At 52.7% G+C, this 60,162-nt stretch overlaps 2 protein-coding genes and 1 long non-coding RNA gene across 16 annotated transcripts; 1 reads left to right on the top strand and 2 right to left on the bottom strand.

Moving 5' to 3' along the window:
* Positions 1-1,353: 1,353 nt before the first annotated feature.
* On the top strand, positions 1,354-31,092 carry MPP2 (MAGUK p55 scaffold protein 2). 8 transcript variants are annotated; one of them, XM_058703303.1, is made up of 14 exons: positions 1,354-1,477; positions 2,980-3,043; positions 3,941-4,004; positions 9,004-9,122; positions 23,200-23,352; positions 23,484-23,633; positions 24,023-24,250; positions 24,958-25,089; positions 25,196-25,301; positions 25,401-25,469; positions 25,715-25,876; positions 26,543-26,745; positions 27,080-27,208; positions 28,469-31,092. In XM_058703303.1, the coding sequence occupies exons 3-14, from the start codon at positions 3,974-3,976 to the stop codon at positions 28,643-28,645; spliced, it is 1,659 nt and encodes a 552-aa protein (XP_058559286.1). In that variant the 5' UTR covers positions 1,354-1,477; positions 2,980-3,043; positions 3,941-3,973; the 3' UTR covers positions 28,646-31,092. The 8 variants fall into 8 exon arrangements, with proteins under 8 accessions (XP_058559286.1, XP_058559290.1, XP_058559291.1 ...); XM_058703304.1 differs by having other exon boundaries at positions 1,441-1,553; XM_058703306.1 differs by lacking the exon at positions 1,354-1,477 and adding an exon at positions 1,642-1,823.
* A 4,225-nt stretch (positions 31,093-35,317) lies between these two features.
* LOC131497213 (uncharacterized) lies at positions 35,318-37,460 on the bottom strand. The gene is made up of 2 exons (XR_009254812.1): positions 36,785-37,460; positions 35,318-36,557 (listed from the first exon to the last, which is right to left on the bottom strand). It is a non-coding gene; the product is annotated as an uncharacterized LOC131497213 (long non-coding RNA).
* A 590-nt stretch (positions 37,461-38,050) lies between these two features.
* On the bottom strand, positions 38,051-50,914 carry CD300LG (CD300 molecule like family member g). Of its 7 annotated transcripts, none has more exons than XM_058703286.1 (8): positions 50,768-50,913; positions 49,521-49,856; positions 46,718-46,819; positions 45,825-46,101; positions 45,019-45,131; positions 42,548-42,639; positions 39,740-39,841; positions 38,052-39,254 (listed from the first exon to the last, which is right to left on the bottom strand). In XM_058703286.1, the coding sequence occupies exons 1-8, from the start codon at positions 50,814-50,816 to the stop codon at positions 39,141-39,143; spliced, it is 1,185 nt and encodes a 394-aa protein (XP_058559269.1). In that variant the 5' UTR covers positions 50,817-50,913; the 3' UTR covers positions 38,052-39,140. The 7 variants fall into 7 exon arrangements, with proteins under 7 accessions (XP_058559271.1, XP_058559269.1, XP_058559270.1 ...); XM_058703287.1 differs by having other exon boundaries at positions 38,053-39,254; positions 42,587-42,639; positions 50,768-50,907; XM_058703289.1 differs by having other exon boundaries at positions 38,053-39,254; positions 45,825-45,906; positions 50,768-50,906.
* Between the last annotated feature and the right edge of the window lie 9,248 nt (positions 50,915-60,162).

Genomic DNA, 60,162 nt, shown 5'->3' on the forward strand with positions numbered 1-60,162 from the left:
ACCTATATAACCAAGAGCCCTCCAGAGCTCATCAGGGGTGAACTGAGTCTCTTGGGGCCCTGGGGCCAGTCTCCTGCTTCCTGGATGGAATCGCAAGTCAAGCCCATTTCTGAGATTTCCAGGCAAGATTCCAGGATGTAGTCCATTTCTCTCTCTCTCTCTCTCTCATTTAAAATGTTTATCTTGAGAGTGAGAGCGTGCACGCGCAAGTCAGGGACCAGCAGAGAGAGAGGGGGAGAGGGAAAAAAAAAAAAAAAAAAAGAATCCCAAGCTAGCTGTCAGCGCAGAGCTGACTTGGGGCTTGATCTCACATGAGATCATGACTTGAGCTGAAATCAAGAAGCAGAGACTTAACGGACTGAGCACCCAGGCGCCCCTTTCTTTCTTTCTTTCTTCTTTAAGATTTTTTAAAAAGTAATTTTGACACTCAAAGTGGGACTTAAACTTACAACTCAGAGATCAAGAGCCGCAAGCACCACCACTGAGACAGCCAGGAGCTTCGTTCCATTTCTGACATTAGGATCCCAGCTAGCAAGAAAGAGGGATAATCTCTGCATATTCCGGAAGGCAATTGGAGGGGGTGGGAGAACACTGAAGTCAGAAAGGTACCGTGGCTGGCCCCAAATGCTCAGCCCTTTGAACCAAGGATGGTCTCCAGGCTGAACTTCCAAGTATTCAAGGCCATACACTATCTTTTACAAGCAGGTCTGGGGTGGAGCCAGAGGCTGGGCTAAGGCAGGCAACTAACTGGGTTTAACACTTTATTTACTTCTTGAGATGGAACTCTGAAGACTGGATAGCAAGTTACTTCTTTCCCTATTCCGTAGGAAGGGTATGGACTAGCTCTCCGATCCAGACTTAAAATAAGATCTCAAACTACTCCTGGAAGGCATTTCCCCCATTTTTGCAAATTCTTCCAGAGAGGCTGGGATCCAGCTATCCACCATTCGAGTCCTTGGAAGCTGCCCCTGAGCCCGAGACCCTCTGGGGATGGGTCTCTTGCCCCTTGGGGAATCTCCCTAAAGGGAATTCCTGTTCCCTTTTCCGAAGCGGGGAGCAGGATAGCGGGGAGAGGCGAGGCCCGCCTGAAACTGGAACGCGGGTCTAAGCGGAGAGAAGGGAGCAATCTTTCACCATCGCCCTTTTAAGGGATCGCTGGGCGCCGAGGGACACGGGTGGGTACAGGTCCCAGCCTGTGCTTCCCCGAGTGGAAAGAGAGCAGGGGGTCTTGGGCTGCTTGGTGTCTCCCAAACCACCACCTCCCCGCCTACCCTCCAGCCGCTCGGGAAGGCTACTTTCTCCGGCCTTTCCCGCGACGTCCGTATCCCCCTCCCTTCCTCTCCCCTCTCCGTCTCCGCCCCCTCGCGCAGAGGAGGCCTCGCCGCTTTAAGAGCCAGGGTAACGATTGACAAGCAATAAACGCGGAGAGCCGGGTTGCGCTGGAGCCGCACCGAGCTACGGACTCCCCGGGGCGCAGGTAGGCGCCTCCCCACCCCCACCCCCCACCCCTGGGCCAGCGCTCACCCCAAGGTCCTTGCTTCCTCTTCGTGCAGGTACAGCACTTGGGGCCCTATTCTCTGGGTCCGGTTTTCCCCGGGTCCCTTCCCTCGGGTCCGTCCCCTCCCTCTCCACCTCCCTCCTCCCTTCCTCTCTCGGGGGCTCCTAGGGAGAAATCAAAGCCCGGTGTCCCGTGATGCTGCCCCCGCGGTTAGGGCTGTAAAGCGACATCGGGCTCAGAGCTGGTGAGCTGTGCGAGGCTCCGGTATCCGCGAGGCCTCTTCGGGGGCCGTGCGGATTCGGGGGACTTTGGAGCCGGGCATTACGTAAGAACCGCGCTGTTAGCGCTTCCGGGGGGTGGGGGCGCGAGACAGAGGTTGCGTGGGTCCCCGTGGCCCCTCAGACCCCCTTGGGAGGTCAACACTTCAACCTACCCTGGGAAGGGGTCCTGGGAAGGGGGGCGCGCTGCTTCTTTCGCCTCCCAGGCTGTAGCGGGGGCGGGTCGGGGTCGAAGGCCAGGGCTACGGCCTGGAGACCTGGGAGGGGATCGGTGCCAGGAGCGAGGAGCGGGGGTCAGAAAGTTAGGTCAACTAAGGGGCGGGGGGAGTGAGGCGGGGGGCATCCAGTCAGTGACCTCATCCCCTAGACTCCCGCGGGCGCGCTTGCAAAGAGCGTTCTTTGATGGCTCGCAACACGCCCCCCTTCCCCCAGGTCCTAGCGCCCAGCGGGTTAGGGCCGAGCCGGTGGGGCTAGGGCTCTCTGACTGTTGGTGCGTGCAGGTCCGCACGTCCCTAGACCCCCATCCTTTAGGCTGTCTACCCCTCCCCACGATCTATCGGTCTTCAAAGCTCCTTTGTCAGACCTTTCTCAACATCTCTTTGTATGTGTATTGATGGAGGGGTCCGCATCACCTACTGACCCTGGGTGGTGTGGATGGTCTGGAGGTAGGGGTGAAAGGACACCGAGGCGCAGGCTTTTGGAAGCCGAGGAGCGCGTTCCCAGAAGCCTGGGCCCCGGACCTTGGCCGAGAGCCAGCCTGGCTTGCCTGGCACTGCTGTTCTCATGTGGGCACAAGCCAGGCCCCTCCCTCTCAGAGGCCTGGGTGGGGGTGGGGAAGAGCTAGCCGATGCTGTGGGAACGGATTACCCAGAGAAAAACCCAGGCAGGCTGGGCAAGACTCCAGGGGACAGGATCCTCCCTGCCTCTTCTCACCTTCCGCTCTCTAAGGAAGGAAGATGTCTGGAGTCCCCTCTGCCAATAACTGTCGGGGAGAACGGCACCAGCCAGGAGAATGCCCCAGGTTCCAGGTGGTCAGGACTTTGGATGGGGGAGGAGGGAAGGAATCCGGACAGCAGGGGTTGGCGTGGGGGCACTGGCTGGCACAGTAGATGCTGGGCATTTCTCCCAGCCTGGGTGCTAACCTCACGGGGGGGGGGGGTTCCCTTCTTCTCCCCTAAAACTCCTTTCTTCCATGTCTTTAAGGGGCAGATCCAGGAGGAAGCGAAGTCTTCCCCCAGCCTTTGTAATTACTGCTACCTGAGTTCAGGTGACCAGCTCTGGCCTGGGGGTGGCAGGCATGGGACCAGGGAGGGTTGTATTAAAATCTGGTATTGGTCCCTCTAGGGAGAGTCCTTTTTTTAGGGGGAGGTGAAGGTGTGGCTCCCTACGCCCAGGGCCCAGCAGGCATTCAGTCCTAAAGTGGGCACTGCCAGCTGCTTCCCTCCTCTCCCCCACCCCTGCTGGGAGTCACTGCCTCTAGTTGTCACGGCAACTGGGAATTAGGGTTTTCACCACCAGCAAGTGCCCAGGAAGGCAAAGGGAGGAAAAGGTAGTGGGTGGCTCCCTTGCACACACCCCGCCCCCCACTGGAGACTGGGGAGCCCACTGCTCTCCTTGCCCCAGCTCTGGGCTAAAAAGAGGCAAAGGGAGAAAGAGGAAGTCAGAGAGGGCTTGGGAAGGTATGACTTCATTTCTGTCGGCCAGACAGACGAAAGGTTGTAAGAGCATCTCCACTGCCTACGTCTAGGTTCCAGAAGCAAAATAAAACAGGTGTAGTTCTTGACTTCACGCAGCTTACAGCCTGGGAATGCCCATCTTTCCTGCTTTTGCCTCAAATTCTGGACTCTTACCCTCCCCCCTCAAAAAAAATAAATGAATAAAGGACAGATGGCAGACAGAAACAGTTAAAATCCCGGGTTTTCATTGTAGCTCTCTATATTAGCTCTGTGACCTTAGGCAAAGCAATGAACCTCTCTGATCCTTCATTTCCTCCTCCTTGGAGGAATGGGCATGTAATATGTGCTCTTCCTGCCTTCCTGTGGGATCATATAGTCTCTGGGTAATGCCTTGATCCTGAGGGGAACCCCCCCACCACCACCGCCGCCATTCCTTCCCCATTGCTGTGCCATTGTTCCTTCTCATTCGTTTTCCTCCCCTCATCCAGGAGAGACACTGCAGAGCCCTTGCAGACCTCACCATGCCAGTTGCTGCCACCAACTCTGAGTCCGGTAAGAAGGGGCTGAGGAGGTCAGTTTGTATCAGTGGTTCAGAGAGTGCCAGGCAGGGGCTTGGGGTTGGAGAGCAGCAGTCGGGCACGTCCACGGCTACCTGGCTACCTCTAAGGATAAACTGGCCCCCACTGCTGCTCCATCCTGCCACTCAGCCTTTCCTTCCAGCTGCTTCTATGGCCCTGCTGCGTCTGCCCCAGGGTGGGGCTAGAGACGTGGCACAGCTCACCTCCGTGGAGGGCAGGGACTTGTGCGCTCCGGAGACGATCCACAGTATTGCTGGAGGGCAATGGCACGGGGCCAGGCTGGTTGGGGAGGTGGCCCTTAGGAGCTGGCCCTTGGAGGATGGCTTGGGAGTAGAGGGACTATAGCAGAATAGCCTGGGGCTGAGAAGTCCACAGTGCGGTGCCCACCAGACAGGTGGAGTAAACCAGCATGTGCCAGCAACATGTGCGTCTATGTGTGCTGGGACATAAGGACCTGTGTGTGGGGAGTGCCAGTTCAGGAAGCCTGGACCTGGTTCTGTAGGAGGTTTTAGGGCAAGGGAGTGAGCCGCCCAGATGAGCTCGGAAGCCTCAGGAGCAAATTACTTAACCTCTTGGGGCCTGCGTCTCCTCTTCCATCAAGAGGTTGATGTGAAATTCAAAGGCTGTGATGATATTTCCATCATAGGACTATTCACAGTTGTTATGCTGTGCTGCTGGGTTATTACCTCAATTAGCCTGTGACCTTGAGTCCTTTTTAGGACCTAGGTTTTCCTGTCTGTAACATGAAGCGATTGGATGAGAGAAGTGTTCTTAACTTTTCTTGGTCCTGAATCCCTTTGTGAGAATCTGATGACAGCTGTGGGCCCTCATCATAGACCAATGCTTCTATGTACAAAATCTGTATTCTGCCCCAGGGGTTCATGGACCCCCTTGTGCATTCAGGGGCCCACCAGGTGAAGTTCCCTATGCTCAAGGCTAGGGGCCCTCACACTGTAATCTGCTCTGTTTTGCTCTGATCTATCTGACCTCCTGTCCATGCAGCCCCTTCCCTTGCCTCTGCAAGACATTCCAGGCCTCCCAGTTTGGTTAGAATGACTCCCCTGTCCCTCTCCTCTGAGAAAGTGAGCCAGGAAAGTGAAGGATGCTGTGAGTAGGCCAGACCCTAAACTGTGACACCCTTGTCCCCACAAGAAAGGCCTTTTCTCCATGTAGTAGAGGCACTGTACTAACGTCCCCCAGCTTTGACAACCTTGGAGGGCTCAGTGTCCCTACCTCCTGTCCAGCCTGCTCCCACTCTGCTCCAGTCTGCCTGGGCCCCACTGTAAGCTGCTTGGGAGTTAATTAAGCCCATCCCTGAGCCCGTGATTAAAGGCCTCTCAATCTGGGGCTGCCCAGTAAACCCATTAATAGTGCCTGGAAGGGGTGTAGAGGGAGGGGAATTTGACTTCTTTGTTGCAGGCCAGTTGATAGAGGCATGGTGGGGGTGCAGTGGGGGGTCAGGCAGGGAGGGGAGTCTAGGATCGTGGGTACAGTCTGCTTCCTCTGAGGACTCCTGGGGACCCCGATCCCCTGGTGTTCTGCCATAGGCTATTTCTGCCTTCCCACATCCAAAGGAAGGAGGACAGGAGCAGGCTGCTTAACCTCTTGGAGCCTGAGTTTCCTTTTCTGTAAAGAGGTGATGTGAGACCCTGAGACCATGAGCCTCTCGGTCCTTCCTGCAGGCAGCCCTCTCTGCCTGCCCCAGGCTGGATTGGCCCCTGGCCTCAAAAATCTAATGATGGATCTGCCTCTTTTCATTTGTGGCCGTTACACTTTCTACAGGCCTGATAGACAGATAGCAGTGCCCCTGCCTCTGAGTTCAGGGTCACCCTCCCTCTCCTCACTCCCTTCCCCGAGAGATCCCAGCCTGGGGATCTGCACAGTGAAGCTAACAATGTCCTCCTACCCTTCCCCACGGGTCAACATGGCCATTGTCATTGTGGAGGGGAGATGCTGTGAGCATATTCTCGCAGAGAGACCCAACTCTACTTCTAGTAGAGTGGAGGGCCCCCTTGGGGATGGGTTGGGAGATATGTGGGTTATGGCATGGGCTGGGTATTTAGAGAACTTACCCCCTGGAGTCTCCAGACCTGCAGCCCTACCCTCTCTTCCCTCTTTACTTGACTCCCCCTTGTCTTTGAATCGAGGCTGGGATGTGGGCTGTTTTGAGGTGGAACTGTCTCTTTAAATCTCTCTTGCATCCCTGGGTTAATGTCCTGGTGTGTAATCCCTCCTGCTGCCATGGCAACCAGGGGTGCGTTAGGACCTGGTGCCACTCCTCAGGGAATGGCTGGCTGGCTGGCTGGCTGGTGGCAGCAGCAGTGTCTGGAGGTGGCCTCATAGGTACAGGGTATCAGAGGAATGGAGGCACCGGGCTGGGGTGACTGCCAAGTCCTTTGCTCCTGCCCACCTGTGTCCCTGCTGCGAGAATGCACCTTTACCTTTTCCCTTCCCAGATGCCTGACTTGCCCACCAGGCATCATCCCTAATCTAAGGGGAGAAGCTAATGTGTGATGGGGGAGGGGAGAGGCTGCGGCTGAGGTGTGGGGTCAGAAGGGCTTGAGGCACCCTCCCCTGCCCGCAGTAATAGTGCTCCCTTCCCCTCCTTTTCCTCCCTGTTCCCCCCCACACCTCTTCTGCGCCCCCCTCCACTCCCCCAAGGCTAGCAGGTAGGGGGAGGCATTTGGGGTTTGCGTTATCTGCCTCATGCCACTGCCACTGCCCCTGGCAGTGAGAGTGCCCCTGGACTGAAAGTCATTCTTGGGGGCTTCCTTTGATCCTGAGGGGTCATCGTAAAGGAAACATACGGTAGAGGTCTGAGGGCCAGAGGAGGAAGTGGCCTGGGTGTACTGGAGAAGAGACTTCCAGAAAAGGGGGGCGGGAACAAGCTGGGGCCAAATCCCCGCCCCGCCTTAGGTTTCCTGCAGCTGGACTGTGAGAGGAGGGGTCTCTGAGCACCGCCTCAGTTGTGAAGGGGCAGCAGGCTGAACCCCCTGCCCCACAAACCTCCTCTCTGCCGCCTCCTCCCCACCCCCGCTGGTGCGAACACGGGTGGGGGGGTGATCGAGCACCAGGAAGACCAGGACTCCCTTTCCCTCGGCCCCACTCGCACCCTATCACCGCCCCCTCCCCACCCGGCTGCTCCAGTCGGGCTTTGGCCAATCAGCAGGGCGGGCAGGGAGTCTGAGCCTAGCTATTGGCTGATCCTGCAGAGGGCGCTCCCCGAGTCCCGCCTCCTCCAGCGCAGCCCTCCTTGGGCAGGGAAGGCAGCGACGGCTGCGTGGAGGCTACTCCAGGAGCCCCGGAGCCGGGGGTGGGGGGTAGCCATGGCGGGCAGTCCGGGCAGCGGGGCCTCCTTGGAGGGTATATCCCTGGGCTCTTCTGAGGAAGCCGATCTCCAGAGGGAAGGTAGGGAAAGGCGGGGCGGGAGGCTGGGGGGAAAGCTGGACCCTTAATCTACTCTCCTCCCTAGGGGTTTGGGCATCTGGAGAGCGTGTCCTGGGAGCGGGCTCTCAGGAGCCTAAGGGTCTGGGGGCACAGCCTGCCAGGAGAGCTGGCCTGGACAGAGGGCATTAACTCCCCTGCCTCTGTCCTCCTCCAAGGCTGACAGGCTTGTGAGCCTGTACGTGAGGATGGCCGGGGAGGGTGGATCCCAGGATGCCCTCGCAGAGCGGGAAGAGTCCCTACCCTGGCTTCTTTCCGAGGCCACTAAAGGCCTTGCAGGTCTCTGATCAATGCCAAGCCCGGGCCTGAGTAGGAGGGGTCTAGAGGGCTGGCTTGGATGCTGTTTCTGGAGAAGTTGGGGGGGGGGGAGGGAAAGAGGGGGTCCTTGAGCCATGACTGCTTCTCCAGTTCAGAGCCCCCACCTCCTCGTCCCCATTCCTGCCTGGAGGAGGGGGCGCTGATAAGAGTGATGAGAGGAGGCAGGGACTGTATCCACCCCTCCTCCATAGCTTGAGTGCTGTTACGTAGATGCAGGCGTGGGTGGCTGGGTGGCAGAGTAATGATACCCCCTGCCCATCTCTGCCCCCAGCTGGGCACATTCTGCTTCTCCCATCCTCCCCCTAGAACCTGCCACAGCCAGGAGCTCCCACCTCTGTGGGTGCGTGAAGACAGCCCCTACCTCAGATCTCAGCAGCCACTGTGGTGGCCCAGTGTCAGGTGTTCTCACGTCCTTATTATGTCCCATGCCAGGCTGCGGGTTTGCTGATCCCTGGGCTGATTTGGTCTAACCTCTGCCCTTGGGTGCCCGTTTCCCCAGCTCCTGCCAATGTTCTGGGCCTCTCTGTGTTCTATGGCTTTGGCTCTCTGTGTTCTATGTTAACTTCTCAATGGTAATAGATCACTCTCTGCCAGAACTGAAGGGCCTGTAGACACAGTTGCACCCACCCGTTTTACAGGAGGGAAAGACCGAGGCCGGTGAGGGACCGTGACTTTTGAAAAATCACACTGAATTAGTGGTACTGTTTGTACTGGGTACTGTAGAGGCTCTGGCCGCCTGCATGGCTGCCTGCTTGACTGGGCCTGCACTCAGGGACACCCCCAAGTACTGTCTGTCTTATCCTTGAACCCTCTAGGTGCAGGTGGCTGAGTCCCGGGACCAGCCCATCCAGAGCTTGAGTGAGGAGTCTGTGATTCTCTGGTTTAGGACAGAACCTGGAACCTGACAACTGCTTCCGCTTCTCCCCCCACGCACCTCGAGTCCATTTTCTGCTTCCAGGAGCCCCCCACCTGCCCCGGCTGGCATTACCTAGGGCCTAGAGAACAGGCCAAGCAAACTGCCCCGTCCCCCCACCTCCCTTCCCCAGGCATTCAGGGGCCTGGAGTGTCGGTGCTGGGCATTGAGGGAATTGCTGCTGGAGAGGGGCTGTCTTCTGTGGCGCACAGGGCAGGAAGGTGGGATTGCTGTGGTGTGTTTTGGCCTCCTGTGCCCAGCTGGTACCTGTGTCTCACTGCCCGTCCCTTCTTCCCAGCCATGCAGCAAGTCCTGGACAACCTGGGATCCCTCCCCAATGCCACGGGGGCCGCGGAGCTGGACTTGATCTTCCTTCGAGGCATTATGGAAAGTCCCATAGTAAGATCCCTGGCCAAGGTACAGTGCTTCAGGGAGGTGGGCATAAGAGCACGGTGTCTGGGGAGGTTGTGGGGTGTTGGCCACAGGATGCCTGGGAATGGGGCATGTGGCACTTAGAAGACCCTGGGAGGGGCTCTGCATGATGATGGTGCCCAGGTGATGGATCTACATGACTGCAGGTGAGGGGGCTGTGTCGTGCCTGGCTGGTGAGAGCGTGGACAGGCCCATGTGGGCAGATGTGACCGCCAGCTTGTGGAGGGTGCGTCTGCCGAGGGGCGGGCACGTCTGTGCATTGGAATCTCCAGAGTTCATCCTGCCTGTCTCTCCCTGCCTTCGAGCATTTTGTGCAGGTGTCTTTTTTAAAGCCACCTGCCACACATCAGGTGGGGGAGAAACTCACTAAGAGAGAAAGTCATGAAACGAGTTGGTAATGGCCGTGATAGAGACAGATGCACTAGGTGTTTGGGGAATATAAGGACAGATGCCTAACCTGGCCCGATGTAGCCAGTGAAGGCTTCCTGGAAGAAGGGCCACTTGAGCTGAGTCTGGAAGAACAAAGAGGAGGGAGAGGGCATTTGGGGACAAGGGAAGAGCTTGAGCAGAAACAGAGTGAGAAAAAGCCAGAAGTATGCGGGGGACTGTGAGTGTCGGTGTGAGGCTTGAGCTTCGGGTGCAAGACAGAGAGTATAAGCTGCCGAGATGCTGACAGGTTGTGGCGGGCCCTGGGGGCTGTGCTGGGGACTTGGGCCTCGTCCTGTGATGTCCTGTGAGTGACATGGGGCCTTTTGTGGGTTTTAAGCAAGGGCGTGTTGATGGCACATGGTCATTTTAGGAGCATCCCTCTGGCAGCCATGTGGAGGATGGTTGGAGGGTCAAGGCTGGAGCTGGAAAGACCTGAGTTGGAGATGGCCGTGAACTAGACCTCTAGTAACAGGGCTTGAGGGAGGGAAAGAGGAAAGAATTATTGAGGAAATAAATTGACAGCATTTGGTGTTTGGGTGTGGAAGGTGAGGGGTGGAGGTTGCAAGGCACCCAGGATTCTGCATAGGGGAAGTAAGAGGCTGGTGGTGCCCTCAGCTGAGGTGCGGGGGGGTGGGGGGGGTAGAAGGGCGCCCCGTCTCCTGGGGAGGAGGCAGCGGAGTCGCAGAGAATCATGTGTGATTGCTCAGGGTTTTCAGAGAAGCGGGGGGCAGTGGTCTGCTGGAAATTAGGGATCCGGATGGAGCAGGGGGATTTGGAGATGAAGATTTGACTAATTGCTGAAGGGAGGGCAAGGGGTCCCCACTAAAGCCAGGGAGCAGGATTGACAGGGCCCCAGACTGCCCGTGGCAGATGCCGGACTTTCGAGGTGGGGGTGGGCTCAGTCCCGGGATGCCAGGAGGAAAGGGGGTGGCTTTGGTCTAGGTCTTGTGGGCTGTGGAGGCTGGGATGCAGGGGGGCAGTGTGAAGGGGACCAGTGAGAGGGAGGGACTCAGAGCATCACTTCTGGGGCCCAGACTGGGAGAGCGGGGAGGGAGGGAAAAGATGGCGGCCTGGGGGCTCTCTGAGGTCATAGAGTGTTTGGGGAGAGAGTGCATAACTGGAAGAGAAGGCAGAGATTAGAGAGAGGGAGGCGGGAGGTGAAAGATTTCCAAGGAGCACAGCTCTAGGGGGTAACACGACAATTTACGATGTGGCTGCAGTGGATGGGGAGGTCATTGATGTTAAAGAGGCTCAGAAAGGAAAGGTTTGTGTGGGGGTGGGGTGGGAATCTAGGGTACGACAAGGCATTGGGGTGGGAGAAGACTGAGGCAGGCCCAGGGTTTCAAGGAGTGGCGATGGAGTGACCAGGAGTGTGACAATGATGCTGTTGAGACAGCGGTAGAGGGCGGTACAGCCAGGTGGTGGCTTTTCCTCAGGGTAGGGATGGGGACTCTGGCAGAGGACAGCCGCGGCTGGCTCCAGCATGGGGTGTGGGAGGGACCAGGCCGCACTGGAGGGAGAGAGCTACTCAGGGGACACTGTGCCCCGGGGACAGAGCCTGGTCGTGTGGAACGTTCCGTATGAAGACCTGGGGAGGTTGCTAACCATGGAGGGGGCAAGGGCTGAAATGGTCAGTAGTGGGATGTTCTGGGGAGGAGAAAAGTGAGCAGACTGGGGGGAATTGGAGAAAAGGCCGATTGCTTTTCGTTCAATGGTCAAGGGCTGTATTCGTGTATTAAAAGTAAAAACAGGAAGGGGTTTCTGGGTGGCTCAGTCGGTGAAGCGTCCAACTCTTGATGTCGACTCAGGTCATGATCTCATGGTTCGGGAGATTGAGCCCCTTGTCCGGCTCCGTGATGACAGCGCAGAGCCTGCTTGGGATTCTCTCCGTCTCTCTCTGCCCTCCCCCCCCCCCCAATTAAATAAATAAACAAATAAATGAGTATTGAAAAAAATAAAAATAAAAACAAGGCAGCACGCATGTTTCCAACAAAGAGAATGTGAGGTCCCGGAGGGCAGGGGTGTCCTTCTGTTTGCATCCCCAGAGCCCAGAACAGCCCTTGGCATACAGTAGGTGGTCACTAAATATTTGCTGAATGAATGAATACAACGAGTGTAGGAGTTAAACCCAACAGCCTTGTAAGTACCTATCTTCAGGTCGTGAGTGCTGGCCCTGTTTTCTTTAGTGCTTGTTGTTTCTTTGCAAGAAATAGGAAGTATGTTGTCGTAGGGGCCCCTGGGTGGCTCAGTCGGTTAAGTGTCCGACTCTTGATCTCGGCTCAGGTCATGATCTCACAGCTCGTGAGTTCAAGCGCTGCCGTGTGGGCTCTGTGCAGACAGCTGAGAGCCTGGATCCTGCTTCAGATTCTGTGTCTCCCTCTCTGTTGTGTGGTATTCCAGTTTATGAGATAGAGCCTCGTGTATTTATTTATCGGTTCTACTGAGAAAAGGTGTGATGTTGTTGACTTTCTTCTACTAAGGACAGTGCTGCGGTGAGTGTCCTCACATTTAGCTGCTTCTGCACGTGTGTGAGTCTCTCTAGGGTGGACACTTGGCAGTGGCATTGCTGAATATGCACATTTTGACCCTCAACACCTGTAACCTGCCAAAGCCAATTTCAGAGTTGGATTTTTTAGACCGTTGTCCCCTCTGGGTCACGTTAGCTGTTGCTTCTACAGTGAGACAGCCAATGAAATAGAGAGCTTTTAGGATAGCAGAATCTCGGGGTTAGAAGGTCCCTCTGAAGCATGATGGCCCTTGCTAGCGTCCTTCTTCGGTGTCTTTGTCTGATCCACGAGACGGCCCTCCAGTGAGGGGATTGCTGGCTGTACGATTTCCCGTCACTCACCCAGTCAGCCATCACTGATAAAGCGAATATCTGTTGCGTGCTCACTGAGTGCCAGGCACAGGGCTAGGGCTATGGGAGTGAGCGGTCAGATAGTTTGTTCTCCGGATGGAGTCCAAGTCTGTCGCCCTGGGGTGTCACGGTACAGCCTACCTGAGAAGTTACCGACGAACCGTATTAGACTGGAAACATAAACTCCCTTCTCCAGACTTGTTCTTGGGGGATAAGCTGGTCAGAATTTCCTCCCAAGAGATTCCCAGGATGGTTCCAGATGCATAAAGCACAACAGAGAATAGGGTGGACCTTTCTTCAACTCTGAGACCCCCCAGTACGAGGCTGACAGGCCAAGAGGACCCTGTGACTTCTCTCCACTGAGCTGTGAGACAGACAAGAAGTGCATCTCCATAAAGGCCTGTCTGAGCTCAGTAAGAATCCTTCCCATCCCTGTACGTGTGACCCTTTGCAATGGAACTTTGTCACTTGTCTCACCGAGTGGCAGAGTTTCTCCATTCTTCAGTCTGGGCTTGACCCCATGACCTGCTTTGGACAACAGGACCTACTTCTTATTCCTTCTCACAATTTTAATGGCCTTGCATACAGAGATACATTTCCAACTTACCAGACAAAAGGGCTCGGATCAAAGATCCAGTCGTAAAAACTTGGTTCTCTTGGCAAAGTGGCCCATAAACAAGCTGGAACTTCCTGTAGTAGCTATTAAGCCCCGGCCCCTTCCCCTATGGGGTGGGACTTGCCTGTCCCAGACAGCCTGGGAGGGGCTGGGCTGAGTAGATCTAGGACGGAGGGGCGGGGCCTGAGGGGACAAACCCAGAGAGTAAAGGCTCTGGAGGGAAATCAAATCTGGCCGACAGATCATAAATCCAGGGGGTTGGCTGCAGACAACAGGTGGCAGCCTTAGCAGGCGGGTGACATAGGGGAGGGCCGACTTGGATCCCTCAGCAGGTGTTCCAACAACAGGCAAGTCGAAGGTGAGGAATCCAAGTCAGCTGACATTCAGAAATTCTGGCAAACAGTTACCAGTGGAGACATCTGCCAGCTGGGGGGCCTGTGATCTAATCCACATGAGATGAGGTAGACAGAACATGGGGTTTGGAGTCAGAAGAGTCCTTGGTTGGCTGTGTGATTTTAGTATGTCTGACAACCTCTCTGAGTGTTAGTTATTTCTTTGGAAAAGTGGGGATGATGATGTCTCTCTTTCAGAGTTGTAGTAGGGATGGGGAAAGTCAAGGATGTAGAAGTGCATTTCAAACCATAAAGAGGTGTTACAATGCAGTCTTGTCCATTGACTGGAGTTCACTGGGAGACTCCACTCCTGTAATAAGGCCGGGGTGAGAGAGTCCTAGAAGAATGAAGGAGTCGGGGTGGGGGCTGTCACTGAAATAGAGACTCTGACCAAGGGACATGACAAGTGGAAGCTACGGTGGTGGGGAGCTCAGTGTATCAGTCGGTTTCTGCTGTGTAACAAACCATCCCACAATTTAGTGGCTTTAAACAACCATGATTCATTTCTCATGATTTTTTGGATGGTTTGGGTGGTTTTTCTGGTCTGGGCTGCTCAGCAGGGTAGTCTAGGATGTTTTCGTTCACACATCTGGTGTCTCAGCTGAGAAGGCTGCAGTGTCTAGGATGGTCTAGATGTGGTTAGAGGGTCCCTCACCCTCTAGGAGAGAGCCCAGGTTTCTTCACATGGCGGTCTCAGCAGCAAGTGAAGACAAGCCTCGAAGCCTCTTTTTGCATCATATTTGCTAATGTCCCCCGACCAAAGCAAATCACATCATCAAATCACGATTGAAGAGGGGCGCCTGGGTGGCTCAGTCGGTTGAGCGGCCGACTTCGGCTCGGGTCACGATCTCACGGTCCGTGAGTTCGAGCCCCGCATCGGGCTCTGGGCTGATGGCTCAGAGCCTGGAGCCTGCTTCCGATTCTGTGTCTCCCTCTCTCTCTGCCCCTCCCCCGTTCATGCTCTGTCTCTCTCTGTCTCAAAAATAAATAAATGTTAAAAAAAAAAAAAAATCACGATTGAAGAGTGACTTTACCTTCTGGCACACCACCCTCTGGGACTTCTTTCAGTTTTTGAGCTATTTAATTATGAGCATAGGCGTCAAATGAGAATTCCCTGTCTTTTGCCACAGAGATGTCGGAGTATGAGGGCAGAGGGGGAAAAACTCACAGAGAAATGGCTGTGTGACGTTTCTGCTTTTGCAGTCTGCTTCCGGACCAGCAGCTGACAGATCAGGGTTCAAGTACCAGCTGCACCGTTAGCTAACTGTATACTTGGCCCAGGCTTCTGGTCTGTAATAAGCTTGAGCCCCTGCTGTGCCGAAGATGATTGTCAGAGCAGAATTCAACAAATGGTTACCACACAAACTCAAAACTTTCCTGGTAGTGGGGCCTAGTGCCTCTCAACTGCATGCATTCTCCAAACAGTTGCCCAGATGGTGGCACCACAGCCGTGGAGGAGCCCAGGAAACTGACTGGAGTCCCTGATGTACCCAGATGAGTTCTGGGCTCCGAAGGAATTCGTTTCACCCACTCAAGTCTCAGATAATGGCCTTGGGACTACTAATCTCACAGGGTCATTATGACATTTTTTTTTAAATTTTATTTATTTTTGAGAGAGAGAGAGAGAGAGACAGAGCATGAGTGGGCCAGGGGCAGAGAGAGAGAGGGAGACACAGAATCCGAAGCAGGCTCCAGGCTCCGAGCTGTCAGCACAGAGCCCTGACGCAGGGTTCGAACCCACGAACCGTGAGATCATGACCTGGGCCGAAGTCAGTCGCTTAACCAACTGAGCCACCCAGGTGCACCCATCTGGTATGACATTTAAATGAGATATTTTGTAAATGTGCTGCTTTACCATTGAACGTACGTATACCCCATGGCCCAGCAATTTTGTTTCTGGGAGAAACTCTTACATGTGCACCAGGAGATACAGACTGGAATGTTCATAGCAGTGCTGTTCACGATGCCCAAATCCTGAAATGACCCAGGTGCTTCCCAAAGAGGGGGCATGAATCAAATGTGGCATATTCACACAATGGAATATAGTATGGTTAAAATGAACAACTGTGATATGGGGGGGAGAAAAGAATGAATCATAGAAGAATAATGTTAAGTGAAAACTAATAAGTGAAACAAAGTAGAATGTTATCTCTTAATATGGAAAGTGAGAGTAAATTTTAGCAAGATAATAGTGGGTAAAAAAAATAGTAGGTAAAATAATTTTTCACTTAATAATGTTAAGTGAAAAGAATCAGGCCCCCAGGAATTATATATAGCATAATTCGCCCTTTTTTAAAAAAGGTAAGAATAGGGGCGCCTGGGTGGCGCAGTCGGTTAAGCGTCCGACTTCAGCCAGGTCACGATCTCGCGGTCCGTGAGTTCGAGCCCCGCGTCAGGCTCTGGGCCGATGGCTCGGAGCCTGGAGCCTGTTTCCGGTTCTGTGTCTCCCTCTCTCTCTGCCCCTCCCCCGTTCATGCTCTGTCTCTCTCTGTCCCAAAAATAAATAAAAAAAAAAAAAACGTTGAAAAAAAAAATTAAAAAAAAAGAAAATAAAAAAGGTAAGAATAATTAAAAATGATATTAATTCTAGAAATATGTATAATGCAGAGAGATAATGAAACCGTGAAATGGAAGCCGGGGCAGGATGATGACAGGGAATCAAGATGGCGGTTTCTGGGAGTGGATGGGTGGCTGGGCCATGTGGTTAGATGTAGGATATTGTCAAGATCCTCATTTATGGTTTGAATGGTGGGTTCTTGATCCTTGTTATATTACTATAAAAATGTCTAACTCAATGCTGACTAAACTGAAAGGGAGCCACGCACAAACCAAACCAATGACGAGAACATATCACAGAGCAAGGATAGGATGAATCCAATTCTGGGTTTTCAAAGTCCCGGAAAAGTGTGTTGTAAATTATGGTACCTGTTAGGTGTTCTCAGCGCTCGTCACTCGGCTGTTTAGATCACGCTGCTGTAGTGTTTCTTTTGTATTTGAATGGTTAAATGTGTAAAGTTTCCTCTGGGCCGTGAAGGTCCAGCTTGGAGAGATGTGCTTTTATATCAGTGGGTGAGATGCCCCGGGGCAGCCACAGGGGGACGAATAGACCAGCCTGCAGGGAGGTGTCATTACGGGAGGGATGGGAGGTAGGCAGCTTGGGAGGGGCCCTGGCTTCCGGCTCAGTTAGTGAGGGCTCCTGGGGAAATCTGTTCTCCCCTGCTAAGCCGAAGAGACAGACCGGCTAAAGTGGCCATTGTGAGATGGTTGCATGCGCCAGTGCCACTGCTCATTCTTGAAATACAGTTCCTGGGCCCTGGACTCCAGGCATTGTTCTAGTTGCTGGTAACAGGGCCCGGAAAGCTTGGCGTGCTATGCCGAGCTAAATGACAAGAGCACATACGTTTTGGTGGAACCTTCAGAGACATGCCTCAGTTAGCGCCTGGGGAACATCAAGGAACATCAAGGCATAACTTTTTTCTTTCTTTTCTTTTCTTTCTTTTTTTTTTTTTTTTAATTTTTTTTTTTTTCAACGTTTTTTATTTCTTTTTGGGACAGAGAGAGACAGAGCATGAACGGGGGAGGGGCAGAGAGAGAGAGGGAGACACAGAATCGGAAACAGGCTCCAGGCTCCGAGCCATCGGCCCAGAGCCCGACGCGGGGCTCGAACTCACGGACCGCGAGATCGTGACCTGGCTGAAGTCGGACGCTTAACCGACTGCGCCACCCAGGCGCCCCTTCTTTTCTTTTTTTTTTAATGTTTATTTATTTTTGGGGCGGGGGGAGGGAGACAGAATGCACAGAGAGGTAGGGAAGGCAGAGGGAGGGAGGGAGAGAATCCCAAGCAGCCTGCATGCTCAGTGAGGAGCCCCACGTGGGGGCTTGAACTCATGACCGTGAGATTATGACTTGAGGCTGAAATCCAGAGTCCATAGCTTAAACGACTAGGACACCTGGGTGCTCCAAGGCATAAGTGGTTTCTGAGTGCTACTCCTTTGCCCCTTCAATTGTCTGCTTCTCCCACGCAGGAACATTCTGCCCCACCAGGCTGTGGGTGTCTGTCTGAAATGCTTCTCACCTGCCAGAGGCTGGTTTAAGTGACTGTGGGGCTAACGTGCCCCTCCCCCCTGCCCCCGCGGATGCTGTTCCCCTGGCCTGTTTGGGGAAGAGAAGATAGAAAGAGCTAGCCTTTACTGAGCACCTACTGTGTGCCAGGCCCTGTGTGCATCTCCCCGAATCCTCAGGGTATCCCTATGAGGTGTTATTAGAATCTCTTCCCTTGGGCTTGAAAAACATGTCTCCTGAACCTGCATCATTCATTGCTGCACATTGACACGTAACAACCCATGAATAATCTTGCTTTATCCATACCTCCACCTACATCCCTCTCTCCTGAATTATTTTTTTTAACTTTTTTTTAATTTATTTTTGAGACAGAGAGAGACAGAGCATGAACGGGGGAGGGGCAGAGAGAGAGGGAGACACAGAATCGGAAGCAGGCTCCAGGCTCTGAGCCGTCAGCCCAGAGCCCGACGCGAGGCTCGAACTCACGGACCGCGAGATCGTGACCCGAGCTGAAGTCGGCCGCTTAACCGACTGAGCCACCCAGGCGCCCCTCTCCTGAATTATTTTGAAGCAAATCTCAGACATAATTTTATCTGTAGTTCAGCATATATAGCTAAAAGATAAAGATTCTTAAAAATATATTCACGGGGCGCCTGGGTGGCTTGGTCGGTTAAGCGTCCGACTTCGGCTTAGGTCACAATCTCGCGGTATGTGGGTTCGAGCCCCGCGTCGGGCTCTGTGCTGACAGCTCAGAGCCTGGAGCCTGTTTCAGATTCTGTGTCTCCCTCTCTCTGTGGCCCTCCCCCATTCATGCTCTGTCTCTCTCTGTCCCAAAAATAAATAAACGTTAAAAAAAATTAAAAAATAAAAATAAAAATAAAAAAAAGAAAACTACCTTCATATTTAAAAAAAATAAAAAAATAAAAATAAAAATATATTCACACTACCATTGTCACACATAGAAAATTAAACAAAAAATTTCCTATAGATTTTTAATAAATGGTATTGGGATACCTGGATTGTCCTTTGGAAAGATATCAAAGCAGATCCGTACTTACACCATACATCAGAATAAACTCAAAGTAGATCAGAGATGTAAATGTGAAAAATAAACCATACATATCCTAGATGAAAACATGGATCTGTGTGTTGGGAAAGCCCCCCTTTTAAACTATGCCTTAAAAATCAGATGCATGTATTAATAAACTTTGCATTGACAGAAAACCGTAAGCAGCATCAAAAGACAATGACAAACTGGGGGAAAATATTTGCAAGAGATAGCACAGATAAAGGGCTTATCTTTCCAACACAGAGCACATTTGAAAAATGGGACAAAGAAAAAAAACCAAGACCTGATAGAAAAATTGGCAGAAGACGTGAACAGGCAATTTGCAGAGAAAGATGAAGAGATGGCCTTTAAACATATGAGGAGATGCTCAGCTTCACTCCGGAAGCAAAATGCAAATCAAGACCCACTGAGAAATTGTTTCTCATCCACGTGATTGGCAGACACGCAAAGGTCTGATCACACGCTCCGGTGGCAAGGCTTCAGGGAAGTCTCTCATCCAAAGCTGGTGAGAGGACAAAGCGGCCCAAGCCCCATGGAGAGGGGGGTTGTCAATATCTAGCAAAACCACAGTGTATCTACTGCTTGATCCAGGAATTGACATGGAAGGCTTCTCTACAGATAGACGACAGCTATGCCAGGTTTTTCACTCTAGCTTTGTTTGCAATAGTAAGAGATTAGAAACAACCTAAATACCCCTGAGAATGGTTGAGTGAATTATGGTACTCCGGTCGCGCGGTGACTCAAACGCAGTAATTAAAAATATATATAATAATAATAAAGGAAGATCTCCACGTAGAAGCATAGAGTGATTTCCAGGGCATACTGTTAAGTAAAAAGCCAAACAGCAAACCAAGCCAATTAAAAAACAAACAAACAAACAAACAAACAAACAAAAAGGAAGCAAAGAGTGTGTGTATAGTGTTCTACGTTGTATGTAAAAAAGAAAGAGAAATATTTACTTACTGTTGTGAAAAGAAAGAAGGGGCTCGAACCTGTGAACCAGGAGATCATGACCTGAGCTGAAGTCGTACGCTTAACCAACTGAGCCACCAAGACGCCCCTAAAATCTATTTTTGAGAGAGAGAGAGTGCAAATAAGGGAGGGGCAGAGAGAGAGGAGGACAGAGGATCCAAAGCAGGTCCTGTGCTGAGAGCAGGGAGGCTGATGCAGGGCTCGAACTCATGAACCCTGACCATGACCTAAGCTGAAGTTGGACACTCAACCAACCGAGTCACCCAGGTGTCCCTAGGTTTACTTTTTATATAGATTTAAATTATCTTTTTGAGAGAGAGAGAGGGAGGGAGGGGCAGAGGGAGAGAGAAAGAAAGAGAGAGAGAGAGAGAGAGAGAGAGAGAATCCCGAGCAGGCTCCACACTCAGCATGGAGCCTGATGTGGGGTTCCATCCCAGGACCATGAGATCATGACCTGAACCGAAATCAAGAGTTGGATGCTCAACGGATGAGCCACCCAGGTGCCCCTAGATTTAAAATTTGAACCATGTAAGTGTTGTAAATATTCAAAAAATACAAATGAATTGAAAAGAATGAAAAAAGCAAACTCTGAGATTAAGTGCAGATAAGCGAATCTGTCCACATATTAAATCGTTAGCGTAACTATACAGAAAAGGGAATTAATTCTGGTACTTTTGCTCACAGTATTCTGACTGTATACCCTAAGTGAGATATAGTCTAAGGCTGTACTATTTGATACAGTAGCCACTAGCCACATGTGAGTATTTATTTAAATGCTTAAATTAAAATGAAAACACTTAAATACACTGCACTGCTGATGTAGAATTAAAAATTCAGTTTTTCAGTCATACTAGTCCCGTTGCTTGATGGCCACATATGGCTGCCATGTTGCACAGCACAGATACAGAGCATCTCCCTAATGCTGTAAGTGCTTTTAGACTATTTTGAGGACAAAAGGGACTGCAGATAAATCTTGACTTTTACTTAAGTTTGTGATAGGTGGCCACAGTAGCAATTTTGAAATCCTTTTGAATTTTGAAGGATGGAACAGATAAGCAGATATATTCATATTTTGGGGAAATAAGTTCTCAGGGAGAAGGGAGGTACAAATACGGAACGGGAGCAGCGGAGGAAAATTTTGCAGCGTTAGATTTTAATTGGAACTATCAGGGTCAACGAAGGGTTACTAAAGAAGTAACATGCCAGAAGCAATGAGCACTGAGTACCCCAGATCTCGGTTTCTAAGTACCATTCCCTGCCAAAAGGAATCCAAGTTCCTTGGAGAAATTGCTGAGCCCAGACGTGGGGTAGGGAAAGTACAAGATGAGCCTGTGGCAGAGGGAAGAAGGTGCTCGAGGACTGATGGGAACCATGTCCAAAGGACACAGGTGTGTTTGGAGCTCCCAATGAACAAAGTTTGGGATAAATTGAGACCACGAAGATAGCGACGGTGGTGGAGTATAACGCAGAATAAAAAAGAATCCATAGTGATACAGAGAGGGGAGTTTAGGTGAGAGGGAGGTGGGGTGGGAGGGAAAAAGGACTAGTTCTTTCTTACAGGAGAATGCCAGCTAATAAATGTAGAAGGGATAACGGAGTTAGAAAATCACTATTTTGCAACCCCCAACTTAAGAATTGATTTAGGGGGCGCCTGGGTGGCGCAGTCGGTTAAGCGTCCGACTTCAGCCAGGTCACGATCTCGCGGTCTGTGAGTTCGAGCCCCGCGTCAGGCTCTGGGCTGATGGCTCAGAGCCTGGAGCCTGTTTCCGATTCTGTGTCTCCCTCTCTCTCTGTCCCTCCCCCGTTCATGCTCTGTCTCTCTCTGTCCCAAAAATAAATAAACGTTGAAAAACAAAATTTCAAGAATTGATTTAGGCAGGGGTCATAAATGAACGCTAAATACATCAATGAAAGATTGTTGGGGAACAGAATAGTCACAGTCTCAAGGGGTGGGAAAGACACAAGATTGCTTATGTAGAACCCTGGCCAAAAATGATTAACCTGAGTCTAATCATGGCAAAACAATCAGAGCAATCCAGTTGTGGGGCATTTTGCAAACTACTTGCCTGAACTTAAAAATGTCCCGAAAGACCAGAAGTTACTGGGATCTGGTCTAAAGGGGAATCAAAAGATGTGGCCTTTTTGTAACCGAATGTAACACATGGTCCTTGATGAGATTGTTGATCAGAAAAAAACAAAAACAAACCCCCAAAACTATAAGGGATACTCTGGGGACACTAACCAGTATTTAAATAGAGACTGTCTATTAGATATTACATCAATGTGTCAACGTTGAACTTCTTCCAAGTGGTGGTGGTATTATAGTTTATGTAGCTGGCCTCCTACTTGTTCTTAGGTGATGTACGCTGAAGTAGTCTGGGGTGAAGTGACTTAGGTCTATTTTTCAAATGGTTCGGAGAGAAAAAAGTCTTCATTTATATCCCTGAAATAAGACTCCTTACTTCCTGACCCAACTAACATAACTCTCCTTGCTGGACTGGTCACTGGTAAAACCTTCCTTCCCCCTTTTCAGAGCACATGGAGCCCAGAGTCCGTAAATCAACAAGCAGGTGCCAGGTCCTCTCCTGGCACCATGCACATTTGACCCTTGAGCAACATGGGTTTGAGCTGTGCGAGGTCACTCGTCTGTGGACTTTTCTCAATAAATGAAGCACAGTACTGTAAATGTTTTCTATTCCTTATGACTTTCTTAACATTTTCTTTTCCCTAGCTTACTTTATTGTAGAGTACAGTATATAATAATATAACGTAGATAATATGTGTTAACCAACTCTTTGTTTTTGGTTTTGGTTTTTTTGAGAGAGAGAGAGAGAGAGACGGGGGGAACACTCATGTGAGAAGGGAAGGGGCAGAGGGAGAGGGAGAGAGAGAATCCCAAGAAGGCCCCACATCCAGTGTGGAGCCTGACATAGGGGCTCAATCCCACGACCTTGAGGTCACGATCTGAGCTGAAATCAAGAGCTGGGCACTCAACCGACTGAGCCACTCAGGCACCCCCAACCAACTCTTTGCTACCCATAAGGCTTCCAGTCACCAGTAGCCTATCAGTAATTAAGTCTTTGTGGAGTAAAAAGTTATATGTGGATTTTTGACTGTGCTGGGGTTGGTGTGGCAAACCCTCGTGTGGTTCAAGGTCAACCGCACCGGTTTCTCGTCCCCTCCCTCACTGGGAGCACTAGGCTGAAGGCCTGGAGACCCAAGTTTGGGTCCCTGTGACCTTGAGCAAGTTACTCCACCTCCCCGGCTTCTTCATCCTGGGCTACAGGATGTCCAAGACCATGATGTTGGGTGGAATAAGTTGTCCTTGAAGTCACATGCTTACAGGGTCCCGGGGGGGCTGGAGACAGCGTGATAAGTCTCACGGCCCTCTGTGGCAACAGGATGAAGGTTTATCCTTTGTACTCTCCCTTCCCTAAATTGGGTCCTAATCACCATTTTGGGGGTGAAAGGAGAAGGCAAGGTGTGCCTGCACAGGTGGGAGTGTGCTCGCTGCTGGGTGAGTGAGGGTCTGAAGCTGATGTCAGAAGCGGAGCCAAGGGCGGGGTCTGAAGTCAGGATTTGCGCTGGGGTGGGCGGGGCAGTGTTTGGTAGCTCAGGGTTCTCGGGGAGCCTCGGGTGTTACCTGCCCCGCCCTCACCCACCAGGCCCACGAGCGGCTGGAGGAGACCAAGCTGGAGGCCGTGCGGGACAACAACCTGGAGCTGGTGCAGGAGATCCTTCGGGATCTGGCGCAGCTGGCGGAGCAGAGCAGCACCGCCGCGGAGCTGGCCCGCATCCTCCAAGAGCCTCACTTCCAGGTTCCAGCCCGGAGGGCGGGGGGCGGGGAGTTGGGGTGGTGGCTGGGGCGGCCCCTGGGAGAGGGGCCGGCGGGGAGTTAGAGCCACGGGGCACTGTCCCACGGTCCCTCCTGTTTCCACCACCTCCCCAGTCCCTCCTGGAGACACACGACTCTGTGGCCTCGAAGACCTATGAGACTCCCCCGCCCAGCCCTGGCCTGGACCCCACCTTCAGCAACCAGCCGGTGCCTCCCGACGCGGTCCGCATGGTGGGCATCCGCAAGACCGCCGGAGAGCATCTGGTGAGGCCACGGGGCAGGGCTGGGGGTGGGATCCGGAGGGGGGCGGGGTGGAGAGTAAGCAGTGGAGGCCGGATCTGGCCCGGAGAGGGCTGAAGGGGAAGATGGTTCCAGCTTTGCCCCGGGCCAGGCCCGTGCAGCCCCAGGAGACGGCAGACGCCCTGCACCTGAGCTGCACACGTCCGCGTGCCAGGACCCTCCCCACTCTGCCCCCCCTTCCCTCCATGAGTGGCCCTGTAAGTGAAGGATTGGGGCAGAAAAATGATAGAGGGGACTCTGTGAGTCCGGGGTGGAAGGGGTGAGGGTGGGAATGGAGGGGCCGTTAGGAAACCCACTTGAAGATTCTGCCTTGAGCAGCTGGGGCCTTGTCACATCCGCCCTCCACCCCCCAGGGAGTGACGTTCCGTGTGGAGGGCGGCGAGTTGGTGATCGCGCGCATTCTGCACGGCGGCATGGTGGCTCAGCAAGGCCTGCTGCACGTGGGCGACATCATCAAGGAGGTGAACGGGCAGCCAGTGGGCAGCGACCCCCGCGCGCTGCAGGAACTCTTGCGCAGTGCCAGCGGCAGCGTCATCCTCAAGATCCTGCCCAGCTACCAGGAGCCCCATCTGCCCCGCCAGGTGGGTCCGTCCACCTACCTCCCCACCCAGCCCAAGGCCCAACGGGCAGCCGGGACTCCCAGCCGCCAGGGTCACAGGCCCACATACTCGTGCACTGGCCTGAGTCTTGGGCACTCATACGCATGTGCAAGGGACGTGCGCGCGTTTGTACCCGCGTAGGCAACTTGTATCGATGCAGCCCCGGGCCTAGGTGTACCGGGTGCGCGCATGCGCGATGCTGAGTTGCCAGGTGCCCTGTACAGCTGCCTCCTGGTTGGTGGAAGGTGGGGGTCTGGCCGTTCTGTCCACTTTCTCCTACTGGCTCTGTAGCCATCTGCTAGAGCCCCCTGTTCCAACAGGCGGCTGTGGGTGGACTGAGGGATCCTGCAATGGGTGCCAGGATTGTGTCCCTTACCCAGTGATCTGCCTCCTCCTCAGCGGGTGGCTGCCTCAGGCCCCAGGCCTGACCACAGGCCCCATCAGTCTGAGTCCTTTTGTTCTAGATGCAAAGGGAGGCCGCTACCAGGGGGGCCTGGGGGCACCATGCCCCTACTAGGGGGGCCACGCCTTAGCCTCTTTCACCTTTGTGAGGGCCTGGGGAAGACAGTGGACCAGGTGACGGTCCCCCCACCCTCAGAGGGGGAAGTGGGGTAGGGGGCTGGTCTGAGAAGGGTTCTGACCTCCAGCCTTACCTTCTTCCCTTGACCCTTCTCTGATCCCCCATCCAGGTATTTGTGAAATGCCACTTCGACTACGACCCTGCAAGAGACAGCCTTATCCCCTGCAAGGAAGCCGGCCTGCGCTTCAGTGCTGGGGACTTACTGCAGATTGTAAACCAGGACGATGCTAACTGGTGGCAGGTGAGCCCTCGGTGTCTGTCTCTCCAGGCGTGGTGTGTGGGGGAGGTGAGCGCCCAGGGAGGTGTCTTCTCACTCAGGCAGATCTTTCTCCCTTGTTCGTTTTCAGGCATGCCACGTCGAAGGGGGCAGCGCTGGGCTCATCCCCAGCCAGCTGCTGGAGGAGAAGCGGAAAGCCTTTGTCAAACGGGATCTGGAGCTGACACCCACCTCAGGTATGAGGGTTCCCCCCCCGCCCCCCCGCCTCATGACCCCCTAATCTGGGATGTGACACAAGCCTGACTGGCCTCACTCGCCCATCTCCCTGTGGCCAGGGACCCTATGTGGCAGCCTTTCAGGAAAGAAAAAGAAGCGAATGATGTATTTGACTACGAAGAATGCAGGTGGGTGTTGGGGGCCCCCTTCCCTGTCCTCCTCTAATATGGCATGCGCCCTCCCACCCCCGCCAGTGACTTGTTGGTGCTGATGCTGCCAGTCCCATCCCCAGGACCTGCCCAGTCTCTCTCTGCTGCACCCCCCCCCCCCCCACGCTGCCACCACCGCAGCCCTCTTATCCTTGGCCTCCCTGAGGCCCGGCCCCACCCACGCCTCCCGCTTAGCCTGATGAGCGCCATCTCCCTGTGTTCAGAGTTTGACCGGCATGAGCTGCTCATTTATGAGGAGGTGGCCCGCATGCCCCCCTTCCGCCGGAAAACCCTGGTGCTCATCGGAGCCCAGGGTGTGGGCCGGCGCAGCCTGAAGAATAAACTCATCATGTGGGATCCAGATCGCTATGGCACCACCGTGCCCTGTGAGTGGGAGCCGGGCCTTGGTGGGCAGGGGACTGGGAGCAGGGGCTGGGGCTGGGTCCACTGAGCAGGCATCTGCATGGACTTCCAAGTCAAGGGGTACTTTTGAGTGAGGCGTGGGGGGAATGCGCCCTCTGTAGGTGGTAGGGGGGAACTGCAGGCTGGAGAGGGGTGGGGAAGCTGTCCTTTGAACCTGTGGCCTGGGTGGGCTGGGGGCAGGCCTCGCCTTTCCTCCTCTCAAGTTTCACTTAGGAGAAGCCCCGCTGGGAACCCGTGTGAAACAGGGCTGCGTGTGGCCTTGTGGAAGACGGGGCTTCTTGGTGACAGAACCAGCTGGGGTGGTGAGAGCCCCTGGTTCCTGGAGGCGGGAACCTGAGTGCTGACCCCAGGTCTCCTTGACCTTGGTGTGTGGCTTTGGGGTGCACATCGCCCCCTCTGGGCCTCAGCCCCCCATCTGTGAGCACTAGGTTGGCGCAGTGAACTCTGAAGGTCCTGTCAATGTGGGAGTCTCGAATGCGTGTGTGGCAGGGGTGAGGGTGAGGGTGCGGGTGTGGGGAGGCGGCAGTGTTTTGAAGGCGGAGGGAGGCCGCCCCTCCCAGGCTGCAGGACCGTGCGCGTCTGACATGGTACAGCCTGCTTGTGCTCACTCAGCCCCTCCTTCCCCCCAGACACGTCCCGGCGGCCCAAGGACTCCGAACGGGAAGGTCAGGGCTACAGCTTTGTGTCCCGTGGGGAGATGGAGGCAGACATCCGCGCTGGGCGCTACCTGGAACATGGCGAGTACGAGGGCAACCTGTATGGCACGCGCATCGACTCCATCCGGGGCGTGGTCGCCGCCGGCAAAGTGTGCGTGCTGGATGTCAACCCCCAGGTAAAGTCCCAGCCGGTCTGAGATCCCCGCTGGGTACTCTGCTGCCCCACCCCCAGCACTCCCCATATGCTTCCAGGCACTGGTCTCCCAAGCACCCTCATATATCCCCCAACTACTGCTAGGGACCCAACCCACCTGGAATCTCTTTCTTGCCCTCCCAGGGCCCCCCTAGCCTCTTCCGGTTTCCCAGTCCCCGGCCACCTGCCAGCTGTTCCTCTCCCATTCATCCCCAGGTTCCGTTTCCCCACCCTCCCAGGTAGCCCCCAGCTATCCCTCCTCCCCCTTCCAGGATGTCCGTGGGGATATACTCCCCCACCCCCTTCTTCTCCCGCAGGCAGTGAAAGTGCTGAGAACAGCTGAGTTTGTCCCTTATGTGGTGTTCATCGAGGCCCCTGACTACGAGACCCTCCGGGCCATGAACCGGGCTGCATTGGAGAGTGGGCTGTCCACCAAGCAGCTTACGGTGAGGACTCTGAGGTGCGGTGGGAGGGGCCTAATGGCTGCCCCGGGAGAAGGTAGGCTGGAGCTGATGAGGAGAAGAAGGTGGCATTGGGGAAAGGAGACAGGGCACCACCCAAGGTATCAGTGAGGTTGGACTCCTGACTCCCACTTTATCCGTTTGGAAACAGAGATCTGAGCAAGGAAGTAAAGTGCCCAGAGTCTCATAGAGTCAGGGATACAGCTAGCCTGGGGTGCGGGAGCTTTTGAAAGGCCTGCCACTCCGTCCACTGTGGGGGGACAGAGTGTTTAAGGGAGTCCAGAGGGCCGGTGGGTGATCTCTGGGCAGAAGTGGGCCAGGCATTTACAGCTGGAGGGAAAAGCTGAAGGGAAGGAGGAGGCTGGAGGCTGGAAGGATGGCTGGAGGGATGAGTTAGCATCAGGGAGGAGGCTGGGAGGAGAAGCTTCAAGTCACTGGTTACAGGACACCAGGGCGCCTACCTCCCCCCCAGGTACCCCTTGGAGCCGCCTTCTCCGGATGTAGGGTTTGCAGAACTCTGAGCTCAGGGGTCCATCTGCTGGCCATGCCTGGTACTGCAGTTCTCAGGCCCCTGGTCAGAGGCTGTCTGGGCTGGGCTCCCCTCTGAAGTCCCCTGGCCACAAACATAGCCAACTGGGGCCACTGGGACAAAGCTGGGCCAGCCCTAGAGCTTCCACCTCTGCTCATTTAAGTCAGCATTCAAAGTGTCCTTCCTACCCCTGCTCAGCCAGCTGGCCAGCTTTGATTAGGTGTGGGGTAGCGGTGGCCTGGGGCACCCGTGGATTGCCTTAGTAGTGGCGTGCTTGGGAGGTGCATCTCAGGCGCCTGGTCACACTGGAGGGAGCACTGACCTTGGGGTCAGACAGACCCTCTGCAGCCACTGGCTGGCTGGGTGACCTCTCTGAACCTCAATTTTCTCTGCTGGAAATGGGGAATCATTAGTCCTGCCTAGCAGAGCTATCGCGAAGATCACGTGGGTTGCAAAACAGTTAGTGCCATGCTCAGCACTGACTAAAGGTTATTTCCTTCCTTCCTTCCTTCCTTCTTTTCACCCATCTGTCTGTCCCTGGTTGCAGGAGAGCCGCCCGGAGACGTGCGATGGCTCCTGCCTCCCTAGCCAGGGAGTCTGTACCTGATATGGCTGGGCTCTGGGCAGGGGGATAGATGGGGGAGGCTGTAGATCCCCCGTGATGATGGGGGTGACTGGGGGACACTGATGGCCGCGAGGTCCCCTTGTGCCAGCAGGAGGCAGACCTGAGGAGGACAGTGGAAGAGAGCAGCCGCATCCAGAGAGGCTACGGGCACTACTTCGACCTCACCCTGGTCAACACCAACCTGGAGAGGACCTTTCGTGAGCTCCAGGCTGCCATGGAGAAGCTGCGGACAGAGCCCCAGTGGGTGCCTGTCAGCTGGGTGTACTGAGCCTGTTCATGTGGACCTCACCCCTCTGGGTTGCGACCCATCCCCTTCCCCAGCCATGACCCCAGCCATGATCCTTAGCTCTCGTCCCTGGTGGTCTGGCTCTCCCTGGGTGATGGCTCCTAGGGGGCCCTAATCTGGCTTCAGCACAGAGGCATGCACTGCCAAGGAGATGGGGTGTTCATGGGGTACCTCTGTGCCCAGGTGCTGCCCACTCCCCATGCCCACTGGCCACCAGATGTCCCTCTGAGGGCCAGGCTGTGCCCAGGAGTGTCAGAGTCACCTCCATAGTGCTCAGTCCAGAGAAGAGAAAAGCTGCTTTGGGACCCTGTGGTCAGTAGGTACACTGCCCCCAGGGCACCTCTCCGCAGTTACCTTTTCTCCTTGGGCTAGCCACGCCCACCCAATTCCTGGGCTCCTCCCACCTCTCACACCTGTGGCCTAGGAGTGGGCCTTGGGCTGTTTCCAGACCGGGGAGTGCAGGTCCCAGCAGCCAGGCAGTCCTGGGCGGTGGTGGCAGCCTGGTGCCGTCCTGAAGGCTGGAGGAACCCGAGCTTGAACCAGCTCCCACGGCGGGGGGAGCAGGGCCGTCCCAGCTCCCGTGGAATCGGGCGGAGTCCCACAAGCAGACCCCGCCCTGTCCTTCCCTCATCCACAGCTTTTCACTGCCGAAGTCTCTCCACAGACTTCTCCAACGTGCCCCTGACAGGTCAGCTCTGCTCCCCCGCGGGGCAAGGCCAGCAGGGGTGAGTGGGCTCAACAGGGGTAGGGGTGGGCTGAAGACCGAGCCAAGTGACAGGGAGCCTGCTCCTACTGATCGTGGCCCACGGTGGGGCATATCTGGGCTCCCTGTTGGTGACCATTGTCCATCGTGGTCTCTCTGGGGGGGGGGGGGTCCAGGTCGCCCACTTGCATCAGATCTGCCTGGGGGGGGCGCAGAGGATGGGGCGCAGAGGGGACCTTGTGAGCAGGCTATGGGGCCTGGGCTCGGGCGGAAGACATTTGTGCTCTAGCCAGCTTCTTGTCGAGCAACTCCAGGGGGCGCTATCCACACGGTTTCAACGCAGCTTCTGTTCCTCATGCTGCGGCACCCGGTCTGTGTGTGTGCCATTGGTGTGTGTGTATCAGTGTTAGTTTTTTGGAGAAAAGAAGCAACGGGTGGTTTTGCTTTGGAGGTCACTTTTTTGGGGGTTCCCCATCAGCCCCCATTTCTTATGAGGCTCTTATCCCAGATTGCAGAGCCTTGGCCCTCCCCAGATGTCTTCCTCCACCTCTCCTGCTGTTCCCTTATCCTAAAAGACACCCCCGAGTCCTTGGGGAAGGCAATTGTGTAAAATAGGAGAATCCCTTTTAAGAAAATAATGCCGTCCTAGACTTCCCCAGGCATCTGTCCCTCGTCCTTCTTTGTGATCCTGCCTGGGGTCAGCCTGTCCTTGCCGGGACCACCCCATCGCCCCCCCCCCGGCCCCCCCCGCCCCCCCTCCCGTGACTTCCCAGTTCTGCTGAGTGTCTAATCCGTCTTCGCTGCAGGTTCAGCCCAAGCTGGCCCCTGAACCACTGTGTGCCCATTTCGTAGGGAAGGGGAGGGAGAAGAGACAGAATATTTATTACAAAGTTAGAAATATATTTATTATAGTAGGGATTTCATTTGCATTCGCAGAGGATATGCAAATGAGATGTAAAGGTCAAGCCTGCTCCCATCTCGTTTGCGTAGCTCTGCCTCCACTATGCAGTCGCCTTTACACTCCCCTTTTCCCTTTGGCCAGTGTTCTTTTCATCCTCAAGTCAGCTCTTCCTTGCATCACCCTTACCCACAGCCCAAGGGGACCAGGAGTGGGAGGAAAACACCCGAGGCAATCAGCGGTATCCTTTGCTAGTTCCCGCCTCCCCTGGAGGACTTAGGAGTAGAGGCACCAGAGGATCTGCTGGTGCAAACCCCCTGCCCTTGCTTAACCTCCAAAGTGCCCTGATGGAGAGACCATCCTCCGACGGGAGTGGAGGGAGGTTGGCATAGGAGGCTGGGCACCTTGCTGGAGCATTGGCACCTGGCCTTTTAGGGCAGATCTCCTGTGTTGATGCTGTTCTGTCACCTCTAGTGATGCCTGGGCGGCTGGGCTGGGTCCCTCCTCTCCTGTCTTCATCCCTCCCTGAACTTCATCCTACCTCCCCTGCCCAACCCCCCTCCACCCCCCGACCCTGGCCCAGGGCTGGGTTGGAACAGGTGTGTGCCCACCATGTTACATCTCCCCCCCCCCCGCCTTGCCGCCACCTCGCCCCAGACGCTTGTATTTGAGGCACCTCAGGATAATGAGGACTCTGCCCCCCACTGTCCACACTCAGTGCCAGCCTGGTGGCCCTGTCCCCTCTTCTCTCCTCCCTCAGTCAATTCTCGAGCTTTTGCTCTGACTAGTTTTCTTTCTTTTCCTTTGATTAAATGTGAAAACAAAGGCTTCTGGGCTCTGTTTGTCTTTGCTTCGGGCCCGGTGGATGGCTTCTGGACAGGGTGAGAGGGGGGCACCCAGCATAAGTGATTCTGGAATGGGAGTTGGAGTGCATCGTCTTGTGTCCTGTGATGTCTTCTAAGATTTCGCATTCCACCATTCCACATGCCCCGTCCCCAGAAAATGCTTGTTCTAAATGCTCAGGGCTGGGGGTCTGCGAACATTCATGGGGGCCAGGGGACCCAGGGACTCCATGGCTAATCACTTCACCCAGAACTTGCTGTGTGGAGCAGGCCCCTGTACCTCTTAGGTTCGTTCTCTGTAAAAGTATCATGGACTCTCCCAGCGTTAATGCTAAGATTGGTTCTAGGTGCTCAACCATACATGCCATAGAGAGCTGGTTGAAATGTCACCCACATGTCACCATGGGTGGGTGTGTGTCTGTCAGATCCTTCAGGGTGAAGGCTTCAGCCTTCCTTCCCACCTTGCATTCTTCAGGGGAGCCTGGAATGTTCACTGGGGATTCTCGGCAGGGGGCTCTAGCTGTTCCCTTCTCCCTGTAACAACCAAATGTGGAACTGGCTTTCTTCCTTCCATTTCCCCCAAAGCATCCACTCGCACGAGGACAAGCGTGGAGGCTGACTTTACCGGTGATTTGGAGGCAACCATAGGGGCTTACATCTTCCACCTAACAGCTCTGATGAGAATTTAGAATTGAATGTTAAATACCCCAACTCTGAATGTTCCCTGATCATTCCCAGCACATAGAATATTTTTCTGGTCAACCTTTCTCTTTGGGCTCCCCCGCCTCCCTCCGTGTTGCTGGACCCTCTTCCTCTCATTGCTGAACAACCTTCTTCCCATCTCCAGGGCGTCCTTGGAAAGTGGATATTTTGTTGCCATACCTAGCAACCCCACGCTTGTATTTTTGTCCTAATCCAGTGGGTCTCAATTCCGGCTGCACATTAGAATCGCCGGAAGTGTGGAAAACAAAACACCAAACAAAACAAAACACAAAACAAAAAAAACCAATTGCCTGGACCATACTCCAGGTCAGTTAAATCGGAAGGTCTGCAAAGGCTGACTGCTTTATCATTAATTTCTCGCTCACATTAATGTCTTGCTCACATCACATCTGGTAGGAATTGGGTGTTACTCCTAGCAGTGACTCAGGGATCCAGCCTCTTTCCATTTTTGACTCCACCGTCTTTAACAAACAGGCGCCACAGAGGTCATGGAAGAGGAATAAAGTGTAGCATATTACTCAGGGATTTTATTGGCTAGGTCAGCCTGTCCACATCCATTGGCCAGAATCTCATCATGTTGCCCTGGATTATTGTAAAGGAGCCTGGGAAATGTAGTTTTCCTTGGTACTCAGGAAGAAGAACTGGGATCTAGCCAGTCTCCGCCAGGCTGGGAGTGGAGTCTGGGAGGCCCTGTGTTTTAAAAGCTCCCCAAATGATTCTAATCTGTAGCCAAGATTGCCAACCACCGCTCACCTATTTTCGCCATAACTTTGGGGGTGGAGGAAATCTCCTTTTAGCCCCGAATTGGCCTCAAGCTATTTTCCCAATAAAGATAGTTGAATTTCTTTTTTAAATGTTTATTTATTTCTGAGAGAGAGAGAGAGAGAGAGAGAGAGAGAGAGAGAGAGGGGAGGGGCAGAGAGAGAGGGAGACACAGAATCCGAAGCAGGCTCCAGGCTCTGAGCTGCCAGCACAGAGCCTGATGAGGGGCTCGAATTCTCGAACTGTGAGATCGTGACCTGAGTTGAAGTCGGACGCTCAACCAACTGACCCCCTTAGGCGCCCCAAGATAGTTGAATTTCTAAAAGGAATTCTGCCACCATTTAAAAAATTCTTTTTCCCTCCTGGCACAGTAGCATATGGTTAGTAGGGCAGAATGGATTCTTATCATATTATAGTTGGGAAACTGACCTAGAGAGGTGATGAGCTTTGTCCAATGTCACACAGAAAGTCGTTGGCGGAGCTGAAACAGACCCCTGGATTCCTGGTTCTCAGGCTGGGGCTTTCCTTCCAGTGCTGCTTCCCAAAGATCGAGGCAGATTGGCAGAGTCAGGGTGGGGTGCTCTTGGTGGAGGAGGAACATGGGATAAGAAAGGGAACCATAAGTGTGGGCTACCTTGCCATCCCCAGATTCAACTCTTCAAGAGATCCAGGCATGCCAGGTGGTTGAGGGTGCCCACGGTCTAAAGCTTGCCCAGCCCCGGCCCCTCCTCCCTCAGAACTGGGTTTAGTGGTGACCCCACAGCCCTGGGAGGGACTGAGTAGGATGTGCAAGGGAGCAGGGAGAACTTCTAGCTTATTCCATTCATCTGTGTATCTAATCTAGTCGTTATGATCAAGGTTTTAATTATTTAGAAACTTCTATATTTTACTTATCTAGTAAAGAAAGTTTTCAACTACTCTCTTGATCAGTGTTACTTTTCTCAGTAATTATTTTTTCTAGAAAGTGAACTCTAGGATCATTTTGTCGGAGTACGCCCTTTTCCCGTGGGGATACTAATTGGAATTGCATACAACTGGGCCACTCATTGAGAAGGGTTTTCACTCTGCACTCTTTTCCTGCAAGACCCTGGTCTGTCTCCCTTTCACTCAGGTCTCCTTCCAGCCCAGGCCCCCCACCCCCCACCTGCCCTCCAAGCAGCACTGATCCAACTGGCGTGCTCTCCAGTCCGCAGCAGACTGATACCAAGGAGACCCCGTGACTGTCTTGTAAAACAAAATTCGTTCCTTTGAAAGGACTTCCCTTGACCCTAAAATTCTGTCTCCTCTACCCTACTCTTAGGGGCTAAAAGGGTCTCCTTTTTATAAAAAGGGCTTTCCTATACTTTGGCACAAATCTTAGTACAATTATAATGAATCCCAAATCATCTTTGAACAAGTGAATACAACCATCCGAAGTACATTTGCTGAGATTTTCTTCCGTTAAAAACGTACGCGTTGTAGGGGCACCTGGGTGGCTCAGTCGGTTAAGCACTGATGATTTCGGCTCGGGTCATGATCTCCCGGTTTGGAAGATGGAGCCCCTCATCAGGCTCCATGCTGAATGTGAAGCCTGATTGGGATTCTCTCTCTCTCTCTCTCTCTCTCTCTCTCTGTCTCTCCCTCTCCGCCCTTCCCCCACTCACATGCACTCGCTCACGAGCGCGCACTTTCTCTCTCTCTCAAAATACATAAATAAACTTAAAAAATGTATGAGTTGGGCAGTGGTCTCTGAACTTCTGCATAGGAAAGGGCCTTATAAGATACAGCGTGACTCCTGATTTTACATGGAGGAGGTGGGTGCGCCCTGTATAAGTTCTGAACAGGAGCTTAATTCTCTTTGTCACCATTAGTCAGCCTGCAGCATGCATTCGTGACGAAGGACCTAGAAGCATCTTGAAGCATGACCTTTCTGGGACAATACAAAAGGATAAAGGTAAATTTGGCCCCAATTAGGCAAATAGTATGAAACTTGAAACACAGACACCCTTAGCTACAGCTGCACCCGTGGGATGGGCCCCGTCCGCTACAGGGACGTTTCGAAGTACTTAGTAATTTCAATAATGACTGTAATAGTCATGAAATCACAGGTGGATAGCCATTTTCAAGGACTCTCGGCAGGTAAATCAGAAAATTATTGTATGCTAAGGCCCAGGGAGAAAAGCTCTCGGAAAACGAGGCTGACCCCGAGGGGTCAACCTTCTGGAGGGTTGCCAGAAGACAAAACCGATGATTACAGCAGTCCTCTGAACCCGCTTACCCAAGGACATCTCTTTCGTGGCGGGAGTCCAGTTCACGGGAGCAGCCAAACGTCTTTGGGAAAGACCATGCTGGAGCCACGGTGCACCGTGGGGACCAGATGTGGCAGGCGTGAGGCGTGAATGTGCCCCTCTGACCATCATCCCTGCCCAGGAAGGGGGAAGGGCCGTGTCGGCAGCATCTGGAGGTCGCTTCGATTTCTTTCCCTCTTTTTTCATCTCCGCGCACGTTGGCACGGTGCCGGACAATTTCACAAATTACCTAAGCGTTTAAAGCCCCCACCCCACCCATCTTTTTCGGGGCTTCGTCTTCCTTCCAGAAACACATCTTCCCCTTTCTGCAGCTCCCCAGAAACCTGCCCTCATAACGTGCGGCAGAGGCGCCCAGGCACCGGTCTGCGGACCATCTCATCTGTGACGATATGAGGAAATTAAGAACAAAGCGGAAAGTTTACGATTAAGCCGAACAGATTTAAGTTTAAGAATTCTATTTTATTCCGACGCAGTGATTGTGAATTTTATCTTATGTGCCAACGTAAGAAATACTTCCTTTTCTTTCTAACTTGAATCTTATTTTTCCCTGAGTCTCTGCTCATCAGAGTAGAAAGAAATGAAATCTCACTCCTGTTTTGGAGGGCTTCCTCCCTTCCCCGGAGTCCTACAAAGATCGAAAGGACTTACACAGTGCCTGGAAAATGGGAATTGGAATCTAGTTCAGGCAGAGTGGTGAACAAAGGACCAGTGTGCTGCTTTTTTTTTTTTTTTTAAATATATTTTCAAGGGGCGCCTGGGTGGCTTAGTTGGTTGAGCGTCTGACTTCGGCTCAGGTCATTATCGGCGGTTGGTGGGTTCGAGCCCCGCGTTGGGCTCTGTGCTGACAGCTCAGAGCCTGGAACCTGCTTCAGATTCTGTGTCTCCCTCTCTCTCTGCCCCTCTCCCGCTGGTGCTCTGTGTCTCTCTCTCTCAAAAATAAATAAACATTAAAAAAAAAAAAAAAGAAAAATTGAAACGCAAGAATCTAAGCCAGTGTCATCCATGTAAAATAGCAATTAATGACATGTTTAGGGGCGCCTGGGTGGCTCAGTTAAGTGTCCGACTTTGGCTTAGGTCATTATCTTGCAGTTCATGGGTTTGAGCCCCAAATTGGGCTCTGTGCTGACAGCAGAGAGCCCGCTTCAGATCCTCTGTCCCCCTCTCTCTGCCCCACCCCTTCTCTCTCTCTCTCTCTCTCTCTCAAAAATAGATAAACATTTAAAACAACAACAACAATGTCTAGTTTGTGCCGTTTCACAAAGAAAACTCTAGGCTCACATGCCTTCCTGCTGAATTCTACCAAGTGTATAAAGAAGAACTATTAGTAATTTACACAAATTCTGCCAGAGACTTGAAAAGGAGGTAATATTTCCCAGCTTACACTGATACCAAACCCAGACAGAGTGCTTAACCACAAAATAAAACTACCAGCCAATATTCTTCATGGCTAAAGTAACACCAAGGACACAATGCTGGTTTAACATTAGAAAGTCAAAGAACAGAGTCTTTGACTCTGTTTTTTGACTAAAAGAACATATGATCATCTCAATAGCTGCAGAAAAATCATTGACAAAATATTTATTTCTCATTAAAAAACAAACAAACAAACAAAATTCTCAGTAAACTAGAAACAGAAGGGAATCTTCCCAACCTGATAAAAGATGAAAACCCGGGGCGCCTGGGTGGCTTGGTCGGTTAAGCGTCCGACTTCGGCTCAGGTCATGATCTCACGGTCCGTGAGTTCGAGCCCCGCGTCGGGCTCTGTGCTGACAGCTCAGAGCCTGGGGCCTGTTTCAGATTCTGTGTCTCCCTCTCTCTCTGCCCCTCCCCTGTTCATGCTCTGTCTCAAAAATAAATAAACATTAAAAAAAAAATTAAAAAAAAAAAGATGAAAACCCTATAGACAATATCATACTTTTGGTGAGACTGAGTACCTTCCCCTTAAGATCAGGGACAAGGCAAGAATGTCTGCTTTCAACATCTCTTTTTATTTTTATGAAAAACATTTGTTTCGGGGGGCGCCTGGGTGGCTCAGTCGGTAAAGCGTCCGACTTCGGCTCAGGTCATGATCTCGCGGTTCGTGGGTTCGAGCCCCGCATCAAGCTCTGCGCTGACATTGCAGAGCCTGCTTAGGTTTCTCTCTCTCCCTCTCAAAATAAATAAATAAATAAACTTAATAAAAAAAGGGATAAGCCCATGTGATCCATTCAAGAGGAGTAGACCTCCTGCTCTGGCGCTAGGCTCGGGGGCCTCACGCTCAGATCGAGCCCCATGATGCCTCCCCCTGCTGTAGCGCTGGGTGCCTGTCACTTCTGCAAAGTGCTGCAGGTGGAGAGCACGTGTCTCCTGGTCTGGAGGTGCCTGAAAGCTCTTCACGACCCCTTCTACCTTCTCTGCTTCTGTTTTCTCTTAGCCTATGAGCCACCGCCTCCTGGAGGAACTTAGAAAAATCTCTCCTGGGGTGCCTTGGCCGGCTCAGTCACTGGAGCCTGCGACTCTCGATCTTGGGGTTGTGAGTTCGAGCTCCAGGTTGGGTGTCGAGATTATGTAAAAATAAAAATCTTTTTTTTTTTTTTAATGTTTTGTTTTTTTTTTAACATTTATTTATTTTTGAGACAGAGAGAGACAGAGCATGAATGGGGGAGGGTCAGAGAGAGAGAGACACAGAATCTGAAACAGGCTCCAGGCTCTGAGCTGTCAGCACAGAGCCCGACGAAAAATCTTTTTAAAAAAAGAATTAAGTGGGACATGACAAGCAGGCTATAAAGTTGTATATCCAAAAGAGTCTGTAAGAGAACAACAGCAAATGATGTGGAGAAAAAAAAAAAAAAACTGGAAGGAAATCCAACGAAATGCAGCAATGATGGTCTCCGGCAGTAATGAATCTGGGCGACCTGTTTTTTCTCCTCCCCTTCTGTCTTTCTAACTTATCTATACTGAGCAATCCCTCATTTCATTTTTTAAAGAAAGTGGAAAAAGAAAATATAGCAGTTCTGGTATTCTACCCCCACCCCTGTCCCCTCCCCAGGGATCCAGACTCAGGGTCACGTTCAGGTTCCTCTAAGGTTCCTGTCCAGTCCTCTCCTTCCTGCCTTTCAGAACCCACCTGCACCCTGTGGTTTCCTACCTCCACCCCCCCCCCCGCCCCCACCCCCCCCCACCCCGCCCCCAGCCCCAATCCATAGGCAATTAACCCTTTCCAGACAAGGAAGGAGCCAAACTTTTCTCCATCCTACTTCCAAAGCTGGGATGCATGTCTGGGTGGGGATCTGGGAAAGGCAACCGTCCCTGCCAGCCCTGAACTCACCTCTTGTGGACATAGCAGCCTTTGTGTGTGTGTGTGTGCGGGGGTGCAGGTGGGAGTCCCCAGACACCGAATATAGACTCTAAGCTGGATGAACCCGAAAATTTAACAGGCCCACTGGTTCTCAAACTCAAGTATTAGAGTCACCAGACACTTGTTAGAAAGGCAGGGTTGTGAGCCCAGCCCATAGTAGGTCCCCGGAATCATATTTTTAAATTAAATTAAATTAAATTAAATTAAAAATTTTATTGGGGGGGCAGAGGGAGAGAGAGAGAGAGAGAAAGAGAGAGAGAGAGAGAGAGAGAGAGAGACAATCCCAAGCAGGCTCCACACTCAACGCCCCCACCACCCTGGGATCATGACCTGAGCTGAAATCAAGAGTCAGATGCTTAACCGCCTGAGCCACCCAGGCACCCCCAGGGAATCACATGTTTAACCAGCCTCCTGAAGGACGGCGGTGCAGGTGGTTTATAGGCACATTTCGAAAATCAGAACCCCGTCTGTCCCCAGCAAGATTTTTTTCTCACTCATGCAGGAGACAGTGGTGCTGAGTCAGGAAGGAAGAGAGAAGATGGTGAGGTCTGGAGGGGGTGGCTGTTGTTGGGCGCCCAGGCCCAGGGGATTTCTTGCAACAGATACAAAGTCAGACCAGATCTCCGGAGCTGGGCCCGGCTCTGGCGAGCTCCACGGGCTGTAAGTTCCTCGGCTGCACGATTAGGCCAGCATGTGAACATACTGGGCAGGTCCCAGGCTCCCGCTGGGACTGTGAGACCCCCCACTGCAGGCTCCAGGGCTGACAAAAACTTCCAGTCGGGCTGGGGCACGAAGGAGGAGAGCCTGGAAAGGGTCAGGGGACAGCCCCAGAGCCTGGCAGGTGAACTCTGAAAACTGTAGCAGGAAACTTATCCGGGTTAGCGCATAGCCAGCCATTCAGATCCCCCCTAAGCATTTTTGCCGCTACACTGAGATGAACTTCGAGAAGCCGAGCTCCTCCCCAGACATGTGGAGGGGAGGCCCTGGGATCATGTCCCCCTCTTGGTCCTGGAAATAGACTTCTTCCTCCTCTGAAGTCTGTAAAGACAACGGTCAGGCAATGAAAAGCAGAGTCCAGCTGGGGCGGGGGGGTGGCCCAGGTGCCTGCGGGGTTGACCCTAGCCTTTTCCACAGTTCTGGGCCTCTATCTAAGGGGCAGAGACTGACAAGTTCTCCCCAGACCTCTCAGGCTTTGATTCATGCCCCTCACCTCCTCCCAAACATCCACCCCTTGGGAGAGCATCTTCATAGCCCCTGGCAGCCCAGAGCTCTTGCAACTGTGACTACCAACAAGCTATTCAAGAACTTTCTGGATAGGGGGGAAAAGAGGATGTAAGGTCAAGAGTCCTGAGTTCTGAATGAAAAGTCCTGAGTTATGATGGGGTAGGTGGGTGGATGCAGGGGGCAGTGTTCAGGGAGCGGATGCCGAAGAAAGCGTCCCCCCTCCACCCACCAATTTCCCCGCATTGTCAGAGAGGAGCCCGACTGGGTGGCTCCAGACCCCCAGTGCCCTCTGTTCACACCTGGCTGAGGCCCCGGATTTCTGTGCAGGGGTTGACGGAGGGCTCTGGGCTGGCTCGAGGCCCAAGGGGCCCGGCAAGGTTGATCACGGCGTAGTCCAGCGACTGAAACAGAGACTCAGAACAGTCCATTCTTGGCAGGGGTGATGTTCCCCCACCACAGCGAGAGGAGGGAAACAAGGGGGGGGGGTGGAGAACACAGGCGTAGAGTCAGAGTCCTTCCGTCCTGTTTCCTACATCTCAGAGTGACCTTGGGCAAGCCTCCTAACCTCTCTGAGGCTCAGTTTCCTCAGCTGTAAAATGGGGATAAGAATTTTTCTTCCCTCGGGGTTGTAATGACTATTCATGGTAGTGTTTTACAGCTCAACACCTGGGAACTCCTGGAACGATTTTGTTTTTATTATTGTTATTTCTATCCTTGAGGCAGAAAGAATGTACAGGCTCAAGGTTCTCCGCAGGCCCTGGTGGGGGGAGGGGCGGGGGGAGCAAATGTCAATACCTCAAAGGTTCACCGATTAACAAACCGCAAAGGAGAACTTCTTTACAAATCGTTAAGTCTGAGCACCCCCTCCTTGATCAGATAAGGAAACCAAGGCCGAATGAGTAGGAGTCATCCTGTGACCAGGCCTGGCGGTCCCCACAGGTCCCCAGGTCAGGAATGCCAGCCCCTCCCCCATTTCCCCCAGCCAAGTCTCCCAAGGGCATAGCTGCCCTTAGGTGTCCCAGCCAGTAAGTCCCGTGGCCCAGTGGGCACTAAAGACAAAGAAAGAAACCCCCGTTTTCTGAGTGTCTCACTTCACTTGTGCCTCACCACAACCCAATGACACTGAGGCTCAGAGAGGTGATGTAACTTGCCAGATGTCACACAGCTGCTGAGTAGCTGAGCTGGGAATTGTACTCATGACCATGTGACCTCAGACCCCAGTTCTTTTCCTATACCACGCTGCCTGCCTGCTGACCTGGCAGGGCGTGACTCACACTTCTTGTTTCCATGTCCCTTGTCTCCTAACTGCCCCCTTCCCCCTGTTGTTATCACCGCCCTAGCGGCAGGGGATGGAGACAGAGGCGGACGTTTGAGCCGTCTCTGGTGACACATCCAGGCTCACAGGACAAGGTGAAAATCAGAGCACAATTTCTCAGGCAGGCTAGGACTGGGGACATGAGGGGACAAGGGAACAGGGGAAGGGGAAGGAGAAGTCACAAATCCTGTCACTCATGGCCCTGGTCTCTCCCGGCCTTGCCTACGGTGAGGACCCGGCATAACTGGGGCTCGATCAGAGGACTCCCGTTGTCATATCCATTCTCCATTAACCCCATATTTATAGCTTTGTGATTTGGCCCAAACCCAGCCACTGCTGACCGCTGACCACCAGCAGCCACGCCAGTGTCACCTATTCAAGGGTGACTGAATTTGAGGAAAGAGCCTCATGGAGCAGAGACCAAACCACACATGCATGCAGGCAGTAGCCAGGACCACCACCTGACGTCCAGGGCGGGTCCCTCATTGGTCCCTCTGCCCACGCCATGGGCCACAGGCCCGCTCCAGCAAGTGTGGAGACGTTTTCTGTGTGGTTGAACATACAAGCTACATAGGAGAGCCTCCTGGTCCAGGCGCTAGAAAAATAGCAGGGAATCAGGGAAGCCTTGGGAAGTGGGAGTCGAGTCCTGATCGCAGCCCAGCACTGCCCTCTCGGGATGGGAACCTCTTGCAATAGCTCTCTGGGCAGCGGAAATGCTGGTCTGACCCCTCCTACTTCCCTCTGAGTTTTACACACCCCTGGGGCTCTTTGGCAGAGCCGGCAGAGCGTCCCCTTCCCTCTTTGACTTGAATGTGGGTGAAGAAAACCCCAAGCCCTTTAAATTCCACCTTCAGACTCTGCCAGAAAAACTGCAAAGAAGCCAAAAGGGAAATAAACCAAAGAAAACCAAAAGCTCTCAATTGGTCATGTTCACAGGTTCTTGCCTCGGACCCTCTCGGCAGACCTTGTCTCATCCTTCCCTCGACAAGGGTCCCCCAGCCACCCACCAGCCTCTCGGCCCTGTGCCCTTTCCTGTCTCCTCCCACTTGAGCCGGAAGAGTCCCATGCAGCCTTTCCCCCGTGTGGGCACAGGGGGCTGGTGCAGGCACCCTGGCCTCCCCAGCAGTTCTCCCTCCTGCCCCGCCCCTCTTCTAGAAGGCAAGGTGCACCCCAGGAGGCATAGCCAGGAGGCGGGGCTCTGGCAGCCCCCCTCCCATCCTTGTCCATGACCTTTCTCTCATTTCTGTCTGCCATCTCTGGCCTTGTCGAGCTTCCTGAGACAACAGCAGCTGCTTCCTAAGCCAAAGCCCAGTACCCCATTCCTGCCCCAGCCCCTCCCGGGGGGGGGGGGTCAGGCCTGAGTCTTTTGTCCTTGCTGGCGCCAGGAAAGAAGGCAATGGCGGCCCCCCTTTCCTGCCCCCATGTTTAAGAGAATGGAGTGGAGGCATCTCAGTAAACAGCCCAGGGAGGGGTGGGGGGCTGGGTGAGGCAGGTGTGGCTTCTGTGTCCTGAGCCCGTGGTTCTGCAGCCCTCCCAAAGACTCCTCTGGATCCTGCTCTGACAATGTCTGGTTCTAAGAGGGGGAGGGGAAGAGGGCGCTGGGTCCCCGGGAAAGACCCCTGCCTGGTACCCGCTGGGAAGTCAGGGTGAGGAGGGGCACTCTGTGGCTTGCACCTGGTTTTGGGGCTCACTCAGACTCCCCAGAGATGGAATGCAAGCCTTGCCTGGAGGACGGTCATGGGCAACCGGGTAGGGAGACGCAGAGGCAGGGCCGGGAATCCTGATGTCCTACCCCACAGGGATCCGAGTTTGGGCCAGCTGCCTTCCTTACCAAGTGTGAGAGGTGGACCTTCTCGTTCCTCTGTGTCTCTGTGGCCAGTTGAGCTGAAAGAGACCAGCAGGAATACCCTGAAGCCTGCACCGGCTCCCACAGAGGTGGACTGACCCCCCTGTACTTTAGAGCAGGGCCTTCCCTACAGGAAGCAGGCAGACAGGCTGTGCAGAGAAGCTCCTTCCAGCTCGGTGCCTCAGCACGGATCCAGCCTTTTGGGATCAGTCCATGGACATCCCCTTGTGTGGGCCGGAAACTGGCTGGGGAAGTAATTCCATGGGCTAAGGTCATTGCTTTTAAACCTCAGTGTGCATACAGGATCCCGGGACATTTTATAAAAATGCCCACTCCCATTCAGCAGGTTGGAGGTGGGGCCTGAGAGTCTTTTTTTTTTATTTAAAAAAAAATTTTTTTTTTAATGTTTTTATTTATTTTGACACAGAGAGAGACAGAGCACGAGCAGGGGAGGGGCAGAGAGAGAGGGAGACACAGAATCTGAGGCAGGTTCCAAGCTCTGAGCGGTCAGCACAGAGCCTGACTCGGGGCTCAAACTCACAGACTGTGAGATCATGACCTGAGCCGAAGTGGGACGCTCAACCGACTGAGCCACTCAGGCACCTCGGGGCCTGAGAATCTTTTAACAGGCTACCAGGGGATGTCACTGCTGCTAGCTGGGGACCACAATTTGAGAGGCAAGGTGCTAAGAAGTTCTGAGCTCTTTTTTTTTTTTTTTAATTTTTTTTTTTTAACGTTTATTTATTTTTGAGACAGAGAGAGACAGAGCATGAACGGGGGAGGGGCAGAGAGAGAGGGAGACACAGAATCGGAAACAGGCTCCAGGCTCTGAGCCATCAGCCCAGAGCCTGATGCGGGGCTCGAACTCACGGACCGCGAGATCGTGACCTGAGCTGAAGTCGGACGCTTAACCGACTGAGCCACCCAGGCGCCCCAAGAAGTTCTGAGCTCTTGATCAGGAATGCTCCCACTCTGTGTGCTCTCCCTGACTCCTCTGCGGTGACCTGGGGACATGGGCAAAGCCAACATTTCTTCCTGGGGGCCACACAGGAAGAAGTAGGAGGCAGGCCCAGGATCCCCCCCTCCCCGCCTCCCATGGCCAGGATCCCCCCCATGGCCACCTGCACTAGGACAACATTGCTCATTTGCAAAGGGCTCTGGCACCCTTCTTCCTGGCTCCACCGTTTCCTGGCTGTGCAAACTCGGGGCAAGCTGAGTAACCACCCTGCCTTAGTTTCTTCCCCTGTAAAACGGGGGCACTTGTAGTAAGTTTCTAATGCCACAGTATTGAGAGCATTAAAGGGGATAAAAGCAATAGAAGCGACAGAAGCGACATAAGGCACATAGCAGCTCCTGTGACCGTCATTTCAGCCAACCCTCTTACACTGTGCTGTTCATCAAAGGAGCCACGAGCCGCGACGGCCGCAATCATGCAGGCATGACTACTCTGAATTATTCCGGGTTTTGAAGACTCCATATGAAAAAAATGTAGAGGGGCGCCTGGGTGGCGCAGTCGGTTAAGCGTCCGACTTCAGCCAGGTCACGATCTCGCGGTCCGTGAGTTCGAGCCCCGCGTCAGGCTCTGGGCTGACGGCTCGGAGCCTGGAGCCTGTTTCCGACTCTGTGTCTCCCTCTCTCTCTGCCCCTCCCCTGTTCATGCTCTGTCTCTCTCTGTCCCAGAAATAAATAAAAAACGTTGAAAAAAAAAATTTTAGAAAAAAATGTAGAATGTGGAATATGTATCACTAAGCTTTTTATACTGATTCCACGTTGAAAGGGTAACGTTTTGGAAATATCACGTATATGATTAAAATGAACAGCTCCACTTTCTTTTTACTTTTTTTTCATGTTAACGATTCGAGAAGTTGAGACTTCATGTGTGGCTTGTATTCTATTTCTGCTGTATTCTCTGTCTGTGATCTGAAAAAGCTGTGGCTCAGGGAAGTTAGGTGACTTCCCCAAGGTCACACAGATAAAAAGTAGCAGAGCTGGGATTTGAAGCCACGCCTTGACGGGAGCTGAGCACGTCTCAAGACCCCGAGGCAGGGTCCATCCTGGTCAAGTGCTTAGTCTCCTAGCCCTCCTTCGCCCCACCCCACCCCCACAGCAGTCACACAGGGAGCTAGATCTGCGGAGGCTGGACGTGGCTTTGCTGGGATCGGTAGGGACAGAAGTGACTGATGAGTTCGGACAGATGGGAGCAAGCCAAGAGCTCCCATTCTCCCATTCCCACATCTGAATTGCTTTTTCCTAACGTTGACTGACCTGGGGCTCCCTCTGAAGGGAAGGGCGGGGCTCCTGATGTCCAAATCTCAGAGGGAAACACTGACCCATAAGGTGTCCCTGCAATGGTGGGGGGACTGCAGGTCTCAGTGAGGTCCTTGGCCTCCCATCCTCTCCTCCCTACTTTTGCTCACCTTCCTTCCTCCAGCGGAGAAGATAGCTGCCGAGGGCAGCCAGGCCCGCAGCCAGAAGAAGGGACAGCAGCACCAGGACGGGGGCCAAGATGCGGACCATTGGGATGGAGACCCTGTGGGTGAGGCGGGGAGGAGCCCAGCAGCTGTCACCAGATGTCAGTGGCATGCCGTGCACCGTGGCATTCTTAGTCTGCTTCCCAGCCATGTCCTTTGACTTTCCCGAGGAGATCAGAGGGCACCAGGGACCGCAGCGTCTGGTCCCAGTGGAAGGGACCCCCGCCCCCACTACCAACCCCAGGAAACACTTTCAGCTAGGTCTGGACTTGGCAGTCCAGGCAGTCAGGCAGGAAGCCTCAGTCAGTAACTGAACGCAATGACATATAACCCCCAAGAACCAATCCTTCAGGCTGGGACTCCATTTGGGTAAGAAAAAAAACCAATTTTGGGGGGTAAGGTTCCATGTTTTCATGCTTGGCCCAGGGCCAAGTGCAAAGTATGCAGGCAAAACTGGGGTGGCTGCCTCTTAGGCTGAGGCAGGGAGAAAGGTGGGGACTGGGACCACGGTGGACCCTTCACCTGGGGGGGGGGGGGGGTCTGTGTGTCCACAGCAGCAGGGCTGCTGGCTCGGCAGTGTAGGTCGTTCACTGCTCAAGGGCCCTGCTGAGGGGGCTGGGGGCTGCGTCTGCCCTCCGCACTGTGACAGGAGGCTGTGTTGGCCTGGGGGAAGTGCAAGGACCTCACTTGCTCAAAGATACCTTATGCTTTGAGGATGGCCTGAAAGGTGACCTTGGTCGCCTGGGGCTCACCTGGACAGGGAGGTCCTGCTGGGGGCCGGACGAGTGTCCTCCGTCGAGGTGGGCTCCGGCTGTGTGGATGGGCGGAGGGTCCCTGCATGAGGAGAGGTTGCTTCGTGAGGAGAGGTGCCTGCATATGGAGAGGTTCCTGCGTACAGGGTGGTTCCTGTGGGCCTGGACGGGGTGGTTCCTGTGGGCCCGGACGGAGTGGTCCCTGGGAATGGAGAGGCCTCGGCCCCTGTCTTCCCCCACGTGGCTGTGGTGACTGTTTGGTGGAGACCAGGAGAAGCTACAAGTCCAAAAGCAATGCCTCAGCACCTCCTCTGATCCTCGAATCCCAGCGTTTCCCAGACCTCTGACCCTCGATCCCTGGACGCAGGACCAACTTCTCAGAACAATCCCAGCTAAAGGACACCCCGGGTGTCCTAGACGAAGCCATCTGAGCAAGCAGGCCTTATCTCAAGCACACCCCACACCCGTGTGGTTTTCAGCCCCTTTTGGTGCCTGTGTGATCACACCCCGCCCCTACCTCTGTGACCTATCCAATGACCACTCAGTACACAGGCGCCCTCCCGCCCTCCCCCTACGGTCCTGGCCAGTTATCACCTCTACCCTCACCTCATGTCACCATCACAGGCCCACCCTCATCACCTATACCTCTGCAGGCCTTGACCTCCCTCAGCAGCCACGGGGTCCACAGGGCAGGGCGACAGGGACAGGTCCAGGGGTCAGGCTGTACTGCTTCTCACCTGAACTAACCCCGCTGAGTCCCTGATTCCTCCACGGACAGTACAGCTCCCAGGCTCTGGGGGCCCATAAAGGGCAGTGCCTGGCACCAGGTCAGGCACTCCCGGGGTGTTTCTTTAGAGAGGAATGGAGGAGAGACAGAAAAACCATTCACTCACTCAATTCTGGGAGCGAAGTTTGCCAAGCTTTTGCCTGGGGCTGGAGGCTCCTGGTAGCAAGAGGCTGGAAGGAGGGAGTGGGGGAGGGAGGGCAGCAGGGACCTAGGGAAAGGGAGAGGCTGGTCTCAGGGGAGGCCAGGATCACTGCTCCGGGCCAGATTTCCTGCCTCGGTTGCAGCCAGTGGCTTTCCCGCCCCCGCCTCGGTTCACAGCCTTCGCAGTCTCCCCTCAGCCCCATGGGTGGTAGATTCTAGCTGATTCTGGCCTCCCACTCAGCTCAGACCCTCGGCTTCCCTTGTCCCCAGCTGCCCACCAGCCTGCCCTTTCCAAGGCACGCTTTGCACCAATACGGGTTTTGTCTCTAGAAATATACCGGATCCCATCACTTCTTGCTTTAGAGCAGTTAATGGCCCCCTCATTGCCGATAAGCGGAAGCTCAAGCTTTGCCACATGCCTTTCAAAGTCTTTGAAACTCAGACCCTGGGGCGCCTGGGTGGCTCAGTCTGTTGATCAGCTGATCGGCTGACTTCGGCTCAGGTCATGACCTCACGGTTTAGGAGTTCAAGCTCCACTGGGGGCTCTCTGTGGTCAGCACAGAGCCCCCTTCGGATCCTCTGTCCCCCTCTCTCTCTGCCCCTCCCCTGCCTGCGCTCTCACTCAAAAAAATAAATAAGCATTAAAACTCAGATCTCCGCTCGCTATGTTGGCTTTATGTCTTTGCCATCTGGTATACCAGCCACACCACTATTTGCCCTCTGTGCCTAATTAAGGGTGTCCCGCCCGCCTCTATGCCTTGCGTGTCCCCTGCCTCTCCTCTCCATCTTGGCCTAAACCACCTTCTTTCTGTCCTCCCCTCCTCCACCACGCCTTCCCCAGAAGGAGCAAGTCCCTTCTTCCTGTGTAGCCACAGTACCCTGCGCCCAATTATGTTGCAACACGTAGTTTCCTGGGACTCCCTGCGAGGCTAGGACCCCTCAAGAACAAAATGCCTAGCTTCTGCCAGCACAGTGGGCAGAAACGTGGTGTGGCCGATCCCCCGGCAGCCGCCGAGCTCCCTGACTCCCCAGTGACCCTCAGTCACCTCTGTGCTGGAAAGCCATCCCGGACTCACTCACTCCCTTTCCCCACCATTCTCTATTCTAACACAAGGTCAAGCTTTCTCCGACCTTCGGCAAATAGAGACTATTTATCTCTTCCTTTCCAATATTTATACTTCTTTATCTTGTCACATTTCATTGCCTCGAGCCTCCAGGCAATGGTGAACAAAAGAAATGAGAGCGGGTTCTTGTCTTGTTCTGACCTTTCTAGAAATTCTAATCTTTTACCGTACTCGGTGGTGCACTGGAGACAGCTCACACTGACCCGGGAGAGTGGACTGTCCACCTTTTCAGGAATTTTGTGAGCTGGTTGTTAAACTATTGGTGGCTGGAAATTGGCAAGGGCAGGGGCATTTAAACCACAGAAACTGGCAAACATTGCAAATCAGAGCTTCTGCAGCCGGTTGTCATTCACCAGCATGCCACGGCCGTCAATCTTCTTTATGTTCTATATCCCAAATGTTATCAGAGAAAGGTTAACAACGTCTGACACAGGGTAACATAATAATGCATACATCATACACAAATGAATATTTACAAGTGAGGTAAAAACTGAAAATAGAGAGCCCAAGTACAGATAAAATTGACCACCACTAGGTAAGAATGAGGTCTGAATACCAATGAAAATCAGAAGAAATCAGAGAATCTTGTAAATCATGGAGAACAGGTTCAATGTGGTTGGGTGCTGCTGTTATTATTTCGTGAGCGCATTTCTATTTCCTTGAATGAAAATAAAGACCCATGGATGTCGGGGATCTGGCAGTGGGGATGGGGCCGGGGATGGGATGGGGCTCAGCTATGGGGCCAGGACAGGGCAAGAGGAGACACCAAAGCCAGCAAAAATCTGGATTGGAATCCTGGTTCCACCACTCCCTGCCATGAGACCTTGGGCAAATCATTCCATCTCTGCAGTCTCAGCCCCCCGATCTGTCAAACAAGATGCAAAGACCTGCCTCACCCTCACTGGCTAGTGGACGGGGGCTGCCCACCTCCCTGGGTCCTCTCTCACTTCTTTCTTCTCAGCTCTGCAGAGCCAGGTAGGATTCTGGGCATCCAGAGAAATGCTCAGTCCCCAGCCAGAGCCCCATGACTCCAGCTTCAGTCCCCTAGTGTCCCTGACCTCAACGAGCTCCTCTGAGGCTGGTTCCCAGGCCCTCCTCACACTTGACTTTGGGACTTCAAGATCTGGGGAAGAGAAGCAAGAAGGAAGAGCTGGGGCCACAAGCCAGGCGAGGCCCGTGTGGCCATGGCTTGGCAGTGCGGTGGAGTGGGTCTGGGATGCACGATGGTGGGTCCTGCCTGCGGAATCCTCAGGAATATCTCTGACTCCGAGGAGGGAGGCTTTTTTATTCTGTGGGACGTTCACCTTGTTCCCCACCACCCCCCCCACCCCAGCCCATCGCAATCTCTCTCCCACATCTGGGCAAAAAGGAAAGGCACCGAGCACAGAGTTTGACGGATCTGCGAGATGTGACCTTGTGAAACAGCCACTGAGGCTCACGCCACCCTGGTGCCACCTCACCGAGTCCCTGAGACCCGCCCTTCCCCACCCCCACCCCAGCCCGCGCCCCACCCTGATGAAGTTATGCGAGCACTCCACCCTTTGGTGATGGGGAACCGGGTCCAGCACCAATCAGCTGCCCACCTGTCCCTCTTCCCCTCCATATCACCCATGCCCCATCCGGGGAAGGAGAGACATTTGTTACCTGGAAAGACCAGCAGAGAGACCAGGAAAGATTCATCTCGGCCCAGTTTTGAGACCCCACAGAAGTACTTCCCGGCATCCTGCAGGGTGAGTTTCCTCAGGGTCACTTTGAGTGTGAGCTCCTGGGGGTTGTCTTGGAGGGACACCCTGCCCTCCGTCCTCTCCTGGCCGTCGTCCCCCGCGTAGACGGTGCTGGAGCAGCGGGAGATAAAGAACCCACTCTCCTTGCACCAGTATTTCTTGTGCTTCCTCAGCTCCTCCCTGTAGGTGCACTGCAGGGACACGGTGTCACCTTCAAATCCGCTGATCTCCTTGGGGCCCACCAGGGCTCCACAACCTGCAGCCAGAGCAGGGATGGAGGTCGGAATCCCTTGGATGCAAGTACCAGGGTCAAGACCACAAGACGCCTCCTCTCTCACTCCCTCCTGCGGCTGCCCTCTAAGAGCTGGTAGTCCCTTCCCCGCCAAGGGATATTAGGACAGGGCTGTTGCTGGTCCCCTAAACTGGGGGTACTGAAGGATGGTGATGGGGGAAGTTCTAGATTCACACAGCCCAGAGTCTGAATCCCGGCACTGCCATTTAGTAGCTGTGCGACCTTGGGGGAAGTTGCTTGACCTCCCTGGCCATCTGGGTTTTCTCATCTATAGGTGATGATGATGATACCGTCCTATTTCATTGAAATTAAGACGCTGTCGCATAGAAGAGACACCATAATTTTATATACCACTAAGAAAAAGCATCGTCACTCGAACAATTGTCACCGGGGACAAGATGCGTCCTGATACTTGATGTTAAAAAGTTAAAAAAAAAAAAAAATAATAAGACGGCTGTGAAGTGATGAGACCGGATACTTCTTTATGTCTCACCAGCTGAGGCTCTAGACATATTTGCAGAGTTTACCATGGCAACCACATAGGGGGCATCCGGTCTCCCTCCAGGCTGAGTGTGGAGTAGGAAAAGAAAGATGAGAGAGGTAAAACCTCCCTTATGGCCACCTGACCAGGGAGGGTTTGGAACGGATAGGGCAGGGAGAAAACCCGGCTCTAAGAAACAGCACCCCCCCCACCCCCGGTCTCCCCCAAACCTCTGCGGGCTGAGGGCTAGTGCGGTGGACTGAACCTGGAAGGATCGGGCGGCTAGGCTGGGTCCCAAAAAGGGACGGTGGGATCAAGAGGTCCTCTCCCTGCCAGCTGGGGCCTGAGCCCCGCATCCCTCCACCATACTCCCTCCCCTCCCCCCTCCCCTCACCTGGGAACAAGAGGCAGCCCCACAGCAGGACCAGGACGAGGGGCCACATGGTGGGCGCTAGACGTGCAGGAGCACACGCGGGAACTGGGAGCTCCTCTCCGGGCCACGCGGGGCTTTAACTTCCTCCAGAGGCACGAGATCAGGACACGGAAGGGGGGGAGGGGCCGTGTCGGTCACCCCCTCCGCGCCCAGGGGGAGGCGCCTCTGCCATTCCCTTTACTGACCCTCGGTGCAGCGCCAGCCCCGCGGGTTACCGTCCCCCTCCCTCCCCACCCCCGCCCCCCGGGGCGCTTCACCCAAACCCGTGCCCCTGGGGGGGGGGGAGGGGGAGGGGTCTTAACCGTGCCCGCCGCCGTGCACCCCAGAAGGTCTGAGTGTAGCGTTCGGGGAGTCCAAGAATTTGGATGGGAAAAACTTGCACATTGACTTTTACTAACCTTTAAGGGATTTATCTTTTCCTTCTAGTGTGAGTGTTAGCAGTGCCTGTGACTCTGTCACCAAAAAAAAAAAAAAAAAAAAAAAAAGGCAGACACTAGATAGAGCACATCAAGTTGTCGCCGACAGCTCCAAATACCGTATGTGTCCCTCAGGACTTGGAAAAGAGTTACTAGGCCTGCCACCAGAGCTGATTTTTGAAAGCGCTGATGGAACACATTTATTACTATATTACACAATTATAAGTACTTTGATAATCACTTCAATATTATTGGCTTTCTTTTAGGCATATGTATGTGATCTTACATGTTTAAAAGACGGTTCTTCTGAGAGGAGGTCCATAAGCTTTACCAGACTAAGTGGTCAACGGTACCGAGGTTAGGGGTCCTGGTGGCAGCGCCCACTGCCCCTCCCTCTGCGTCGCCTCCCGAGGACGCAGTACCGCTTTTGGCCACCGGGCGGCGATGCGGAAGAGGCTGAGGGAAGCAGAAGGACTGGGAGGAGCGGGATACCTGGAGCCACCTGCAGACCGCGCTGTGAGGCGGGGCTCCCCGTCTGCGTTATCTTGGCATTAAAAAAAAAGCGAGTTAATGGGGCGCTTGGGTGGCTCAGTCGGTTAAACGTCCGACTTCAGCTCAGGTCATGATCTGACGGTCCGTGAGCCCGAGCTCCGTGTCGGGCTCTGTGCTGACAGCTCGGAGCCTGGAGCCTGCTTCGGATTCTGTGTCTCCCTCTCTCTCTGCCCCTCCCCCGCCCGTGCTCTGTCTCTCTCTGTCTCAAAAAGAAAATGAAAACATTAAAAAAAAAAAAAGTGAATTGACAATGTCTCATCACAGAATTGAATCCGCCTTTAAAGGAGCAAAAACAAACACGCCCACTAGAGGGAGCCCTGGCACATCGTTCTTCAAGATAGCTCTGTCGGGGGTTTCTTGGTCGCAAAACTTCACACTGGTTGCAAGCAACATTTTATTGGGAAATGTTAAACAAAGTAAAAAAGAATGGGCATGTTTCCTGTAATTCCCCTTCCCTCTGGAAAACGACGGTTAACATTTGGGATATATGCTGCCACACGTACAGTTGGAATTTTTCTCACTTGGTGGGTTAATATTTATTTGAAGCATTAACTCAGTGGTTCAAGGAACCGTGACTGTATGTGCGTGTGATTCTGGCAATGTGGGGAGACATGTCTTAATTTCACAATGACTAGGAGGCACGGCTGGCATTGAATGGGCAGGGACCTGGGAACCTGACTCCCATCACATGTACAGACTACAAAAGGTAATCAATTTTTGCAGTTTTAAAAACACGGGCTGGAGCGCCTGGGTGGCTCAGTGGGTTAAGCGTTGGACTCCTGATTTCAGCTCAGGTCATGATCTCACGGTTCTTGGGTTTAAGCCCCCCCATTGGAGCCTGCTTGGGATCCTCTCTCTCTCTCTGCCCCTCCCCTGCTCTCTCTGTCGCTCTCAAAATAAATAAATAAAATAAAAACACAGGTTAAAATAATATTTATTCTAGCCTTTGATCTTTGATCTGTCCTTATACAGAGTAAATTCTGATCTTCTTACTTTTCTTAAATCCGAACTTATTATAAGCAGAGGCAAGCATCTGACACTTTATTATGTTTTCCAGTGTCATGGGGCGTGAGCACTGACATTTTGAAATATGTGTTATATGGTTACAAGTTGTTCCTCCCCCCTCCCCCCCCCCTTACGGTACAGATACGGTATTAAGATTTTTAAAAATTAAGTGTATGAGAAGGCATACTATTTATGGTTGTCATTTATGGAGAGTAAAGGAGGCGTTAACAAAAATTTTGTTTTTATGAAAATGGTCTTGGGTCCAATATGCATCGTCCCTGCTCCAGGCATGCGTATGGTGAAGTCCTTCCCTCTGCCCTCCCAGCCCCACCCCTAGCCAGGAGCTAGGCTTGAGGATTCCATTAGAAATAGATCCTCAGGCCCCAAAGTAGTGCGTGAGTTGGGGAGAAGGGCCTAGAGTGAAGATTGGTGTGGGTGCTGTGGCTAGTCCTATCCCGTGGGGGATGTGAGGAGCATCAGATAGATGCCCCCGATGGGTCTGGAGATCTGAGAGCAACCCTTGTGTCCTGCTTCCTCCCAGAGTGCTAGGAGGTGCCCAGCCATCACAGGATGGGAGAGCAGTGGGGAAAAGGGGCTCCTGGATCTGTGGCTCTGTGGCAGCCTCATCACATCCTGATGACATCCGTGAGCCTGGAGGTGCCACGGCTGGGGTGATGGGGTGGACGGCAGACCCGGGGAGGAAGGAACAGCCCCCCAAGAAGTGGAGAGCCCAGCGGATGCTGACACAGGTAGATAATGGTCAAGGCTGCCCCCTACTTTTCTAGTTCCTAATGGTAATTAATGACCTCCAGGACTCAGAACCACCTTAGGGAGAAAGGAGAATGGGGCAGATACTCTCAAGTTTACTCTGAGCCATCTGAGAAAACCTTCATTGAAACCGAAGTTCCAGCTGTGGGGCAGGGTTTAGAAAAGCCTTGTGAGCAGGGCAGACAACATCTGGCCAGAAAAGAGCCCAGCTTGACAGTCACCGGGTCTGGTTCCCCTCTGGATTGGACGTGCCTGGAATAAGCCGCTTCCACTGATCTAAGACGGAGATTTGTTCCTCTTAGATCAGGGTTTCTGGACATCACAACTATTGACATTTTGGACTGGAGAATTGTATGTTATGAGGGGCTGTCCTGTGCATTATAGGATGTTTAGCAGCATATCTGGCCTCTACCCACTAGATGCCAGTAGTGTCCTCCCTGCCCCCCCCCAAGTCGTGACAATCAAAAATGTCTCTAGACATTGTCAAATGCCCCCCTGGGAGGCAATACTACTCTAGGTGGAGAGCCACTGCCTTGGATGATGACTGAATCGATGAAAAAAAAAAAAAGCGTGGGGTGCCTGGATGGCTCAGTGGGTCAATCGTCCGACTTCGGCTTGGGTCGCAATCTCACGGTTCATGAGTTGGAGCCCCACGTCGGGCTCTAGGCTGACAGCTCAGAGCCTGGAGCCTGCTTTAGATTCTGTCTCCCTCTCTCTTTGCCCTTCTCTCCCTCTCTCTCTCTCTCTCAAAAATAATAAATAAAAACGTTACAAATTAAAAAAAAAGAGGAAATTCTTCAAAAAAAGTGTAAATTTTGTAAGTTGTGTTTACACAGGTGCACACACAAGGCTTTGGGTAGAGCAGAGTGGGTTTCCTCATCTGAACCCCAGAATCAGACCGACTTTCTACCGTCATAGACCGTGCTAGAAAACTGCAGCCCTCCCCCCACCGAGGGCCGGGCCGTCCCTGTCACACCCTAGCCGGGGAGTGGCAGCGCCTAACACACCCTTCGCAGGGTGAGCCAGCTCCCAGGAGAAAGAGAAGAAAAGCAGGCTGCCTGATACACGCCTTGTTTCTCCTTCCAAATTCAAATCAAATAAATAAAGGCGTGGAGAGAGACCAAGGGTGTTAACACCACTGGGGGGTCTCTCCTCTTGGAAGGAAAGAAACATCAGGAAAAGGGAAGAAGTGTCCCCCAATTCTAAGATGGATGAGCCACAGGCTGGAAAAAGTCTGCATCCCTGAATCACCGCTTGGAAGAAAGCTGCCCCCCCCCCCCCCCCGACAGTTTCCAAGCCTGCAGCGGACTAGGTGTGAACAAGAGGCAGGCTTTGATGTGTTTAGCCGCTGAGCTCTTCAATTTGTTTTTTGCTACAACAAAGAGAGCCTACATAGCCTAAACCACCGCAAAGTCTGCTTCCTCACACACATCCCATTCTCTAGCCCGCCTGTGGCTCCCCCATCCCCAGCCAGTCGCAAACTGAAGTTTTCAATCCCTTCCACTGAAACACATCTGAAACACATCTGACTTCCAGGAGTAGCTGTGAAATCCTGGGGGGAGGGCAGCAAAGCACATGAGCTGATGAGGACCATCCTCCCTCAGAAGCTGGATGAAACAGACATAGATTTTAAAATCTCAAAAAACTTTGGAAGTTAAATGCAGTAGTGTGGTCGCTTGGATTGGATCCCAGAACAGAGAAAGGCTATTAGTGGAAGAAAATTAGTGAAATGCTAATAGAGTCTAGAGTTCCGCTAAATAGTAACGTACCCATGTTAATTGCTTTGTTGTGACAAATGTACCAGGTTATGTAAGATGTTAACATGAGGGGAAGCGGAGTGAGGGATATCCAGGCACTTTCAGGGCTATCTTTGCAACTTTTCTGTAAATCTAAGATTGTTTCACAATACAAGTTTTGTTTGTTTGTTTGTTTTTTGTTTTAGAGCAAGCAGGGAAGAGCTAATAAGAGTGTGAGGGGTTACTATGCCAAGGCTTACAAGTCGAAACCCAGAAAGATGAGCTGAGTGTTCAAGGTGCTTTTGTCCTTGAGAGTATGTACTGATTCAGAAGAAGCAGCTAAGAAGATGAGCTAGGAGTCTGTGGCCCTCTCTCTCAATATGTATCCACCAGATTGCCCACCCTTAGGCATCATACATAGCTATACATAATATCACATTAGGCTAGAACTCCTAAGGGCTGCATTTTGGGAGAAGGGTGAACCTGCAAATAAATGAGGCCACCATGGACTTTCACTCAGGAATCTTCAAGCTTTGGGGCACCTGGATGGCTCAGCCGGTTGGGCATCTGACTTTGGCCTCAGGTCATGATCTCTCAGGTGGTGGGTTTGAGCCCTGAGTAGGGCTCTGTGCTGACAGCTCAGAGCCTTGAGCCTGCTTTGGATCGTGTGTGTGTGTGTGTGTGTGTGTGTGTGTGTGTGCCCCTCCCCTGCTCTCTCTCTCTCTCAAAAATAAACATTAAAGAATTTTAATTAAAAAAAAAAGGAAATTTCAGGCTTTAAACCTGTATTTAAAATGGTCCTGGTCTGGTATCAGACCCTACCCTTACCCCCAGGTAAAGATACCTTAAAGATACCAATGAAAAAATCCTTTCTGGAGGAAAATAGCATCAGCCTGAGTCTCAACTTATTTTAAAAATTGTTTTTGAAAATACTATCTAGGGGGCGCCTGGGTGGCTTGGTCGGTTAAGCGTCCGACTTCGGCTCAGGTCATGATCTCACGGTCCGTGAGTTCGAGCCCCGCGTCAGGCTCTGTGCTGCTTCTGAGCTGTCAAGCTCAGAGCCTGGAGCCTGTTTCAGATTCTGTGTCTCCCTCTCTCTCTGCTCCTCCCCTGTTCATGCTCTGTCTCTCTGTCTCAAAAATAAATAAACATTAAAAAAAAATTAAAAAAAAAGAAAAGAAAATACCATCTAATAAACCATCAAAGATAACCAGCTGTATGAGGAGACAAGACTCCATAAGCGAGAACTTGCAGAGACAGCTGAGCATAGAAACAGACCCGTGGAGACTCCAGATGTTGAAAACAGCAGCGGCAGCCTGAACACAACGATTCTTACTATGTTCGAGGAGGTCCAGGTCAAGCTTGAAATGCTGGGCAGAGAAGTGGAAACTATAAAAAATTACATAGCAGACTCAAAAAAGGATGACATAAAATTCTAGGACTGAAAAAAGTGTGATCATTATGATGAAGAATCCAACGGACGGGGTTCGGATCAGACACAGTTGAAATGATAATAGCGAACTGGGGTGCTAGCACCTGCTGCCCCGGGCAGGGGACCCTCTTGCCTGGGTCTCAGGGAGGCACAGTATAGACACCCAGTGGTGACAGGTGGCACAACAGAGTAGTGAGGGAAGGGTGGTCTTTTCATTAAGTAGTGTTTGGACACTTAGGTCCCCACATGGGGGAGAAACATTGGCCATATATCTCAGTCAACGCGGATAAATTAGATAAATCATAAAAGAAGATTACGCTGAGTGAAGGAAGCCAGGCATACGAAAGACATACTGTAGGATTCCATTTAGAAAAGTTTAAAAACAGACCAGACACATCGTGCATACACTTAGATGGTAAAACCAGAAAGCAGGAATAATGACTATAGAAGTCAGGGCAGAGGTGCCTAGGTGGCTCAGTCATCTAAGCATCCGACTTCGGCTCGGGTCATGATCTCGTGGTTCTCGTGGGTTCGAACTCCACATCATGCTCTGTGCTGACAGCTCGGAGCCTGGAGCCTGCTTTGGATTCTGTGTCAGGGTAGTGGTTGCATTTGTAATCTGCAGGGGGGGGGCACCCCCGGGCTTCTGGGGCCCCCAGTTGATTCCCCCCAGCCCAGGCGGTGGCTCCACAGGTGTTCACTTTTCACTGATGTGTGAAATTGTCTTGTTTTGTGCAGTTTCCTGTGTGCGCATTCTATCTCACGAATCTAAACCGTTTTTTGTTTTGTTTTTTTTTAGTTTCTGTTTAATGTGTTTATTTATTTTTGAGACAGAGAGAGAGCATGAGCAGGGGAGGGGCAGAGAGAGAGAGAGGGAGACACAGAATCCAAAGCAGGCTCCAAGCTGTCAGCACAGAGCCCGACGCGGAGGCTCGAACCCACGGACTGTGAGATCACGACCTGGGCTGAAGTCGGAAGCTTAACCGACTGAGCCACCCAGGCGCCCCTAAACCGTGTTTTTTTTTTTTTTTTTTTTTTTTTTTTTGAGATGGGATAACAATAGCAACAAATGGGAAACGTTACCAGAAAAAAAAAAAAAAAAGTAGTTACAAGTACTTTTCCTTTGTTCTCCGTGAGATGTAAATGGGCTGAACCCGCCCTTTCTTCAGACCCTTCTGACTCACCCTCCTGATGTGTGTCTGGGAGGCAGCCCATTTCTCCTCTTGGAATTATTCCCCGTTCCCTTCCGTGTCTGGGCCGAGCGCCAAACCCAACGAGGCAGACCTGTAGCATCAAGGATTCTTTGCGTCACCTCTCTGAGGATCGCTGACAGTCTGTCTTTTTCAGAATTGCTTCCTTTACCCTCCTCTCCCTGTAAGGACGGAGCCCAAGCCACTCATTTCTCTGCCACCAAGCTCCTCTTCCCGTTCCGCGTGCAGCTGACCCGCCCAGAGCATCCCCGACCTGGCCCTTGACGCCAGCCCTGCCTGGGCCCCCAGCCATCCTGGCCCACTCTGCCCTGAGTCATCTCTGTCCTGGGGTGCAGGCCTCTCCCTAGCTCTCCAGTCCAGACACTCATCCACCCAAGCATCCCTCTCTTTCTCTCTCTGCGTATTTTTCCTTCCAACTTGCTGGCCCAAATATCCCCTGGGCTAAAGGACAGGGACATATAAACATTTTAGTAACTAATATGCTAAATCATCTGCCAGAAGGCGTGCACCAACGCCCCTTCCAGTATAAAGCTGTTTATTTCCATGTATGTCCTTGACCGCATTGGATGTCAACAAACTTAAGCATTTTTGCCTTAGTAGGTGAAAAGGGACATCGCCTTTTATTTTGGTTTAGAATTCGGTGATTATGAGTTGTGCATCTTTTTGCATGTTTATTGACTGTATCTATTTCTTTTGTAGCAAACTACTTTTTTTAGCCAGTTTTCCTTTTTCCATCTTATTTTTTAAATTTTTAAAAAAAATTTATTTATTTTTGAGAGAGAGAGAGAGAGAGAGAGTGAGAGGGGCAGAGAGAGAGGGAGAGAGAGAGAGAGAGAGAATCCCAAGCAAGCTCCGTACTGTCAGCACAGAGCCCGACGTGGGGCTTGAACTCACGAACTGTGAGATCATGACCCGAGCCAAAACCAGTCAGCTGCTTAACCGACCGAGCCACCCAGGTGCCCCCTTTTTCCGTCCTATTGATTTGTGTGAATGCTTATAAATTAAGGAATTTAACTATGGGTCATGTTGCGTACCATATCCTATCATGTTACAAATCATGTTTTGTCCAGAAATGTGTTTACGTTTCACTTAGTCACACGTGTCTATCTTTTCGTTTATAGATTTGGGTTTGGATTTTGGCTTAGAATGGCCTTCCCTCACTCCAAGATTATAAAAATAAATCCACTGGAGAAGTATTTTGGTGTGAGAAGTGAGGTGGGGATCCAGCTTTCTTTTTTTTTCTTTTTACATAAAGACAAGCTAGTTGTCCCCACACTATTTTTTTTTTTTTAGTAATTCCTCTCTCCACACTTATTTATAATGTCATCTTTCTAAAAAGTTAAATTACCATATACATGAGGATTATTTCTGCACTTTCTAGTCTGTTCTATTTGTCTAGCTGTTGGTGGTTTCTTCAGTACCAAACTTAAAAAATTTTTTTTATTAAAAATTTCTTTTTCAACATTTAGTTTTGTTTGTTTTTTTAATTTTTTTTTAACGTTTTATTTATTTTTGAGACAGAGAGAGACAGAGCATGAACGGGGGAGGGGCAGAGAGAGAGGGAGACACAGAATCGGAAGCAGGCTCCAGGCTCTGAGCCATCAGCCCAGAGCCCGACGCGGGGCTCAAACTCACGGACCGCGAGATCGTGACCTGAGCTGAAGTCGGACGCTTAACCAACTGAGCCACCCAGGCGCCCCTCAACATTTAGTTTTGAGAGACAGAGAGAGACAGAGAATGAGCAGGGGAGGGGGAGAGAGAGGGAGACACAGAATCTGAAGCAGGCTCCAGGCTCTGAGCTGTCAGCCCGGAGCCTGACACGGGGCTCAAACTCGCAGACCGAGAGATCATGACCTGAACCCAAGTGTTTTATGTACAAAGTGAGTTTCTTCTAGCTGGCCTACAGTTAAGTCTTGCTTTTTTTTTTTTTTTAAGTTTATTTATTTATTTTGAGACAGAGACAAAGCACAAGCGGGGGGGGGGGGGCGGACAGAGAGAGAGGGAGAGAGAGAACCTCACTGCCAGCTCAGAGCCCAGTGTGGGGCTGTGTCTCAAACCGCGAGACCATGGTCAAGAGCCAGATGCTCAAACGACTGAGTTACCCAGGAGCCCCCAAGTCTTGCTTTTTAAATCAGTCTGACAATCCCTTACAATTGGCGGATTTAGTCTATTTACTTTTTATAAAAACAACTTTACTGAGATATAATTTACACACCATAAAACCTCTTCATGTAAA

Source organism: Neofelis nebulosa, chromosome 16, assembly GCF_028018385.1.
Source record: "Neofelis nebulosa isolate mNeoNeb1 chromosome 16, mNeoNeb1.pri, whole genome shotgun sequence".
In the NCBI taxonomy this organism is placed as follows: domain Eukaryota; kingdom Metazoa; phylum Chordata; class Mammalia; order Carnivora; family Felidae; genus Neofelis; species Neofelis nebulosa.

What these genes read in the sequence shown, in the direction of transcription:
- CD300LG (XM_058703286.1), bottom strand. Translation starts at nt 50,816, where the DNA reads ATGTGGCCCCTCGTCCTGGTCCTGCTGTGGGGCTGCCTCTTGTTCCCA. An exon ending in GGGCTGCCTCTTGTTCCCAG is followed by an intron (nt 49,857 to 50,767) that starts GTGAGGGGAGGG and finishes CTCTGGCTGCAG; the next exon opens with GTTGTGGAGCCCTGGTGGGC. An exon ending in AAATCCGGGGCCTCAGCCAG is followed by an intron (nt 39,255 to 39,739) that starts GTGTGAACAGAG and finishes TTGTCTTTACAG; the next exon opens with ACTTCAGAGGAGGAAGAAGT.
- MPP2 (XM_058703302.1), top strand. Translation starts at nt 7,357, where the DNA reads ATGGCGGGCAGTCCGGGCAGCGGGGCCTCCTTGGAGGGTATATCCCTG. An exon ending in TAGTAAGATCCCTGGCCAAG is followed by an intron (nt 9,123 to 23,199) that starts GTACAGTGCTTC and finishes CTCACCCACCAG; the next exon opens with GCCCACGAGCGGCTGGAGGA. An exon ending in AGACCGCCGGAGAGCATCTG is followed by an intron (nt 23,634 to 24,022) that starts GTGAGGCCACGG and finishes TCCACCCCCCAG; the next exon opens with GGAGTGACGTTCCGTGTGGA.